Raw genomic sequence first — 72,089 nt, 5'->3', positions numbered from 1 at the left:
AGTGGACACACCCATATACTGTAAGAGGCAGAATGGGGAGTTTAACTGGTATATAACCTACCTGTAGGAATGCTAGACTGGTAAGGGAAGAGTGCCTCAAGTGAGCATGCGTACAACTCCGGTAACCTTTGCGCAAGGTCTAGCAGGCCACTGTGCATGTGGAAAGCCCATCCTAAGGGAAGAATCAAGGGAGAAGAGGTGCAAGACCCCAGAAGTATGCCAATGTATAAAACCCCAAGTCAGAGTCAGACAGTGAACTTGATTGCTCAAGTATGAAGGGTGAGTTTGTTGCTTAAAAACAATAGCTTAATAACTAGCACGTTTATGTCCTAGGATGAGAACTAAACTTTAAATATTTCATAGTAATTTTTCCATTCTACTATGAAATTGAAATCCTTCCCACATAATTTTATTGCACTTCATTTAGCTGTTATTGCCAAATGTGCATCTCTCTATGGGAAAAAGAAAGAAATTCTTGAAAGGTGAGTGAATGTATTATAATAATCACCAACTATTTAAAGACTATCACTGGATGGAAGAAAATATTTTACTTTCATTACAATTGTGTTTAGTGAAGGCAAAATTTTAACAGACAAATTAATGTAAATGAGATGGAATTAGAGGCTAAAGGATATTTGTCTGTGTGCTAATGAATAACCACTACATACCAAATGAGAAAGAGTAAAAGAAGATGAAGTGGTGAACGATGACACTAATGAGTGGCAGCTGTGTCACATTTTTCATGGTTTTCCTACTTTTGTACATGAAACAGAAAATCCCTGGCTGCAATCAAGGTGTTGGCTAGATTGTAATCATCCTAAGGCTCTACTGGCGGAGGATCTGCTTTCAAGCTCAGACGTAAAGTGTTGGAAGGCCTCAGGTCCTTGCAGGCTATTGGCCAGAAAAGCAAGTTTCTGGCTCCATGGGCAGCCCGTAAGGTTGCTCACAGCATAGCTCAAAGAGTGAGAGAGATCACCTAAGAGGGAAGCCACAGTCTTTTTGTAACCTGATCTCAGAAATGACAACCCATCACCTCTGCTTCATTTTATTCTCTACAAAGGGATTACACAAGGGCATACATAATCAGGAGGCAAGAATCATTCAGGGCCATGCTAGAGGCTGCTTACCACAGATCTTAAATACTTTAAACAACAGGGAGATCTGTGCTCTGTGCGGACATAATCTACAAGAGTTGGCATCAAATTTTTGAAGACTGTAGAAGGCACTGTTTGAGATATTTTCATAATAAACCCACTGGTACACACACTTAAGTAAGGTAATATATCAGGAACATGCACAGGTCAGGCATGTGGTGGCTAACACCTGCAATCCCAGTGCTTTGGGAGGCTTAGGTGGGAGGATCACTTGAAGCCAGGAATTAGAGACCAGCCTGGGCAGCATAGCAAGACCCTATCTCCCCATAAATTTAAAAAATTAGCCAAGGGTGGTGGTGTACACCTGTACTCCTAGTTACTCAGGATGCTGAGACACAGGCATTACTTCAGCCCAGGCTTTGAGGTTACAGTGAACTATGATCATGTCACTGTACTTCAGGCTGGATGACAGAGCAAGACTTCACCTGTTAAAAAAAAAAAAAAGGAAGCACAAATGTGTTTCTCCAAAGCTATTGTTTATAGCGTATAGTGATTAATTCAGTAGGTCAATAATGTCTCTGAGACCACAATGACCATTTTACAATCTTCAGGGACCTTCTCTCAGAGTGCAAGTCAGCTACCATAACTTCTGGCATCATGCCTTAATTCAAAACAGGAAGACTGAGAAAAGGTGGTGCCAGCAAGCAGTCTCTTACGGGAAAGGGAATGCCCCCTAGCTGACTCTCTTTACATCACAATGGTCATTCCTAGACCAGAAAAATAGACTGAGATAACAGTGACACATTTAGACTGAACAGGATTTGGCCTCGGGGGCTGGAAAAAGGAGTGCATTCCCTGAGATCAAGGGATTTCCACCTTTAAAAAATCAGGTCTTAGCAGATAAGATGGGAAGAAAAGGTTTTCAGGTATATAATGAACAATCTGCCACAATTACAACCAAAGTGTCTTGCCTGCATTGGAGATTGAAAATTCAGTGAAACTTATTATAGTATTTTACTTCATATCTACCTTCTATTTTATCATATTAAATTATTCGCTGCAAGAAATAAATGAGGCCAGATGAAATTATATGACTTAGGAGGCTAAAGGCAATAAACTTCAGCTTTAATTTTTGAGTTGTTAACTTGTCTTACTTTTAGACATGCATATATAAGAAAATACATTATGCAATGGGAAAACAATGGTTTTATATAAGAGATGTTAATGATAAAACTTATTTGTAACATAATCTTTACCTTCTAGAAAGTCTACTATCTGGCCTATTGCTTCGGTCCCTTTATTAAAAAGTCTATGCCTAATATGACAATGTCTCATTTAATTGCAGATGATGAGACGATGATAAAGTTTGGAGTGTTTTTTTTTTTTTTTTTTTTTAAGAAAACATATGCTTTAAGGCCTGCAAGTTGATTCTTATGCTTATTTAACACATCTGTAATAATAAAAAATTTAAGCTTTTAAAAATTAAAAATGGCACTATATAGACAATCAAAGTACACTGTTGAATCTAAAAACAGACAAAAACTACATGCAGAAACTTAAAATATGGTAAAGGATATATTTAACATTTATGGAAGAATATGAATTTTAATAAATGGTACTAGGATAGTTTGATAGCATACTTTATGCAAAAATAAATATTTCAAATATTTACATAAGAAATATGAACAAGAAAGTAATAGAAGAAAACACAGAAACATTTTTTAATTCACAAAATGAGCAAATTTTTCAATGATATATAAAGAAAAGATCAATAAATTGAACAATGTATAAATCAAGCATCCAATATGGCAAAACACATGCATAAAGGAAAAATTGGTAATTACATAATAATAGGATAATTTAATATAGAAAACACTCAAAAATTTGTAAAAAGACCGGGAAAAAGTAGAAAATACACATAGAATATGACAATAATACACAGAGAAGTAAATTAAAGTAGATCATAAATATCTGTAAAGATGGTTTATCTCACTCAAAGAAGATAAATGAAAAATAAAAATAGACTACTGGGTGGGCATGGTGGTTTCATGCCTGTAATTCCATAGTTTTGAGAGGCCAAGGTGCTTGAGATTAGGAATTTGAGACCAGCCTAGGCAATATGGGAAGACCTGTCTCTACAAAAAATTAAAAAATTACCTGTGTGTGATGGCACATGCCTATAGTCATAGCTACTGGGGAGGCCAGGCAGGAAAATCCCTTGAGCTCAGGAGTCTGAGGTTACAGGAGCTAGGATTGCAACACTGCACTCTTTTCTAGGTGAGAAAGCAAGTCTCTGTTTCTAAAAATAAAAGATAAATAAAAATATAGAAAGAAAACTATTTTTTCCTTTTAGCTTGGCAAAACTAAAATGATTAAAAATAGAATTATAAAATGCATATGAATGCATGTATGCCTGTAAACTCATTAATGACTCTCAGAAAATACTTAAGAAATTGATTACAGTGATTGTAGTTAGATTAGCAGAATGGCTGCTATGAAATATTTTCTTGCAAGCCCTTTTGTGTTATTTGTAATTGGAACTAGGATAATCCTTAAGATTATCCGTAATATCCAATATTACATAAGATATTAATTACCATGTCTGATTCTCAGTTACACCAACTTCTGACTGTGAGAAACAGCATTTCTTTGCTTGAGAGCTTTCTCTGAATATTGAAGCCTGTTTTGTTCACTTATGCAGCAGGCTACAAGCACTTGGAAATTAACACCCCATAGGAAGAGCCCTCAACCAGTGTCTTACAGGAGCTGGTACGTAAATAACTCAGCTTGATCATCTCGCAAGTGAGCTATCTCTGAGACGTGTGTTCTATACTGGCTCACAGAGTTTCTCCAATAGGCTTATAAGATGAAAATTATACATTTGGGATGGGCCCAAGCAAGTCCAAGATGCACAAATCAGTTTTAACAACAAACTGTTCAAGAAACCCAAACCACAGACCTCTGTTGCAGCATACATACACAGGTCTCCTTCAGGTCAAGTCCTATGACCTTTTGGGAAGTTCCCTGTGAACAGTTTGACCAAGGAATAAAAATACTCAGGTCTCGCTCAGGACAGGTTGCCTCCTTTCATTGTAAAGTAAAACATGGATTGCGGTTAAATTCCTGCTATACTCAGCCCTGTTATTAGCCCTGAAATAAAATAAGAAAAATCTGCTCAGTAGTAAAATTGTTGACATGGAGTAGAAGTACATGGAAATATGAATGACAATGAAATTCTGAGCAGTATTCAATGACTTGGCTAGTTGGTTAAAGGCCTGGAAGGAAGAAGGTTGGAAAATTAGAGAAAAACTTTTGGGAATTAAGCATATGGGTGTATCTATGAGAATGGGCACAATGTACACAAATCTTCCTTTCATCCCTCAATACCCACCAGAGACATCTACCTCCACCACAGAGGAAACACACAATAAGCAGATGGAGAGAGACCTGTGGGGCTCAGTTAGCCTCCTCCTCAGCATCCCCTGTCCTGATGATGCCTCAAAGGTCTGTGATAGGTCTATGAATGGAGCAGTCATAAGGATGGGAGTGAACACTATGCACGGGCTTCTTCTCAGCATACTGCAGCGTATGAGGACTGACCCCAGGCGTGTGTGGTAAGATATGAAATCAGGAATCATAGTGGAATTCTACCTGTCAGTAAACTCACCCTTAGAAAGTCTTCATTCTGGCCGGGCACAGTGGGTCACGCCTGTAGTCCCAGAACTTTGGAAGGCTGAGGCAGGCGGATCATAAGGTAAGGAGTTTGAGACCAGCCTGGCCAACATAGTGAAACCCCGTCTCTACTAAAAATATAAAAAATTAGCTGAGCATGGTGGTGGGTGCCTGCAATCCCAGCTACTTGGGAGGCTGAGGCAGGAGAATCACTTGAAGCCGGGAGGTAGAGGTTGCACTGAGCCAAGATCACGCCACTGCACTCCAGCCCAGGTGACAGGGTGAGACTCTGTCTCCAAAAAAAAAAAAAAAAAAAAAGCCTTTGTTCTGCACCCCTTAACATCTCACTCCAAGTTACCAAAACTGACTCAAAATGAAATAGTCAGAATAACATTCTATCTATTAAACTAAATAAATGTATAATTAAAACTCCAAACTCAATGGAAGCTCCAGACTCAGGTTTGCATGGTCAAATTTGTCAGCCATTCAAGGAAGAAATAATATCAATCTTACAAAACCCTATTTAGAAAACAGACAAAAGAAGGATGCTTCCTAACCTATTGTATAATGCTGAGACAATCCTGACAATAAAATTTGATCAATATATGTAATTAAAAACAGCCTCATCAACACAGATGCAAAAATTCTTAACAATAAATTAGAATATAAAAGAAAACACATTGTGATCATGTGGTGATTGTTCCAGGATTGCAAAATTTATTCAAAAAGTGAAAATAAATAATGTAATTCAGGTCAGGCACAGTGGCTCATACCTGTAATCCTAGCACTTTGGGAGGCCAAGGTGGGAGCCCAGGAGTTTGAAACCAGCCTGGACAACATAGGGGGATTCTGTATCTACAAAAAAATAAAAAATGAGGCATAATTGCACTATGGCATTCCGGCCTGGACAATAGAGAGAGAAACTGTCTCAATAAATAAAAGTAAAAATAATGTAATTCACTAAATTAATAGAGTGTAGGAAAAAAACTCATGACCAGCTCAATAGATATAGAAAAAATCTTTGACAAAATTCAACAACCTTATGTTTAAAGAAACATTCTCAGCCCACTTGGAAACTAGGATAATTTTCTTAATTTGGTAATAGACATCTACAAAAACTCTACAGCTAATATTATACTTAGTGGTGAAATATTGAATGAACATTCTGTAAGATTGGGAACTATGAAAGGTTGTCTACTCTACCTTCTTATTGTCAATATTATATCGAGAGTTTTAGAAACTGAAATATGGTAATGTTACTGGGAAAAGAGGAGTACATCTGTTTTCATCCACTGACAGCACGGTTGTTTAAACAGAAAGCCCTGAGGACTCTACAAAACACAATTATAGATTTAGTAAGTAAAGTTAGCACAGGCAGATGATATAAAGTAAATACATAGTCATTAATTATATTTCTTTATACTAGGATATTGAAAAATTTAAATGATACTATTTATAAAAACATGACATTTCTAGGAATATATTTTAAAAATGATGTTCAAGATCTTGAATCTAAAAATCACAAAATATTGCTGAGAGAAGTTAAAGAAAATTTAAATAAATTGATATATATGCCATATTCACAGATTGGAAGACTCAATATTAAGATGTCCACTCTCTCCAAATTGATCTATAGATTCAATATAAAGCCAGCATTTTGGTAGAAATTGGCAAGCAGATTAGGAAATTTATATAAAAATGCAAAGGACTTAGAGTAACTTAAACAATTGCCTAAAAACAACAAGGAAAATCAATATAGATGTAAAGGATGATGCACACCATCTTGCATGGCATCTGCCTCAGGTGACTTTTTATCGATTCCAGGTAAAGGAGAGTTGCTATATTTGCCATGCTATGAATTTAGACTCATCTATATCTCTATCATTTGTTCAGTCAGATCCTGGGAATGACATTCATCTTTTGTCCTCTGCCTGTGAAAGTTGAGGATCTCTTTAAATGTCAACATGTTCTTCCTTTTTCTCTTTCGGATTAAGGCACTTTGGTTCATGATTTTTGACTCTTTCCTCTTTTTCATATTAGGTCATTAAATTTTGTTAATGCTTTCTTTAAACTGTTTCTGGAATCTGTTCTTACTTTAATCCTACTAACAGTAACTTAGTTCAAGTCTTAAAAATCTGTTGCCTGGAATTTGAGATAGTTTTCTACTTGCCCTCTTTCATGTCTCCCATCTTTTTAACTAGTTACCTTCGCAGTCCACCAAATGTATCGCATGTTCCATCAGACCCTGTCTCATTTGCCTGAAGCACTATTTACTAATGTACCCTACCTATAAACCTACAACTTGGCCCTCTCTCCCTCCCTCCCTCCCTTCCTTCCGCTCTTTTTCTCCCTTTCTTCCCTTCCTCTTTCCTTCCATTCTTGCTTTTTTTTTTTTTTTTTTTTTGAGACAAAGTCTTGCTCTGTTGCCCAGGCTGGGGTGCAGTGGCAGGATCACAGCTCACTGCAGGTTCAAACTCCTGGGCTCAAGCAATTCTCCTCCCACAGCCTCCCAAGTACTACAAGTGCATGCCACCATCCCCAGCTGATTTTTTAAAATGTTTTATAGAGATGAGGTCTCACTATGCTGTCCAGGCTGGTCTTAAACTCCTGACCTTGAGTGATCTTCCCAACTTGGCCTCTGCAAGTGCTGGGATTATAGGCATGAGCCACTGTGCCTGGCCAACATCCCCTTTCTTAAGCAAGTTTAGAGTGATTTAATTCCACCTTTACCTAACATTTATTAGCTATCAGATCTTTGGCAAAATGAGTCTCTGTTTCCTAATTCGTAAATTACAGAAACAATACCTACTTAACTGGAATATATATGTATATATACACACATACACATACATATACACACACAAATGAATATGCATATATTATACATATATTGGGGGGCAGAATATTACAATATAATTCTATTCTTCCTTCTTGGGAAATAAGAGGAGAAACAAAATCAAAAAATAGAAAATGTTTTTACTCTCTCCTTTGTTAGAGTGTTTATTGTCTCAGTACAGCCCTGGCAACACATTAACTGGAAAAGAACAAATAAAGCTACCTATACTGTGATTTTAAAGGGCTGAAAAAGGGTGTTCCTGCCCCTTCCCCGATCTATTAACCTCAGTGAATGTACTCCTCTCTCTTCTTCCCCTCTGAACCCATTATAGCTTGATTTCTTTGGAGCACAGAAGTTTTATGGTTTTCAAGAGGCCACTACCAAATTAGAAGTATCCCTCAGAGGAATATTTTCCAACCAATATTAAATAAATGGTACTATCTTGGCTGAGGTTTAGCAAATAGCAACTGGAAAGCAAGGTGCTGGCTGAAGAAGCATAAAAGATGCCCTCAAACATACAGAGGCACCACATACTAAAATAGACTATATGTCTCTCTGAACTCTTTTCTTTATTTTCTCTACCTGAGTTAGAGAGTTAGTATGAGGATTACATGAGACAATTTGTAAATATTTTGCCCAGTGGTCAACACTTATTCATAAATGACCAATAAATCATATGTTGTCATTACTACCTCTTCACAGATGTTCTTAAAGCCACCCCAGTGTCCTCGATAGCTTGTGAATAGGTCTGTCATCATTTTGTTTTTTGTTCGTTTGTTTGTTTGTTTGTTTGAGACAAGGTATTGCTCGGTTGCCCAGGCTGGAGTGCAGTGCTATAATCTTGGCTCACTGCAACCTTGACCTCCCAGGCTCAAGCCGTTCTTCCTCCTCAGTCTCTCAAGTGGCTGGGACCAAATGCATATGCACTATCATGTCTGGCTAGATTATTTTTGCATTTTTTGCAGATGCCAGATCTTGCTATGTTGTCCAGCCTGGTCTAGAACTCCTGAGGTCAAGTGATCCTCCCACCTCAGCCCCCTAAACTGCTGAGATTTCAGATGTGAGTCACTGCACCTAGCTTCTCTCGTTTTTGTTTTTGTTTTTTTTTTTGAGACAGAGTTTCGCTCTTTTTGCCCAGGCTGGAGTGCAATGGCGCGATCTCAGCTCACCGCAACCTCCGCCTCCTGGGTTCAAGCAATTCTCCTGCCTCAGCCTCCTCAGTAGCTGGGATTACAGGCATGTGCCACCACTCCAGCTAATTTTGTATTTTTAGTAGAGACGGGGTTTCTCCATGTTGGTCAGCCTGGTCTTGAACTCCCGACCTCAGGTGATCCACCTGCCTTGGCCTCCCACAGTGCTTGATTACAGGCGTGAGCCACCGTGCCTGGCTCTCATCATTCTTAACAGAAGAAGTAGGAGTAAAGCACAAGGATTCTGAGGACAGACTGCCAGGATTGGAAACTTGGTTCCATCACTTACTAGCTGTGTGAAATTTTGCAAGTCACTAAACATCTCCGTGCCTTAGTTACCCTATCACTACAATAGGAACAATTACAAAATCCATTTCAAAAGACGGTTTTGATGATTACATTAGTTTTAATACTCGTACATCTCTTAGTATCAGCATGGAGCATTATATCTACCACCTCAGTGTTAGCTGTTATTACCACACCTTCAGACTAAAAAGATGGAGCTAAATGGGCTTACTCTAAATGGTTCTTTTTCTGAATACCAGTAACTCCGGTGGTCTACTTTCTTTTTTTTTTTTATTTAAAGATGTTTATACACATAGGAGTCAAATTGGTGAGATAAATCACCTGTGTATAAGTGGGGGCAAGACGAGTGTTTCCCAAATTGCATTTTGTGGAACACCAGTGTCTTCAAGATAACAACAGAGGTTTTATGATCTAATAAATTTGGTGAAATATTTCTTTCTTTTTTTTGAGACAGAGCCTCGTTCTGTCGCCCAGGCTGGAGTGGAGTGGCTGGATCTCAGCTCACTGCAACCTCCGCCTCCCAGGTTCAAGTGATTCTCTTGCCTCAGCCTCCTGAGTAACTGGGATTATAGGCACATGCTACCACGCCTGGCTAATTTTTGTATATTTAGTAGAGATGGGCTTTCACCATGTTGGCCAGGCTGGTCTTGAACTCCTGACCTCAAGTGATCTGCCCACCTCAGCCTCCCAAAGTGCTGGGATTACAAGCATGAGTCACTGTGCCGCGCACGTGAAATATTTCAAACAAAATATTCATCTTGAAGGTTTTAATATTCAAGGCTGTGAAGGATTCTAAAGCAAATACAGTTATTTAATTGTGCTTTATTACTGCCCCAACTTTTTGGACCATGGGTATTTGGCTCTAAAACGCTCCATCCTTCAATGTAATGCCTTTTAACATCTTTCCCTCTGTGTGGCACAGTATGGGGAACACACTCCAGCAGTTTGTCCTTGGCACCCTTTGAGATGGGGGAATAAGAGCAGATGCACTAAAATCACAAAAGGAGGAAGAAAAGTTATTTCATTACAGCAAATATAATAAGAAAGTAAAATTGTGCAGAATATGTTCTGTTTAGGAAGTATGATCTCTTTTGTGTATGGCTCTTATTAAAATGATTACATTAAACATAATCGCCCTTTCAGTGCTTCAGTTAGAAATTACTTTAGATTAGGTGGTATGTTATGTGTTATGTGTCACCACAAATGAAGACATGCGGGTTTCCTGACCGCCAGTCTCAATTACCTGTGGTCTTTAAAACCTATCTTGATTTACAAGAAGATAATCTATGCTAATATCCTGTTCTAAAAATATGTGCTATATAGAAATTACTTTAGATAAAGGAGCTGATACCAATAAATCAGTGTAACAGAAAAATTTACCAAGTTTTTGTAATATCAGTGCTACTTGATGAATATATTGTTTTAGTTCATTTTGTGTTCATATTTATCATAGATTCCTTCTGAGCCTATAATATATCTCTTATTTATTTTGTATTTTCCCACTATTGTAATTAAGTGTTGCATATGTATTTACAGAGAGTTCAATAAGTGTTTTAAATCAATATTTCATGAAAGTTATTTGGATTCAATATCTCCAGATTACTCATGCTAAAACTAGGATTATACTGACTAATTTTCAACTTGTTATTTAACATATTTAGTTTAAAATATACATATATCTGCATTTCAGTTAAAGTTTTTGAGACTTTTCTTAGCTAGTTGGCTAAATTGCTAGATGTCATATTGCTACTTAACAATTGTCCTGTTTTTTATTTGATTATATAAAATTTAACAGTTTCAGTATACTATTGTTTCTGTGTATCAACAAGAAATATTTATTTTATTCCGGTAAATGTCTTGAGTTAATACTGCCTAGTAAAATAGATTATACTGTTTGGTAGAAGATCATGCCCTATATTTCTACATTTAGAATAGTGTATACTAACTCTGCCACCTCAAACTCATTTAAATATGCTCATTCAAGTGATCAAGATAGATGACCTTGGAAAGAAAACACAATATGCTACATTGGATCAATAAACTAGGCTTTGACTATAAATAACTGGAAGCATTCATGAAATAATGGAATATTCATATAAGAGAATGGAAGGTATCATTGATTTTTGATGGGAAATGTGCTTAGCTCTAACTATAATTTCTACTTTATTTGAAAGAGATAAAGCAGGGATGGGGGATAGGGGAAGGGAGAGGGGGAAGAAGGGGGGGGAGAGAGAGAGAGAGAGAGAGAGACAGAGAGACAGAGAGAGAAGCAAGAGAAAGATCTAAAGCAAAAACACCTCTCAAAAAAAAAAAAAAAAAAAAAAAAAAAAAACAAAAACAAAAAACGGGATTTAAAAGTAACCCAAAATCCCAATGTATATTTTTAACTTTTCCCTTAAGTATCTAGGGGACAAGAGGAGGAACTGAGAAATGAGATTCTGGATTTTATAACCATCCATCCACCTGCTTATGTACCCTAGAGAAATGGCTTCAGAGAAACACGGTTATCCCCAGTGGTGCTCTAATTGCCATCTCTCAGTGTTACCACTCATTAATGCTCAAAATAATGTACTAAAATTCCCCTGGAAATGGCACCTGAATAACAAATTTTAGAAATGTTAAACTTTTCTCTTTACCATATGCTGTAAGACCAGTTAGAATTAATTAAATCATATCTACTCTATGACTTAAATTTTAAGTATCCATTCTTCAGCCACAGTAACTATTCCCCCTGCTCATCAAATTCAAAAGGAATGTAAATCAAAGAAACACCTAGAAGACAGCCTTAACTGGAGGCATCTTTTGGAACTCAAGATATCCGTAGCATTTACTGTTGGTCACTGTCCACCACTCCTTGGCATTCAGTGGTCACAGACAGCTTCCTGCTGCAAGCCCCTGTGACTCTCTGAAAACTTTCTCTGGAATACAAAGTAGGTGGTCATATTATCTACATTTTGTAAGTGAAATGTTGTAAACAAGGTTGGACAGGTAATTCTTTTTTAAAGAATACCAAATATAGTATTTTTTGAAGTAGAAGGGAATATCTGAAATATAAAAAATATAAAGAAATATAATCATCCATATTTCCCCACCCAAATTTAACTACTGTTCACTTTTGCATGTATATCCTTATCTACTATCTATCGTCTGTCTATCATCTGTCCATCTATTGATTTCTATCTTTCTTTAACTAGGAATATAATTGCTTTCCTATGCCCATTCTCTCCCTCTGTCTTATCTGACCAGCTAGAATGTCACACATCTCCATAAGCCCTAGCATGGAGGAGACCAGGTGATTAAATCTGGCTAAAGAGATGGAAATGAAAGTTTGTACACAGTCATAAAATGGATGGAGATATATCTTTATGGTTTCTGTCTCTTATTCCTGGTTTAGAATGTAGAAATTACAACGAGACCTCCAACGACCATTTTGAATTATGAGTTACATAAGGATTCTGAGAATGGCAGAGAAGAAATTAAATGGCTGGGTACCTGATGATACCATGTCACCATACCAACCCTGGTAACCTACCTCTTTTATATGATAGAGAAATTAGCTTCTACCTTCTTTAAGCCATGTAATGTCTGATTTTATATCTCAGGCAGTCAGATATAATTCTACATTATACCTATTAAAATTATACAAGAATTACATGAATATGTTGCTTCTAGAAATTGTTAGGCAGCAGAAGTAAAACTTACTTGACTACTTCCTTCAAATTCAACTTTGACTGTTGTTTAGAAGTTTTCATTATATGTTTATGATTTGTTTTTCCACTCCTTTTCTTAAAACTGTGTATGTGCGTGTGTGTGTTTGTGTGTACCCACACAGAGTAATCTACACTTAAAAGTATTTCTAAAATTTATATAAAGGGTAGCCATTTTCTACAATTCACTGTTTTCACTCCATAACATGTTAAACATGTTTCCACACTGATCTATATAGTTAATTGTTATCAGTTTATAGATTTCATTAATATTTATGTGTGTGTGTATATATATACACATGTGTATATATACGTGTATGTGTGTGTATATACACATATATATAAATGTGTATATATGTGTATATATACGTGTATATATGTGTGTGTATATATACACATATATATAAAACACTTTTTATTGATTCCTTTCTTTCTTTTTTTTTTCTTTTTTCTTCTTTTTTTTTTTGAGATGGAGTCTTACTCTGTCACCCAGGCTGGAGTGCAGTGGCATGATATTGACTCACTGCAACCTCTGCCTCCCAAGTTCAAGTGATTCTCCTGCCTCAGCCTCCCAAGTAGCTGGGATTACAGGCACCCACCCCCATACCTGGCTAATTTTGTATTTTTAGTAGAGATGGAGTTTCGCCATGTTGGACAGGCTGGTCTCCAACAGCTGACCTTAGACCATCCACCCGCCTTGGCATCCCAAAGTGCTGAGATTACAGGCGTGAGCCAGCATGCCTGGCCGGATTTCTTTCTTTATTGGTGGATAGTAGATCCTTTACAATATTTTACTATTGCTCATCAGTCTGAAACAAAGATCTTGGAGTCTTCTCTATTTTTTGTAGAGTAGATTTCTAGAAGTAGAATCACGGGTCATAGGAATTGCATATTTTCAATTCCCACAGGTGTTTCAGGTGGTTTTTAAAGAAAGATAAAGTTAAGACCATTTTTACACAGCAAGACAGTGTCTTGATAGTCTTGACAGATTTGCTATTTTAAGAAATTCGCAATTGGTTCTGGCTTTTTAACCACATGCATGCACATTTATTACTGTAAACAATATTATACAATTTTAAAATAATAAGTATAGTCCTCTGTGGCTTCTAACACCATATTGCTTGGTAAGAAACATAATGGAGAGAAATAAAAAGAATTAAGAGGACCAACAGCCAAGAGAAATTTAGCACCAACAAAATAACATCATTTGTATGCTGAAAACAACAACATTGCCCCTGCTTTCTTTTACTTATCAACTGAAGGGAAGAGAAAGATAAATGGCAATGTGAAAAAGATAAGATTTTCTCTGAATAATAATTCTTCTCTGTCCCATGGTACATTCTATTTGACTTCTGCTCAAAGGTCTCAGACTTTTCTATCTACAGATAAACTCTAGTTTATAAATTCAGAAAATAAGGTTCAGTGAGACTTATTCAAAGACCATGAAGGCCAGGAGAGCCCATAACTATAAATCTTCTATTATATCTATTCACCTTAAGAAACCTCTTCCATCTTAGAAATTATGGCCATGTGCCCTTAAACAGTCAATCATGTCTAAAATGCTTCCTTTCTTCAAAGTTACATTTTAAATGTTAATTTATGGGAAGCAGGACTGTGCTGAATTATTATTTACAATATGTCAGTCTCATACTTTGAAGTCTGGGAAATGATGTTTGTAAACAGTGAAAACTCAGCTTTATTTTCCTACAATCATTTAGCTTTCAAAATACATCAAAATATACCTCAAAGACAAAAAAATAAAATTACAATCTTTGACATGTTTTTCAAACATGAGTGCTTTCCTATGTTTCTAAGACATTTTTGCATAACTCCTTGGATTTTGATGACATAATTTAAAATTATAATATATTTTCCCCAAAGAGAAGAAGGTTCATATATAATATGAAATCAGCTTAAAAATACTTTCTCAAAATTTCTCTTGTTAAGTAGGGAATAAGCAATTATTCAGTAGTATAACCAACTATTTCATTTATATTCAAAAATAGATATGTGTCCCAAACTTAAGGCATTGTTTTATGACTTTTTAATTTTCAAAATAAATGAATAACTGACCTAAAGATGCAAGTAATTTCCATGAGACTAAAAGTCTAATGTAGAAAGAGCTAAAACTTTCTTTTGTAGTAACATTCTTTATTTTACTTTAACCTTCCTAGTTCAAAAATAAGTGGAATTATTGACAAATTTCAGAAAATACATCTACACTCTTAACAAGGTCTCCTTAATAGTTAAATAAAAATAGACTGTTAATGTTTTACAATATATGTTCAATACTGGTCTTACAGAAATGGAAGGTGTCTTACTGGCAGCTGTATAGAAAATGCTTACTACAATAGCTCAGACTTTATACTAAAGATAAGTGTATGACTGAGTTTCGAAGTAGGTTCTAATAGTGTAATTTCTACATGTAATATTCACACTTGAAATTAACTGGCATCTCAAAACAAATAGCTATTTAGAAAAATACACTAATTAAGACTTTGTTTACTACTATGGGTAAATAAAAGTCACTTGGTGCAGATAAAGCTAGTGTTTTATTTTTTCTTGCATTTGGATACAATATCAGATGTCAAATATAAAATATTAGTTTAAATTTCTGACAAGTGATAAAATGCTTAAGTGATTATGTACATTAATCCATTTATCTAACAGGTTTGCTACTATGTGTTTCATCCTCATCCATAACACATTTTGACAAGCAATCCTATCTTGACTTACTGAGAAAAAAAATTGAGAAGCTAAATTGCAGTTTTATACTAAGAGCACCAAAAATAAATGTGAAGGATGCCATGTACCTTCCAAGTGCTGTGAAGCCAGTAGGCCTGATGTGCTAAATGTGGTGATTTGCCATCTTCAAATTATACATAATAAATAACATTTGAGGACAGTACTTCCCCATCATTCTTTATAGGCCCTCCTCAACTTCCTCTCTTAGGAATGTTTTCCATGAGTTTAAATAGTATCTTATAAGATATCCAAAAGTTACTTTTTAAGGAACAATACGTGGTACCTTTTAATAGTTCTTGCTTTCATAACCATAGATGTATAAACATTCAATGAAATGTATGTTCAAGTTTGTTATCTTCTCATTTTCAAAGAAAAAGAAAAGAAGTTTTAGGAAGAAAATGCAGCATTCTGAAGTCATCTCTATTTGCTATTCAGCATCCTATAGTTTTCCTTAAAGGATTACTCTGAAAATCGTGTGCAGATGGCATCAAAGTAACTTCAGGCAGAACTTTCCATTCAGTACATTGACAAGACTGATCAAAAAATAGATGTGAATATCTACCAATTGTCTACACTGTATTATCAGACACTCTGGAAAATACAGAGAAATAGAGGTAACTGCCCTAGCATGAAAATATTTCTTTTTATTGAAAATTACCTCTCCAAGCATGTTAAAAAGAAGACTGACAATTATTTTCTCTACTTGGATTATTTAAGTCTCCACAATTGAAACATTTGAAAAGTCAGTTACATTTCTTATAACACTAGAAGGAACTTAAATCAATTATCCTACTGGAATTCTGTTTAAAGCATATTAAAATAAGTAGTTATTAATTCAATGATTAAATACAACTTTTCGGTATTTTACAGTTTACATGATGGTGTTAGTCTGTGGCTACAAACTACCTTTGTTTCCTAATCACCACTTTTGCAAGGAAACATTGGTTAAAAATACCGACATCTACTTAAGATTATATTGGATATGATTACTTTCTCTGCATTATCAATAAAGTTAAGGGATAGTTATACTTTCTTTCATCTCAAGGGTTGCTTGATAACTTAAAGTATCTTCCTTTTATTCATCTTTAAGTAATCTGCCTCTTCATCTTTACTTAAAGATGAATTAAGTAAATTCATTATTCTGCACAGGACAAATTACTATGATGACAGGGGCTTACAGCTTAGAATGGCTAGCACAATCAAAATTTGTATCAGTAAGATACATAATATTGGATGAACTATTTATCTCTATCTTCTAGGTAATGTCAAATTCCTAAGTGGAAGCCCAGCTATAGTTCTATGTTTTCTCTTATCCTACCTTTTCTCCCACAGAAAGGTAAATTTCAAGTGGTAGAAAATAAGAGATGGAAAGTATAGCAAAGCTAAGGTAGAAATTAATTCTGAATTTCTATAACTTTATTCATGTTTTTGACTCAATGATTACCTAGAACTTGCTTATTTATGCACCTAAAACTTAGAGGAAACAAACTTGACATAGTGTGCCCAACTGATTAATGCTATAAACAGTAGAAAAAGTATATATCTATAAGCTGGAGATAAACTAGATTTTTATTTTTTAAAAAATATTGTATCAAGTGCCTTCTTTGGTGCCAAGCAACAGTTTAGTAATTAACTGAAAATGAAATATATGGGGAAAACTTGAAATGGCTCACAGAATTGAGGATGAATCGCTGAGGAACCAGGGATTAAAAAACACAGGAAAAAAATTATTGAAGCCAGAGCTGAGGATTCAAGTAGCAGGAAATAAAGGTCAATCTCTTCAGGGCAATAGTTTGGAAACATAGAAAATCCAATTATTTTCAGGTATGAAGGGGTCTTGTTTTGTTTTAAATCACTGTTCAATGCTAATGCTAAAGTTCCTGGTAGCGTGTCTCACTGGTCAATCTTAGATTATGTGTCTTAACACTAGCCAAGAGGTGGTTTATCTTCATAAATGGTTTTATCACTACTATATTCAATGAGAAAGAGATAATTTTTCAAAATAAATTCATGGTCTCCTGCTAGAAGAAGGTTCAAATAGTTGTTCAGGAGGGAAAACAGGTTTCTACTATGATAATTATTAAGAGATTTATGAGTACAATTTATACTTACACACTCATTGTCAATAGAAAATATTTATTGACTTATGCTAGTTTATTATAGCAATGACTCTTGGCATGAAATTAATTTAGCTCAACAAATAAAGGTGGCTGTATGTGTATATGTGTATTCATACTGCAGCTCACTAAACCTAGTCATATATAAATTATCTTTTATTTGCTCCATCCTGTATAGTAGATATAATTTTGCATATTTTTTAAAAGGAAAAAGCAAATTCAAAGGGAGTAAGAAACCATGCATAGCCATTGTTAAATAGATAAGAAGAGGGAGAGACAGGAACTACACTCATTTTTTGTTTGTTTTCATTTTAAGTGCTTGAATGTTCCATGGGTTTATCAATCACATTTTGTATTATAAGGACTCAACTTCAATAAATTTTGTTATATAATAATTATTTCTATATGTTTTCTATAAAAGCAAGTTTCTAAAATAGAAACAATTTTGCTTTCACAAACAACCATAATTTTTATATGTTGCTAGCCTACATAGGAATACTTACTTAAATTTGACCTATAACACATATAACCCTGTTGTAACATTCCAAACTTAGTATTATTTTCTAATAAAGGAAAAGGCTCTTTTCTATTCATTTGTATTATATTGTAAACCTACATGTAACTTTATTTATAATTTACCTTTTCTCTATTTATGCTGTATCCCTGTATTTTTCAATCAAATTTATTATTATGGATTCAATTTAAATTCATTTAAATTTTTTATGGTTGACAATTTTTCCAGTGTCTAATTTTGGATTCTGAAGGGTTAGCAACCCCTTTAGAAAACAAAAAGGTTTTGTTTATTTGTTTTAGGTTGAGGAGTATGGGAGTTCTTTCACAGATTTAACCTGACTAGTAGACAAGTAGTTTAACTGATATAAGAACATACTAAAATTAGGAGCTACGTTCAGATGTCTCATATGATGTGTCTGAGAAGAGCAGAGGCAGGAACTAACATGCTTCTGTAAACTGGCATATAAAGTGCAAATAACTGTTCCACTCCATTTCTGTTTATATACATATAAATATATTTCACATATAATTATACATATATTTTACATATATTGAACATAATATATGTGTGCATCCATGCATTCATATACACATAATTATGGGTGCATAATCTTTCATTTTAGGAATATAGTGTATTTGTGTGTATATATATTTGAGCCTTTTAGAAGCACTAATTAATGCAGTATAGAAACTTCCTTCTGTTCAATGGTAATATGGAAGTTAGATCATATTTCCCAAATGTCTCACTAATAAATCAGTACAGACAAAGTTCAAAGTTCAGATAGACTGTATCTATAGCTCACTTTCTTCAGTCAGTAATTGGGCATATTGTTACAGAATAAAATCAGATTACAATTCCTTTTATACAATGCAAGTTTCATCGAGAAAATATTATTTATTACATATCTTTGTAGACTTTTATGTCTGGCATGGTAGACTTGAACATTTTAATTAATGAAATAAGTAGTGATTATATGACAACTTGGTGAAATCGGTCCGTTCTGATTTTGTGTTCAAAGAGTTAAGCTTTTGCTATCTCGAAATTTTTATTCCTGTTAGTTTAAATCTAATAAGTAGAAACAGATTTTTCTTTATAAAATATTGCAACCAAATCTTTCCTTCTCAGTCATTATGACTTCCATGAATGATTGCAACACATTCAATTCCTAAATACACTGGATGTTTTTTAATATATGTCATCAAATTCTGCTTAGAAAGTAGTGTTCAGTCATTTTTTGCCTGTTCAACTGAGACTTCCACCCTCTCATTAGAATTGTTATTCATTTCATAAATCTGATTACTATAAATTCACCATAAACCAAAGCAGAAAGATTAATATCATAAATGTAGGTTAGCTTTCTCTGACTAAAGTTCAAAAGGAAAAAAAACCTTTTTCTTGGTATTTTTGTCTTCATAACATTGAGAACGTTTCCTTTTCATCTTTAATTTTGTATGAGAATTGCACTTTCAGCCACATTGCAGCTTAATTACTATTTTTCATTTTTGTTATTAACACTTCTGTGTTTCTTTTTAGCTATTAAGTGGTTAGTAATTCAACTTCAGAGTCCATGCCAATCTGATTCTAGAGGTATTTCCATCTTACCATTTTAATTTTCTTTCCATGTTCTCAATGCTGAGAATTAAAGTAAACATTGGAAAAAGTGACTAGGGTAATAAAGTGTGGGAGGGAGCAGGAAAAAAGCAGAGGTTATAGGCTGTGAATTTTGACATGGTATGCAGAGTTATAGGCTTGAGATTTAGAGATGTTTTCACCACCAAGTTATCTTACAACTAATGGTTTTCAAATTAATTTTTTAAGCATGTAACCAAATTGATTTCATGCCCCTAATTTTATCATAGGATGCTTAATTGCACCATCCTAAAATTAAGTTATATGAAGTTTGCAAAATATCTAAATGTTAAAAATTATTCTCCAGAGGTGATATCAGGAAGGTGGCAGAATAGACCCCCCAGCATTACTTTTCCCATAAAAATGCACTTAGAAACTATTCAGAGATTAAGAATATCACCCTGAGTTCACCAGAGCTCAGTGGAGCAGTAGGAAAACCCACTGGGCCCACAGAATCAAGGGAAGCCATAAGCAGTAAAAGAAATGATCATTTCAGCCTAGCTGCATCCTCCCTCAAGCTGGCCTAATGCTACTCACAGAAAATTTCTCTAGACCCAGTTTGTGAGGAGGTATGAGAAGGGAGTTGCAGGTGGATGTTCGATTTCCACATTGGTCTGAAAGTCTTTGTGGGAAGCTAAAACTGTTCCCATCCCACAGATACCACTGTAAGTGTTAGGAGGGCTGAACCACCTGGAATGAATTGGGGATAATACATGCGGTGATGATCATAGTGACTGGCATGCCAATCTTGGAAGCTGCTCTGTGTTCTAATCAATGTCAATGCCATATTGAAGAGACTGGCAAGTGCCATAAGTGCTGTCGAGGGCGTATTCCACAGGAAGACCTGAATCTGGGGCTGGATTTTCCACATAGCCCAGGTGCTCTTGTGAAGCCTTTCTCTGATCCAGATCAAGTAAAAAGTCATATTAAGTTCTGGTACCTGCTAAATCTTCCCCAGACTAGGAAAAAACAGGAGGGTAGCAATATAGTTCTGAGGCAATGTTTAATTTCTGGTGCTCACTAGAAGCCTTCTCCAGACCTGGAAACAATTATAGGCCAAGAATTTAGTTCCAGAGTAGCATTTAAGTGTTTGTGTTCACTATAAGGATTTCCCTATACAGGAAGGATAAACAAGCCAGTGTTCAAGTGTTAATACTAAGTGGTAAATGCTAAATGCCACCACAGGCCAGGCACAGTGGCTTATGCCTGTAATCTCAGCACTGGGAGGCTGAGGTGGGTGGGTTACTTGAAGTCAGGAGTTCAAGACCAGACTGGCCAACATACTGAAACCCTGTCTCTACTAAAAACACAAAAATTAGCCAGACATCATGGCATAAGCCTGTAATCCCAAAGACCTGGGAGGTGGAGTCAAAAGAATCACTTGAACCTGGGAGGTGGAGGTTGCAGTGAGCCGAAATAGTGCCACTGCACTCCAGCCTGGGTGTCGGAGTGAGAATCTGTCTGCAATAAATAAATACCACTAAAGAACACCCCCAAAAATTGGAAGAAGTGACTGTCTTCTCAGATTTGTAGACATCAACACAAAGATGCAAGAATTATGAAAACTGAGAAAAATATGACACCACCAAAAGAAACCAACAAAGCTCCTGTAATGAACCCAGACGATCTATGAGATGTCAGATAGAGAATTCAGAATAATCCTCTTGAAGAAATTCAGAAAATTGGCTGGGTGTGGTGGCTCATGCCTGTAATCCCAGCACTTTGGGAGGCCGAGGCTGGCAGATCACAAGGTCAGGAGATGAAGACAATCCTGGCCCCATCTCGACTAAAAATACACAAATTAGCTGGGCATGGTGGCATGCACCTGTAGTCCCAGCTACTCAGGAGGCTGAGGCAAGAGAATTGCTTGAACCTGGGAGGTGAAGATTGCAGTGAGCTGAAATCCTGCTGAGAGGTGAAGCCAGCTGGGCTTCTGGGTTGGGTGGGAACTTGGAGAACTTTTGTGTCTAGCTAAAGGATTGTAAACGCACCAATCAGCATTCTGTAAAAACTCAACAATCAGCACTCTGTGTCGAGCTAAAGGATTATAAATTCACCAATCAGCACTCTGTATAAATGCACCAATCAGCACTCTGTAAAATGGACCAATCAGTGCTCTGTAAAATTGACCAATCAGCACTCTGTAAAATGGACCAATCAGCAGGACTTGGGCAGGGCCAAATAAGGGAATAAAAGCTGGTCACCGGAGCCAGCAGCAGCAACTGGCTGGGGTCCCCTTCGGCACTGTGGAAGCTCTGCTTTTTTACTTTTCACAATAAATTGTGCTGCTGCTCACTCTTTGGGTCTGTACTACCTTTATGAGCTGTAACACCCGCTGTGAGGGTCTGCAGATTCATTACTGAAGTCAGGAAGACCACGAACCCACTGACAGGAACAAACAACTCCGGATGCGCCACCTTTAAGAGCTGTAACCCTCACTGTGAAGGTCTGCGGCTTCATTCCTGAAGTTAGCGACACCACGAACCCACCCACCGGAAGGAAGAAACTCCAGACACATCTGAACATCTGAAGGAACAAACTGTGGACACATCATCTTTAAGAGCTGTAACACTTATCACAAGGGTCCACGGCTTCATTCTTGAAGTCAGCGAGACCAAGAACCCACCGAAGGAATAAATTCCGGACACATTTTGGCGCCCAATGTGGGGTACATTTTGATGACCCAGATGGGATAATCACCAAGCAGTGAGTACCATCAGACCCCTTTCACTTGCTATTCTGTCCTATTTTTCCTTAGAATTCAGGGGTTAAATAACTGGCACCTGTCGGCCAGTTAAAAGTGACGAGTGCGGCCACTGGACTAAAGGCATAGGTGTCAGGTTTTCTGGGAAAGGGCCCTCTTAAAAACCCCTGACTCTTCAGAGTTGGGAGCATTAGGTTTGCCTGGAACCAGCTTCTGCTTTTCCTGTACTTCTAGTCTGAGACAAGGGTCGACAGAGAGGAAAGACATCCAGCTCCGTGGTCCCAACAACAAGTTGGTTGACCCTGCGACCATGAGCGGAACTCTCAAAATCGTGTTGCTCAAGCAAGACTCGCCCATCTATCTCATCTATCCTGACCCTTGCCTCCTGGGTCCTAATGCTTATCAAAAAAACTTTCTCTTGCCCCTCTTCTCTGAGGTTATTCCTGCTTCTGAAAACCACTCTGTCTCTGGTGTTTTTCTAGTTTCTCCTGTAAGAATGATTTATAGTATAAACTCCAGGACTCTATTCCCTTCTGTAGGCACCCAGGCTCACCAATCAGAAAGATATAATTTTTGCTCAAAGCGCTGTCAGGTGGGGAGACTGACTATCCTTTTAGGATCCCTCCTCAGACAAGCAGGCCTAACAAAGGCTATTCCTGAAGCTAGGATATGGGGAGCCTCAGCAATGATATCCTTCCTATTCAAGTGAGGACAAAAGGCAGCACTCTTCCAACTCTGGAGATCTCTTCCCTCCCTCCCGGTATGGCCCTCCACTTCATTTTTGGGGCATAACATCTTTATAGGGCAGTGGTAAGGTCCCAATACCTACAGGAGAATGCTTAGGACTCTAAGAGGTTTTTGAGAATGTGTCAGTAAGGGCCACTAAATCTGACCTTCCTCGGTCCTCCCTGTGGTCTAGGAGGAAAACTAGTGTTTCTGAGGTGCTGGTGAGCACAACTATTCCGATCAGCAGGGTCCAGGGAACATTGTGGGTTATTGGACAGGGGGAGAAAGAAACAAACCAAAACCGTGGGTAGTTTTGACTTTCAGATGGGAAATACTCAGGCATCAACAGGTTCACCCTTGAAATGCATCCTAAGCCATTGGGACCAATGTGACCCACAAACCCTGAAAAAGGGGCAGCTCATTTTTTGTGCACTATAGCCTGGCCCCAATATTCTCTCTCTGGTGGGGAAAAATGGCCACCTGAGGGAAGTATAAATTACAATACTAACCTGAAGCTTGACCTTTTCTGTAACAGGGAAGGCAAATGGAGTGAAGTACCTTATGTCCAAGCTTTCTTTTCATTGAAGGTGAATCCACAACTCTACAAAGCTTGCAATTTACATCCCACAGGATGACCTTTCAGCTTACCCCCATATCCTAGCCTCCCTATAGCTCCCCTTCCTATTAATAAGCCTCCACTAATCTCCCCAACACAGAAGGAAACAAGCAAAGAAATCTCCAAAGGACCACAACCCCCCCCGCCCCGAGGCTATCAGTTATGTCCCCTTCAAGCTGTTGGGGGAGGGGAATCTGGCCCAATCCAGGTACATGTGCCCTTCTCTCTCTGATTTAAAGCAGATCAAGGCAGACCTGGGGAAGCTTTCAGATGATCCTGATAGGTATATAATTGTCCTACTGGGTCTAGGGCAAACTTTCGATCTCACTTGGAGAGATGTCATGCTATTGTTAGATCAAACCCTGGCCTTTAATGAAAAGAATGCGGCTTTAGCTGCAGCCCAAGAGTTTGGAGATACCTGGTATCTTAGTCAAGTAAATGATAAAATGACAGCCGAAAAAAGGGACAAATTCCCTACCAGTCAACAAGCTGTCCCCAGGATGGATCCCCACTGGGATCTTGATTCAGATCATGGGGACTGGAGTGGCAAAAATCTGTTGACCTGTGTTCTAGAAGGACTAAGAAGAATTAGGGAAAAGCCCATAAAGTGTTCAATGATGTGCACCATAGCTCAGGGAAAGGAAGAAAATCCTTTTGCCTTCCTCGAGCTATGGGAGGCCTTAAGAAAATATACTCCCCTGTCACCCGACTCACTCAAGGGTCAATTGATTCTAAAAGATAAGCTTATTACCCAATCAGCCACAGATATCAGGAGAAAGCCCCAGAAGGGAGCCCTGGGCACTGAACAAAATCTGGAGGCATTAAACCTGGTAACCTCAGTGTTCTATAATAGGGACCAAGAGGAACAGGCCGAAAAGGAAAAGTGAAATCAGAGAAAGGCCACAGCCTTAGTCATGGTCCTCAGACAAACAAACCTTGGTGGTTCAGAGGGGACAGAAAATGGAGCAGGCCAATCATCCAGTAGGGCCTGTTACCAGTGTGGTTTGCAAGGACACTTTAAAAAGGATTGTCCAATGAGAAATAAGCTGCCCCCTCACCCATGTCCACTATGCTGAGGCAATCACTGGAAGGCACACGGTCCCAGAGGACAAAGGTTCTCTGGACTAGAAGCCCCCAACAAGATGGCCCAACAATAGGACTGAGGGTGCACAGGGCAAGCACCAGCTCATGTCATCACTCTCACTGAGCCCTGGGTATGTATAACCATTCAGGGCCAGGAAATTGACTTCCTCCTGGACACTGGAGTGGCTTTCTCAGTGTTAATCTCCTGTCCTGGATGGCTGTCCTCAAGGTCCGTTACCATCTGAGGAATCTTGGGATAGCCTGTAACCAGGTATTTCTCCCACATCCTCAGTTGTAATTGGGAGACTGCTACAGATAGTATGCTTATCTAATCCTACATGCTTATGCTGCAATGTGGAAAGAAAGGGCGTTCCTAATCTCTGGGGGAATCCCCATTAACTACCACAAGAAAATCATGGAGTTATTGCATGCAGTGTAAAAACCCGAGGTAGCAGTCTTACACTGCCGAAGCCATCAAAAAGGGGAAAGAGAGAGGAGAACAGCAGCATAAGCAGCTAGCAGAGGCAGGGAAAGACCAGCAGAAAGGAAAGAGAAAGAGAAAGTCACAGAGAAAGAGAGGAGGAGACAGAGACAAACAGGGAGTCAGAAAGAGACAAAAAAGAAGTCAAAGAGAAAGAAAGAGAGATGGAAGTAGTAAAGAAAAAACAGTGTACCCTATTCCTTTAAAAGCCAGGGTAAATTTAAAACCTATAATTGATCATTGAAGGTCTTCTCCATGACCCTATAACACTCCAATACCACCTTGTTGTCAGTGTAAACAAGGGCATAGCCCAAAAGCACTGAGGCCACTGACAACCCCTAGCCTTCCTATCAAAAATCCTTAACCCAGCAGGTTTCCTAACAGGGAATTTAAATCTTAATTAATTACCATATAAAAGTCTGACCAGACCTAGGAGGAACTCCCTTCAGGACAGGACCATAGATGGTTTCTCCCAGGCGATTAAGGGAAAAAGACAAAATGGGTATTTAGTAAATGATAAGAAAACTCTAGTAGAAGCAGTTAGGAAAATTGCCTAATAATTGGTCTGCTCAAACGTGCAAGTTGCTTGCACTCAGCCAAACCTTAAAGTACTTACAGAATCAGGAAGGAGCCATCTACACCAAAAGTAAGTTAATATGGACTGAACGAGGTTTCATTAAAAGCAAAGAAAAATTAAAATCCCAAACTTACAGGTTTTCTACAAAAGTAAATTTTCCTAAAAGCTAAGAGTGTAACATGTGTCATCCAAACTTCTAATCTTATGGAAATCAGACCCTATCAGTACCCGTCAAAGCTCAAGTCTGTCAGCGCAGAGCCATACAACTAATACCCCTACTTACATGATTAGTAATGGCCACTGCTATAGAAACCAGAATAGCTGGTTTATCCACTTCATTATCCTGCTACCACACACTTTTCAAAGGATTTCTCAGACAGTTTGCAAGAAATAACGAAATCTATCCTTACTCTACAATCCCAAATAGACTCTTTGGCAGCAGTGACTCTCCAAAACCACCAAGACCTAGACCTCCTCACTGCTAAGAAAGGAGGACTTTGCACCTTCTTAGGGGAAGAGTGTTGCTTTTACACTAACCAGTCAGGGATAGTATGAGATGCCGCCTGGCATTTACAGGAAAAGGCTTCTGAAATCAGACAATGCCTTTCAAACTCATACCAACCTCTGAAGTTGGGCAACATGGCTTCTACCCTTTCTAGGTCCCATGACAGCCATCTTGCTATTACTCATCTTTGGGACCTGTATTTTTCACCTCCATTTCAAATTTGTTTCCTCTAGTATCAAGGTCATCAAGCTACAGATGGTCTTACAAATGGAACCCCAAATGAGCTCAACTAACAACTTCTACCAAGGACCACTGGACTGACCCACTGGCCTAAAGAGCTCTCCGCTGGGGGACACTACAACTGCAGGGCCCCTTCTTTGCTCCAGCAGAAAATAGCTACAGCACTCATTGCCCAATTCCCAACAGCAGTTGGGGTGTCCTGTTTAGATGGGGAATTGAGAGGTGAAGCCAACTGGGCTTCTGGGTCGGGTGGGGACCTGGAGAACTTTTGTGTTGAGCTAAAGAATTGTAAATGCACCAATCAGCACTCTGTGAAAACTCACCAATCAGCACTCTGTATCTAGCTAAAGGATGGTAAATGCACCAATCAGCACTCTGTAAAATGGACCAATCAGCAGGACGTGGGTGGGGCCAAATAAAAGAATAAAAGCTGACCACCCGAGCCAGCAGTGGCAACCCACTCAGGTCCCCTTCCATGCTGTGGAAGCTTTGTTCTTTTGCTCTTCACAATATATCTTGCTGCTGCTCACTCTATGTTTCCGCAATACCTTTATGAACTGTAACACTCATCATGAGGGCCTGCACTTCATTCCTGAAGTCAGGAAGACCACGAACCCACCAGGAAGAACAAACAACTCCAGACATGCCACCTTTAAGAGCTGTAACACTCACTGTGAAGGTCTGCGGCTTCACTCCTGAAGTCAGTGAGACCACAAACCCACCAGAAGGAAGAAACTCCACACACATCTGAACATCTGAAGGAACAAACTGTGGACCCACCATCTTTTAAGGGCTGTAACACTCACCGCAAGGGTCTGCGGCTTCATTCTTGAAGTCAGTGAGACCAAGAACCCACTGGAAGGGATAACTTCCAGACACACTGCCACTGCACCCCAGCCTGGTGACAGAGCAAGACTTAATCTCAGAAAAATAAAAATAAAAAAGGAAATTCAGGAAATCACAAGATATTGCGGATAGAAAACTAGAAGAAATTTCAAAAACAATCCAGGAACAAAATGAGAAATTTGATAAAGAAATAGTTATGATATCTTTAAAAATTGAAATAAAAAATTATAGAAATAATACAATTGAACTGAAACATTTATTTAAAAGTTTCAACAGCAGATGTGATGAAACAGAGGTGGAATTAGTGAGCTTGAAGATAACATGTGAAATTATGCACTCAGAGGAAAAAAAAGAGAAAAGAATAAAAAGAGTGAATAAGAGTTATAGGATGCCAGACTGGGCATGGTGGTTCACATCTGTAATCCAAGTACTTTGAGAGGCTGAGGTGGGTGAATCGCATGAGCCCAGGAGATCAAGACCAGCCTGGGTAACATGGAGAAACATCACCTCCACAAAAAAAAAAAAAAAAAAAAAAATTAGCTGGCCATTGTGATGCAAAACTCTACTGCAGGCAACTCCAGAGGCTGAGGTGGGAGAATTGCTTGAGCATAGGAGACAGACGTTGCAGTGAGCCCAGACTGCAGCACTGCTCTCCAAACTAGGTGAGAGAGCAAGATGCCAATTTCCCCCCAAACCAGGGGGGAATGCCATCAAGGAGGAAGCTAACCTTTGTATAATAAGAAGTCTTGAAGAAGGCAAGAGAAAAAAAGGCCTAGAAACCATATTTAAGGAAATAATGGCTGAAAATTTCTCAAATTTGGACAAAGACAATACCAACCAGGTAAGAATGCTGAAAAGTCACCAATCAGATTAAACCCAAAAAGGAAATAACCTAGGCACATAATTATCAAATTAGCAAAAATCAAAGACGAAGACTACACAAAGCAGAAAGAGAAAAGAAACATACCACATTCATTGAATTCCCAATACAGGTTTTCTTGGATTTCCCAGAAGAAACGTTTCAGACCAGGAGAGCGTGGATGCTATATTCAAAGTGAGGAAGGTAGGTAGGTAGGTAGGTAGGTAGGTAGGTAGGAAGGAAGGAAGGAAGGAAGGAAGGAAGGAAGGAAGGAAGGAGAGGAAGGAAGGAAGGAAGGAGAGGGAGGGAGGGAGGGAGGGACAGAGGGAGGGAGGGAGGCGAGAGAGAGAAAGAAAGCAAAAAAGCAAAAAAGCAAGAAAGCAAGCAAGAAATCCCTGTCAACTATGAATACTGTACTCAGCAAATCTATTCTTAAACCATGAAGGAGAACTAAAGATTTTCTCAGACAAACAAAGCTGAGGAAACTTGACAACACCAAATGTCTTACAAAATATTCTCATGGGAGTCCTTCAATTTGAAAGAAAAGGATGCTGATATGCAAAAAGAAAACATCTGAAAGTGTTAAGCTCACTGGATAAAAAAAGAGGCAAATTCAAAATATTCTAATATTATAACTGGGGTAAGCAAATCACTTATATCTTAAGTATGAAAACAAAGACAAAACTATTAAAATCAATAACTACAACAATTGGTTAACAGATAGGCAATATAAAAAGATGGAAATTAAGACATTAATATTCAAAAGATGGAGGGGGTAGGAAATTAATATGTAGAGTTTGTTTTTGTTACTTTGTTAATGATCAAAGTTTTTTTTTTGTCATATGTTAAGTTCTAGGGTACATGTGCACAACGTGCAGGTTTGTTACATAGGTATACATGTGCCATGTTGGTTTCCTGCACCCATTAACACGTCATTTACATTAGGTATTTCTCCTAATGTGATCCCTCCCGCTGCCCCCCACCCCATGACAGGCCCCAGGGTGTAATGTTCCCTGCACTGTGTCCAAGTGATCTCATTGTTCAATTCCCACCTATGAGTGAGAACATGCAGTGTGTGGTTTTCTGTCCTTGTGATAGTTGGCCCAGAATGATGGTTTCCAGTTGCATCCATGTCCATACAAAGGACATGAACGCATCTTTTTAATGGCTGCATAGTATTCCATGGTGTATATGTGCCACATTTTCTTAATCCAGTCTATCATTGATGAATATTTGGGATGGGTCCAAGTCTTCGCTATTGTGAATAGTGCCGCAATAAACAGAGGTGTGCATGTGTCTTTATACTGACATGATTTATAATCCTTTGGGTATATACGCAGTAATGGGATGGCTAGGTGAAATTGTATTTCCAGTTTTAGATCCCTGAGGAATCACCACACTGTCTTCCACAATGGTTGAACTATTTTACACTCCCACCAATAGTGTAAAAGCCTACCTATGTCTCCACATCCTCTCCAGCATCTGTTGTTTCCCAACTTTTTAATGATCACCATTCAAACTGGAGTGAGATGGCATCTCATTGTGGTTTTGATTTGGATTTCTCTGATGGCAAGTGATGAAGAGCATTTTTTCATGTTGGCTGCATAAATGTCTTCTTTCAAGAACTGTCTGTTCATATCCTTTGCACACTTTTTGATAGGGTTATTTTTTTTTCTTGTAAATTTGTTTAAGTTCTTTGTAGATTCTGGATATTAGCCCTTTGTCAGATGGGTAGATTGCAAAAATTTTCCCCCATTCTGAAGGTTGCCTGTTCACTCTGGTGGTAGTTTCTTTTGCTGTGAAAAAGCTCTTTCGTTTAATTAGATACCATTTGTCTATTTTCGCTTTTGTTGCCATTGCTTTTGGTGTTTTAGTCATGAAGTCCTTGCCCATGCCTATGTCATGAACGGTATTGCCTCACTTTTCTTCTAGGGTTTTTACGGTTTTAGTTCTAACATTAAAGTCTTTAATCCATCTGGAATTAAATTTTGTATAAGTGTAAGGAAGGGATCCAGTTTCAGCTTTATATATATGGCTCCAGGTTTCCCAGCACCATTTATTAAATAGGGAATCCTTTCCCCATTTTCTTGTTTTTGTCAGGTTTGTCAAAGATCAGATGGTTGTAGATGTGTAGTATTATTTCTGAGGCCTCTGTTCTGTTCCATTGGTCTATATATCTGATTTGGTACCAGTGCCATGCTGTTTTGGTTACTGTAGCCTTGAAGTACTGTTTGAAGTCAGGTAGCGTGATGCCTCCAGCTTTTTTTCTTTTTTTTGCTTAGGATTCTTTTGGATATGTGGGCTCTTTTTTAGTTCCATATGAATTTTAAAGTAGTGTTTTTCAATTCTGTGAAGAAAGTCATTAGTAGCTTGATGGGGATGGCATTGAATCTATAAATTACCTTGGGCAGTATGGCCATTTTCACAATACTGATTCTTCCTATCCATAAGTATGAAATGTTCTTCCATTTGTTTGTGTTCCCTTTTATTTCATTGAGCAGTGGTTTGTAGTTCTCCTTCAAGAGGTCCTTTACCTCACTTGTAAGTTAGATTCCTGGGTATCTTATTCTTCTTGCAGCAATTGTGAATGGGAGTTCACTCATGATTTGACTCTCTGTTTTTCTGTTATTGGTGTATAGGGATGCTTGTGATTTTTGCACATTGATTTTGTATCCTGAGACTTTGCTGAGGTTGCTTATCAGCTTAAAGAGATTTTGGGCTCAGATGATGGGGTTTTCTAAATATACAATCATGTCATCTGCAAACAGGGACAATTTGACTTCCTCTTTTCCTAATCGAATCCCCTTTATTTCTTTCTCTTGCCTGATTGCTCTGGCCAGAATTTCCAACATTATGTTGAATAGGAGTGGTGACAGAGGACATCACTGTCTTGTGCCAGTTTTCAAAGGTAATGCTTCCAGATTTTCCCCATTCAATATGATATTGGCTGTGGGTTTGTCATAAATAGCTCTTATTATTTTGAGATATGTTCCATCAATACCTACTTTATTGAGAGTTTTTCACATGAAGGGCTGTTGAATTTTGTCAAAGACCTTTTCTGCATCTATTGAGATAATCATGTGGTTTTTGTCCTCAGTTCTGTTTAGGCGATGGATTATGTTTATTGATTTCCATATATTGAACCAGCCTTTCATCCCAGGGATGAACCCGACTGGATCGTGGTGGATAAACTTTTTGATGTGCTGCTGGATTTGATTTGCCAGTACTTGATTAAGGATTTTTGCTATTGGTGTTCATCAGAGATATTGGTCTAAAATTTTCTTTTTTGTTGTTGTTGTGTTTCTGCCAGGCTTTGGTATCAGGATGATGCTGGCCTCATAAAATGAATTAGGAAGGATTCCTCTTCTCTATTGATTGGAATAGTTTCAGAAGGAATGGTACAAGGACCTCTTTGTACCTCTGGTAGAATTCGGGTGTGAATCCGTCTAGTCCTAGACTTTTTTTGGTTGGTAGGCTATTAATTATTGCCTCAATTTCAGAGCCTTTTATTGGTCTATTCAGAGATTCGACTTCTTCCTGGTTTAGTCTTGGGATGGTGTACGTCTCCAGGAATTTATCCAGTTATTCTACATTTTCTAGTTTATTTGCGTAGAGGTGTTTATAGTATTCTCTGATAGTAGTTTGCATTTCTGTGGGGTCGGTAGTGATATTCCCTTAATCCTGGATAATATCCTGGATAATAATGTTTCCAAGTTGGTTCCATTCTCCCTGTCACTTTCAGGTACACCTATCAAATGGAGATTTGGTCTTTCCCATAGTCCCATATTTCTTGGAGGCTTTGTTCATTTCTTTTAACTCTTTTTTCCTCTAAACTTCTCTTCTGACTTTACTTCATTAATTTGATATTTAATCACTGATATCTTTTCTTCCACTTGATCAAATTGGCTACTGAAGCTTGTGCATGTGTTATATAGTTCTCGTGCCATGGTTTTCAGTTCCCTCAGGTCCTTTAAGGTCTTCTCTACACTGTTTAGTCCAGTTAGCCATTTGTCTAATCTTTTTTCAAGGTTTTTAGTTTCATTGCAGTGGGTTCAAACATCCTCCTTTTAGCTCAAAGAAGTTTGTTATTACTGACCTTCTGAAGCCTACTTCTGTCAGCTCATCAAAGTCATTCTCCATCCAGCTTTGTTTCATTGCTGACGAGGCGCTGCATTCCTTTGGAGGAGAAGAGGTGCTCTGATTTTTAGAATTTTCAGCTTTTCTGCTCTGGTTTCTCCCCATCTTTGTGGTTTTATCTGCCTTTGGTCTTTGATGTTGGTGATCTACAGATGGAGTTTTGGTGTGGATGTCTTTTTGTTGATGTTGATGCTATTCCTTTCTGTTTATTACTTTTCCTTCTAACAGGTCCCTCAGCTGCCAGTCTGTTGGAGTTTGCTGGAGGTCCACTCCAGACCCTGTTTGCCTGGGTATCATTAGTGGAGGCTGCAGAACAGCAAATACTGCAGAACACCAAATATTGCTGCCTGATCCTTCCTTTGGATTATTCGTCCCAGAGGGCCACCTGCCTGTATGAGGTGTCAGTCGGCCCCTACTGGGAGGTATCTCCCAGTTAGGCTACAGAGGGATCCAGGACCCACTTAAGGAGGCAGTCTGTCCATTCTCTGAGCTCAAACACTGTGCTGGGAGAACCACTGCTCTCTTCAGAGTTGTCAGACAGGGATGTTTAAGTCTGCAGAAGTTTCTGCTGCCTTTTGTTCAGCTATGCCCTGCCACCAGAGGTGGAGTCTGCAGAGGCAGCTGGACTTGCTGAGCTGTGGTGGGCTCCACCCAGTTCGAGCTTCCCCGGCCACTTTGTTTACCTACTCAAGCCTCAGAAATGGCAGACGCCCCACCCCCTGCCAGGCTGCTGCCCAGCAGGTCAATCTCAGACTGCTGTGCTAGCAATGAGCAAGGCTCCATGGGCATGGGACCCACCAAGCCAGGCAGGGGATATAATCTCCTGGTGTGCCATTTGCTTAGACCATTGGAAAAGCAAAGTATTTGGGTGAGAGTGTCCCATTTGTCCTGATACAGTCAGTCATGGCTTCCCTTGGCTAGGAAAGTGAAGTCCCCCAACCTCTGTGCTTCCCAGGTGAGGCGATGCCCTACCCTGCTTTGGCTTGCCCTCTGTGGGCTGCACCCACTGTCTAATCAGTACGAATGGGATGAACCGGGTACCTCAGTTAGAAATGCAGAAATCACCTATCTTCTCCATTGATCACACTGGGAGCTGCAGACCAGAGCTGTTTCTATTTGGCCATCTTGGAATGAAGTTGTCATTCTTTAAAAAAGTCTTTTATAACTATGAGATAATTTGTGTAAGCCTCACTGTAACCATAAAGCAAAAATTTATAGTAGATAAGCTAAAAATAGGCAGCATGGAATCAAAACTTACTACTAGAGAAATGCAAATTGAAATCACAGTGAGATACCATCTTACACCAATCAGAATGGTGATTAAAAAGTCAAGAAACAACAGAAGCTGGCAAGGTTGTGGAGAAAAAGGAACACTTCTATTTCACTTAAGGACACAGAAAGACAATAAAGGAGGAAAAAAGGAAGAAAGAATCTACAAAATAACCACAAAATAAGTAACAAAATGGCAGCGGTAAGCCTTTATCTATCAATAACTACCTTGATTATACATGCATTAAATTCCCAATTAAAAGACAAAGTGACTGAACATAGGTTTTTTAAAAAAAAAACAAAAACAAAAACAACTATATGCTCTATATAAGACACTTCATCTGAAAGACATGCACAGACTGAACATGAGAAGATAAAAAAAGATATTCCATATAAATGGAAGACCAAAAAGAGTAGGAGTAGCTAGATTTTATATCAAATATACTTTATGTCAAGAATTTCAAAAACAAAGAAGGCCATTATATTATGATAAAAGGAATAATACAGAAAGAGGATATATTTAAGTATATATGCATATAACACTTGAGCATCTAAATATGTAAAGCAAATATTAATAGAGTGAAAGGAAAAGATTATCTGCAATATAATAATGGCCCACTTTCAGCAAAAGACAGATGATCCAGAGAGAAAAAATCAACAAAGAAAATCAGTGTTAAACTGTATAACAGACCAAATGGGCCCAACAGACATTTATAGAACATTCTATCCAATAGCTGCTGATTATACATTTTTCTCAACAGCACATGGAAAATTCTCCAGAATATACCATTTAGGTCACAAAACAATTGTTAACACATTTTCAGAAATCAAAACCATATCAATAGCTCTTTTCTGACCACAATGAAATGTGGTAAGAACTAGAAATCTGTAACAGAAGGACCACTGGAAATGGCTGAGGTTTATGGAAACTAAATGGCATGCTGCTGAACAACAAACAGGTCAATGAAGACACTTTTTAAAAATTTAAAAATTCCTTGAGAAAAATAAAAATGGAAAGACAACATCCTCAAATCTATGAAATACAGTAAAAGCAATTCTAAGATGGAAGTTTATAGTCATAAACACCTACATTAAAAAAGGAAGACATTACATATACAACTTAACAATGCACCTCAAGGAACTAAAAAAGAAAGAAGAAACCAAACTCAAAATTAGCAGAAGGAAAGAAAGGATAAAGATCAGAACAAAACTAAATAAAACTTAGACTAACAAATGAAAAAGATCAACAAAATAAAAAATTGGTTTTGGAAAACATAAAAAATTGACAAACATTTAGCTAGGCTAGTTATAATAGAAGAGGGAAGACCTAAATAAAATCAGAGATGAAAAAGTAGACATTACAATTGGTACCACAGAAATTCAAAGGATCATTAGAGAATATTATGGACAATTATATACCAACAAATTGGAAAACCTAAAGGAAATAGTTAAATTCCAAGATGCATACAATCAAGATTGACCCATAAAGAAATAGAAAACCTGAACAGACAAATAATGGGTACTGAGATTGAAAGTAAACCTGACAGCTTCACTGCCAAATTCTATCAAATATTTAAAGAAGAAATAATAGCAATTCTACTCAAAATATTCAAATATTTGGAGAGGAAGGAATACTTGCAAACTCATCCTATGACACCAACATTACCCTGATATCAAATTCAGACAAGGGCACAAAACAGTAACAAAAAACTACAGGCCACTGTCCCTGATGAATATAAATGCAAAAATCCTCAACAAATTTCTAGCAAACTAAATTCAGCAACACAGTAAAAAAATCATTCATTATTATCAGGTGGGATTCATCCCAGGGATTTAATGAAGTTTCAACATATGCAAATCAATAACTGTGATACATCATTTAACATAATCAAGAACAAAAATCATGATCATGTCAATGCAGAAAATGCACTTGATAAATTTCAACATCTCTTTATGATAAAACCTCTCAACAAACTGGGTATAGAAATAACCTACCTCAAAACAAATTTACAAAAAAAAAACACACATTAAAAAGTGGGCAAAGGACATGAACAGACACTTCTCAAAAGAAGACATTCATACAGCCAACAAATATATGAAGAAAAGCTCAACATCACTGATCATTAGAGAAATGCAAATCAAAACCACGATAAGACACCATCTCATGCCAGTCAGAATGGCAATCATTAAAAAGTCAAGAAACAACAAGGTTGTGGAGAAAAAGGAAGACTTCTACGCTGTTTGTGGGAATGTAAGTTAGTTCAACCATTGTGAAAGACAGTATGGTGATTCCTCAAAGATCTAGATGCAGAAACACCATTTTACCCAGCAATCTCATTACTAGGTACATATATATACCCAAAGGAATATAAATCATTCTATTATAAAGATACATTCATGTGTATTTTCATTGCAGCACTATTCACAATAGCAAAGACATGGGATCAATCCAAATGCCCATCAATGATAGACTGGATAAAGAAAATCTGGTACATATATACCATGGAATACTATGCTGCCATAAAAAGGAATGAGATCATGTTCTTTGCAGGGACATGGATGGAGCTGGAAGCTGTTACCCTCAGCTAACTAATGCAGGAACAGAAAACTAAATGCCACATGCTCTCACTTATAAGTGGGAGCTGAATGATGAAAACACATGCACACATTATGAGGCCTGTTGATGTGCAGCAGGAGGGAGAAGATTAGGAAGAATAGCTAATGGGTCCTGGGCTTAGTACCTAGGTGGTAGATTGATCTGTGCGGCAAACTACAGTGGCAGACGTTCACCTATGTACCAAACCTGAACATTCTGCACATGTACCCTGGAACTTAAAAGTTGAGGAAAACACACACACACACACACACACACACACACTCTATTCAAAGTTATATTGTAGATCCTCAAAGGTAGGATATAGAGAAATACACAAAGATGCATAAATCAGTTGGTGTTAAAGGAAAAGCCTTGTGTACGGAAACCAATTTACTTCCATGACCCACCTCTTCTATTAGTCATGTGGCTTTGGATATAATTCTGAACTTTCTTGTGTCTCATTCTCTCTGTAACAATTTGGAGAACAGAACCAGAATGCTCCCAATAATGTAATATATTTTATTATTCTCATTGCTATTAAGGAATTTATAGCATAGTAGTAGTATCTTAATAAAGGAAGAAATCTTAGAAAAATTCTAATCCAATTCCATTTAGAAAAGGAGAAAAACACTGGTGAATTTTATAAAAATGTATTAGATCTGTTACATATGTTATACAATACTATATTATAGTTTTTTAAATGTGCATCGCTTGTGTATAAATTGTCAATGTCTAAGGAATGTGTTTTTCTTTTAAAGAAAATAATTTTACTCTGAGGATACTTTAGAATTTTTTACTTTTCTAATCACTATATTTACAAAATAAACTTGTGTTTGATTATACTAATATAATGCAGTATACATATTGTTTCTTAATAATAAGGCTAAATATACAAAGGTGCAAATATACCTACCTTTTGTGAATCTCTTTTAAGCCCATCTTCCTCATGTAATGATAATCACTGCCCTTAACATTGAGGTACTATTAATTTTTATGCATTATCTCACTTCTTGTAATGACCCTATGGGTAGGGTATTTTGTTATTGTTAATATTATTGTTATAATTCTTATTTTATAAAGATGAAGCTGAAGCTTAGGGAGGTTTGTTATCTTGTCCCAGGTTGCAAAGCTCCCACAAGAGGAGCCAGGTTTGAGACTCTGCTCCAAAGTCCTTCCTTCTTTTTAGCCACTGAACAATCCTGCTTGTCTCCTATTCTCTAGCAACACGAATCTGTTTTGCATTTAAGTATATAAAAGCACACAATTTTCTTTCTGACAAACTGGAAGAAATGTAAAAGTATGTCTAAATATGAATATATATTCTAGGAGAGGACTAGAAACCTGATAACCCAGTACCAATGTTACCAAATTCTGAATGTTGCCATTTCAGCCGGAATGTAGACATCCTACTTATTATAATAAGAGAAAACCAGTGAAATATTCAAATGAGATATTTACATACAGTTTGTCTCCATTATTGATACAAATCATAAACTGCTTTTACCTAAAACAGAAAATATAAGGAACAAGCAACCCATATTAAAATAACCCATATTATTATTTTAGTTGTACAGATTGTCTGTACCAGAACCTTGCTTCATTTAACTGTAATTTGTTATAAATTAAGGTAGTTAGGATTCAGTGTATGTCAGTTACTATACCATTTCCTTTATTTTTCCCCCATAAGAGATTGGAAGCATTACACAAAATAAAGTTATCTTCAGATTGTGCTAGGACATACATAGAATTGCAGGTGGCAAGCCAATATATTATTCATCATGTTCTTAAATAATTACTTATTCATTGATCTTTACACAATGCTCTTCAATATTTGTTTGAATTTAAGAGGTATGGTTTGAAAATGTTTTCTGGAGAGCTATGATCAACAATTTCTAGTTACAAAATAGATATACATACGCTGTTCTCTGGGAATAGGTTTTGTAATGCATTCAATTTTATGAATAATTTAAAACTTTCACTTTTTGTTTCTCTTTGCAGAGATTTTTTTCCCTTTGCATAGACACAAAAGATGACCTTGATTTGCTTTCCATAAATCTTCAGCACATTTTTGACGACCGTCTTTGAAACATATGCCTCATCTTGCTTCTCTACATAGTATTTTTACAAATTGAACAATGTGCCTCCTTGAAAATCCTGAACAAAGCACCTTGTATAATTTACTAGTGTTCATTCTTAGAGCTTTGCTACAACCAGCCAAAATCAAAGACCAGTGGGTTTGATTCTTACTCAGATAATGAACAAATGCCATCTAATAATTCATGTACTCTTTCTGTAGTGTCTATTACAGTTTATTGCAATAAATATATAAATATATATAAGATATAAATATAAATATATAAGATAATTTTAGAATTATATTCTTTTCTTGGGCTAGTTTTTTACATTTTGATTCTGTAAGCCTAGTAAAATGTACCTGTTTTGTGAAAAGAAATTTTATCTAATTGTGTTGCTTTACTGTAGATATCATTTGATTCTAAATCATTGTGCTCCAAGATTACCTGTTTCCTCTTTGCTATAATTAATATGTTTTTATCGATATCCAAAGTATATTTGAGTCATATCTTTCATAGTCCACAATTCACAACTTGCCCTGTATGACCATTTTCAAATGTTTTCGTAAGCCTGAACTTTGTGACATTTTGACATTTGCCCAAATATTTATTCTATCCCAATTATGACTTAGAGAATTGTACAGAGGTGTAGGGGATAATGAGTTTTGGAGTTTATCTATACATTGTAGCAATTATGTGTTTTACTTTTTCAGAAGTTATGTTTACTGTGATCTTTTGGTAGCATTGTTTTACAATGGTGTTCCAACATGTTAACTATATTTTTCTATGATAGAAACTGCAAATATTACTTTCTTGTTGAATTCACAAGAGAATGGAAGACAATTCTGGTATTTGAGAAGCCATCGAACCCACACCTCTCTCTAATGAGGTAAAACATGGTAACTTAAGTAGTAGGATTAATCTAAAAAGTTTTTTAAAGATGTAAGAATAATAGGTTCAAGATAAAATAAGCTGCAGATGAAGAATCCCAATATACTTTAAGGTAAGCTAAAGAATCTAAAACCGAGGTGAAAACTAATGGGGTTGTTACAAGTCTTAAATACAGCTTAGTACAGTATGTTATATGTAGAGAATATTCAACATATTTGTTGAGTGGATTTCACTATAACTAGAAAAATTTGCTCAGAAACCAATTATCTAATGAAGCTGTATGTTATTAATAATTTCTGAATATTTAGTTCATAACTCTAATCTACTGATACTATTTGACTGCACCATAGTCAACACTAAATAACTTCAATACTATGACTTCCCGAGCTCATAGTATGAATTTCTGCAAAGTATTTTCCTTCATGTTTCAGATTGAAAAGAGTCTAGTTTGAAAAGAGTCAGCAGAATTTGTATGCCATTCAAATAGGATTCTGCAATTTTTCCTTAAAACCTTGCTTCTCAAACTTTTTTCTTACTATAAAGTGGTTATTCTTTTAAATTAAAAAGAAATTAAAAGCCTTTCTAGCATACTCATTGTACCCATTGTAGGTCACAAATAGCAATACATTATTTACAATTCCACTATCTTTCTACATATATCCTCTGAATTCTTAAAGCATTAAAGCATGTGAGCATAATGGCAAGAACTGAAAAATACTTAGTATTTTATAATTAAATAAATAACTGGACTTGGAACAGCCATCAAAAGAGCCAAAAAATTAGGTTTCCATGTTCAAATGAATATTTAATTTCATAATTGTTTGACATTTATGTAAAAGTTGCAGAGTTGGTACAGAGTACTATACCATATTGTTAACCCACTTTCCCACTTCGCATATTGTCAACATTTTTCATTACCATGGTGCATTTGTCAAAACTAGGAAACCAATATTGGCCATTACTATTAACTATACTACAGACTTAATTTGGATTTCACTAGTTTTTCCACTACTATGTTTGTCCCCCTAGAATCCTATTTAAGGTCAAGAATCCCATCTAGGATAGTATAGATTATTCAGTCATTATGTCTTATTAGCCTCATCTGATCTAAGACAATTTCTTTGTCTGTACTTTTTTTTTTTTTTATGAGGTTGACAGATTTAAGGAGTAGTGGTCAATTATTGGTAGAATGTCCCTCAATTTGGGTTTCTGTAATATTTTCCTCAGGGTTAGATTAGTATTACAGGTTTTTTTGGGGGAAGAATACTACAGAGATCAAGTATGCTTCTCATCACAGCCTATTAGTGGCACAGGTTATCAACATGATTTATCACAAGTGATGTTATCCTTAATCATTTGATTAACATAGAGTTTGTCAGCTACTTTTTCCTCCTTTCTATACTCTATTCTTTGGAAAAGAGCTACCAAAGGCAATCCATAGTCAAGCAGGCAGGGGGTGGTTTAAATTCCATCTCCTATCAGGGGCAGTATCTAAATAAATTATTTGGAATTTTTCTATAAGGATAATTTGACTCTTTTCTCCCATTTACTTAGATTTCTGGCTTTTAATGGAGCAAAATATTAATCTGGCAAAGTAAGAAGATGAAAGAACATTTTCAGATGACTTTTCTTCGGGGAGGTAAAGAACTTAGAAAATGTGCATTTTATTTCCTTTAAGATTCTCAATATGTGTGAAAAAGATCTGGAAACCGGATTCCACTGTTTTGTAATAATGGCTTGTAGGAGAAGAAAGAAGAAGACAGGACATTAAGATCACATCACAGTTTTTAAATATTCATACATATACCAGCTATGGCCTTTAAGTATTTTTATTGAAGGGTAAAAACCTTGCATATCACAATACTTCAAAAATATTGTATTTCAAGTCAATTTCTCTACAAAAAATGTCAACATTCACTCATCCATCAGCTTCCAGTAAGATCTTCTAGTGTGCACCCTAATGCACACTGATGATTACTTCATCTTCCCTCTACAAACCTTAGCCAACACAGACTCCTTTACTATCCTTATCTATTCCAAACTCCACATCCTTTGAAGGATTTACAGTGTTCTGAGTCCTATTCCAAAGTCCAAAGTGTCATCTGACATTATCTGAAAATCAAAGGCCACAGACCTAAGATGGAGGATAACAAATACTTCATCTACATAATGTGCATTTTCATACTGTAAATCAGTTGTAGAAGCAAACAGGCCAAAGATTTTTGCCCTTTCTATCCTCTGATATTTTTAAGGAAAAATGATTAGAGGTAACAAGTGGTAGAAAACAAAGCATCAGTTCTGTCGCCAAAGTACTTGCTTTTACAGACTGAGAGCTGAGTTCAGGGAAAGGTTGTGACAAGGAAAGACTCAGCAGATTTGAGGTTAGAAAACAGCTCCCATCTGTTATAGCCTACGATTCTTAAATAAATATATTAAAAGACAAGACTTTTATTATATCAAACAATTTGAACAATACGATAAGGCAGTATTTTATCAGCAAACATAAAAATTTGCCCAATTGGTGAAGCAGGAGAAAATAACTTGTAACTTCCTTTGGTGATGTTTGTAAATGTTTTCCATTTTCTTTTATTTCAAAAGAACTAAGGGTTAAATAAAATAATAGTCAGCAGCCTGAAAGGGTGAATATCCTTTCTACAAAGTGTGAAACTGATAGATTGAAGGCATCTTCCTGGAGAGGAACAAATTCAGTGTAATAATGATTATTGTATTCATATCTTTGCTTCAAATTGAGTTCAACTGCTTTAGCTTTGTTTCTGCAGTACATTTTATTGTGTAATAAAATAAATTTTCATTTGCATATTTTCCTTAAATTTCTGTAGAGCAGTGAATATTCTTTTCTCTTTTATTCACTCAAAAGCAAAGGACATCAGAAAACTCAACTTCTCACCCTCAAGGACCTTCAGTAAGAATTAAAGGTTACGCGTTAATTCCAGGAGAGGCAAATTGATTCTAAGGTCCTTATTAACCAGGTGAAACAGGAAATGCATTATTCTTCATGACAAATGTATAATGGTTTAAGCTGTCATCCTATGCTATGCTTTGGGCATTCTTCCAGAGAATTACACAAAATGAAAATTTTACTCTTATTTATTCAACAGTCAAAAAATCATTACTCAACCAAATAAGGACTTTAAACTTGTAATGTAGGTTTAACCTTTAAGCTTCCTTCTGCCTTTTTCCTCTCAGTCATGTTTTTAAGTTATGTTTGCTTTATAAAGCATATTACTTAGTTTAAAAGAGTCTACAGATCTTTATAGGGGTTGTGTAGATTTCAAAGTCAGGAATCCTGAGCAAGATCTGGTACTTGCAGAAAACAAAATGGCTCATCCGGAGGCAGCCGAATGAGCCAAGAATACTCATCCCTCATGATACAGGGATACTGTATCATCCCTCATTCACAGTTTAAAGCCAGAGGACTGTGTCTCTTCAGTAGAGAAAATTCGTTACACAAAAGAACAAAAACATGAGGACAAAATGCCATTTCTTGCAAAATTACTTCCTTTGCAAGGAAGCTCATTTAAAATTCCATACCTTTGTTAACTTTTCCACCCCTGACTAGAGTGGGCCTACGGAAAGAAAAAGGGATGGCAGAGGAGTTCAGAAAATGAGTTCCAATCAGAAAATGCCAGAGAAGTGATTTGGCATAAAGTATTCAATTCTTTCCTTGGCTGATCTAATCAAGTTGAATAGAAGAGTCAAGAAAGACGACATATATGTTACTGAGTACGGAGGGGTGTTAACAGATACACAATCACCAAAGACCTAGTCCATCAGCCCCAAAAGGCCGGCAGATCGCATCTATTATTTCCTTAGTCCTTTTCTGGGAGAAACCTCACCCTACCCTGAAGGGTGAGGGTGATGGGTGCAGTACTCTTTGGACAATTACTCATTTAACAAAGCATTTCCCAGTCCCTTTGCATTTCAGTAGGTGGAAATGAGGATATCATCATAAATGTCCACGCTTCACTCTGTTCAGTGGCTGAGTTTCATTTTGGAACCACTGAATGAACTGAAACAAAAAAAACAGATCATCGTCTGACTGCATTTTAAACACACGGTGCTATTCTAAGTGGAAATTATTTAGTTTAAACTGCTCTACCAATGTTATCTTCAAGGAATGCATAAATCTATTTTCCTCCTATGCTTGAAATTGATTAATGTTGAAATATAGTAATTCATCTTCCAGATGGAGAAGATTTAGAAACTGAAAGCTTTTTAAGCTAAGATTCAAAACTTAATGGGGGCTGTTTTCTGCTCTAAGGGTGTATCCGATTTTCCTGGATATAGTTTTATCATCATCAAAACTGTGTATACTTGAGTGGATAATATAAAAGAAAGTTAGCCACTTAAGCTGGCAAGATATAAATAATATAAATTATGCATATAAACAAAAAACTATGGTAATTCAAACAACACACTAACAGATTCAACTAATGGATATAGTCAGTTATTTTAAAATCAGCCTCAAAAATACACATTTACATCACTCATAGACTTTTCCCAAGCTTTTCATATTTTCTCCCATTTTAGTTATTGGCACGTTTTTCCACTGTGCCATTCATGCAAGAAGGCTGAGAATAATTATATGCTCTTTCATCTCACCACTTACATTCAATCTTTCACCATATCCTATTAATTCTACTGCCTAGAAATCTTTTCAGTCATCTTCTCACCTTCCGCTTCTGATGCTTTATCCTCTGCCTTTACACCTTCTCTCCTAGAATTCTTCAATAGCTTTCTACTTTCTCTAGCTCCCTATATTTAATCCATCCACAACACAACCACAGCCAAATTTCTAAATAAAGATGTGATTGACTTAAAGAACTTCAATCATGCTATTACATCGACAGTCAAACCCAACACCTTTGCATTGGGAGTAATTCCTATTTCTTTCCATCTTCCCTATCTAGCCATCATCTTTCCATATGCATCAAGAACTCTAGGAACATTAAAATTCCTACAGTTTCTTAAATGTGCTACACATGGTTTGTCCCTGACATCTTTAATTATACCTTCTGTGAAGGTTAACTAAAGAATGTTGTCTTTCATTTCCCACCTCTCCAGTAAATGCATTCCTACCCATGCACATCTTCATATTCATGAAGACCTTTTATTCTTTGTTCAACCCTGAACTCAAATGTTTCCCCTGTCAAGGCATTCTATGCTATGTCCAGAAGACTTTCTGTGTTCCCTTAACAAAGGGTTTCTACCTCTTCTTCATCACATACTACTTTCTCCAGTCTATTATTGATGAACATTTAGGTTGATTCCATGCCTTTGCTGTTGTGAATAGTGCTGCAGTGAACATTTACATGCATGTGTCTTTACAGTAGGATGATTTCTATTTTTCTGGGTATACACCCAGTAATGGAATTGCTGGGTTGAATGGTAGTTCTGCTTTTAGCTCTTTGAGGAATCGCCGTACTGCTTTCCACAATGGTTATATTGCCACCAACAGTGTATAAGGGTTTCCTTTTCTCCACAATCTCACCATCATCTGTTATTTATTGACTTTTGAATAATAGCCATTCTGACTGGCGTGAGATGGTATCTCATTGTAGTTTTGATTTGCATCTGTCTAATGATTGCTGATGTTGAGCACTTTTTCATATGCTTGTTGGCTAAGTGTATGTTCTCTTTTGAAAAGTGTCCATTTATGTCCTTTGCCCACTTTTTAATGCGGTTGTTTGCTTTTTGTTTGTAAATCTATTTAAGTTTCCTATAAATTCTGGATATTAGACCTTTGTCAGTTGCATTGTTTGCAAATATTCTCCTAGACTGTAGATTGCTTGTTTACTGTGTTGATTTTTTTCTGTGTAGAAGCTGTTTAGTTTAATTAGGTCCCATTGGTCAATTTTTGCTTTTGTTGCAACTGTTTTTAGGGTTTCCATCATGAAATCTTCGCCAGGCCCTGTGTCAAGAATGGTATTTCCTAGGTTATCTTCCAAGGTTTTTATAGTTTTAGGTTTTACACTTAAGACTTTAATGCATCTTAAGTTGATTTTTGTATATGGTATAAAGAAAGGGTCCAATTTTAATATACTGCATATGGCTAGCCAGCTATCTTAGCACAATTTATTGAATAGGGAATCCTTTCCTCATTGCTTCTGTCGACTTTGTCAAAGACAGGATACTTGTAGGTATGTGACATTTAGCTTTTTCAGTTGCCTTTTTCCAATTAATTGTTGCTCACTGACCTGTGGGGACAGTTATTTCAAATCCTACTCTTCAGCCTGTGAAAAACCCGCATCATCATGTAGCACTTCATTTCACTTCCCTTTTCTTAAAGATGAAACCAAAGCTATCCCTCTTTTTTCAGTTAAACACCCAAAGAAACCACCAGCCTCATGATAATTTAAGCCTGAAGTAATGTACTAATTTAGAAATAACAACTTCTCTAAACTGTGCAATTCCATCTGATTTGCAATCCAAATTTTTCATAATGGTTAAGTTAGTCTTCTTAATGGTATGTATATGACACCCTAGAATAATGGCTATAATGTTTATATTTTGATACACACACACACACACACAAAATCTCTCTCTTTTTAAAAGATGGCAACTACTAGCAACTTGTTAAATAGAAAACTGTCAACCAAGAAGATGTGAAAGACGACTAGACTACAAAGCAGTAAGATGAGGCTCTTATTGGGGTCATAGGAATTGTAATTTGGGAGACACAGATTTGGCTGGAAGTTCCAAAGAGAGGAAAAGAAGTATTTTTAAGGACTTTGCAGGTGATTACACAAGTGGTTTGAAAGAACGATCATTAGTGGAGGAAGCTGGTTTAGTGCATAAATTCATAGTTCATTGATTGTTGCTGTTCAGGTGTTATAGCACTGGCAAAATTCAGCTATTTTTCAGAATGTTGTGTTTGTGGAGGTTTGGCCAAGTTCAAAGGTTCTGTAAAGTGAAAAAAAAAAAAAATAGAGGACTTAACAAAGATCACAATGACTACACCATGCACTCAACAGATATTTACTGTACCACCAATAGGTTTAACCTGTTAAATTTAACTTTGTTCTCCTCCTGCATTTACCCACCACCTTTCCACCACCACCATCCACACAACTGAATTATTCCATCTAGGTCTAAAGAAAACAAATAAAGAAGCACAAAGTTTGAAATCAGAAAGAGTGACTTTAAAACTTGGATGAGTCATTTAACATGGGTGAATTTCAGTTTGCTCAAACATAACTGAGAATATAATCTACATTTCTCTACATGTTTGCTTTGCACCTTGAAATAGATGTGTGTATTAGATATAGAATGTTTATTTCCATCTTACATTCAGCCTTGGGAATTTCAAATCCTTTTATGACATCTTGGATTCACTGGAAAGCAAATGCTTGAGGGCAAATGCCATTCAAAGCATCATTATTGTTTGAATATCATGCAGTATGAAAATTCAATATCAAGAATGGTATTTGAGTCACTGAAATGAATGGATTACTTCTAAGTTGTGCCAAGCAGTGTTTCTGAGTAATAGTATAAACAGTCCCAGGAAGAGCATGTTGCTTGGTGAAGTAGCTACAGAAGAAGTGACATGAGCTTAGTGAATGTGCCAGTATGAAGTCAGGATACCTTAGCCTCAAAGGCTAACAAACCTGATTTTATCTATGGGTGGCCTGAATTCATCTTTGGTAACAGATTCACATTAACGTTGGCATTCTGCGTTCAAAACCAGGATACTAAAATTCTCTGTTTAGGAGGAGGATTATTCTTGCTGAAATGAAAGACACTAGGGTCCTCTTTCTAACTTGTACTGATTGCCCCTGTAGGCAACACTAAAGAAGGTCTAGTTGGAACCTTCGTGTCAGTTTTTAAATTTAACATGAAAGCTTTAATCTATAACTGTGAAAAACACTGGGCAGGTAACATTCTAAAGTCAGTATGTTACCTTTTGATAAGTAAGCTTTATGGAAAGCTAAATTATAATTGGAAGATTGCCTGGTAAGTATGAGATCAGAATAGGTAAAGTGTATTACCCCAAAGCAATTAAACCTTTGAACAATACAAGACAAATGTATGTATATATTTCCTCCACCCTAGAGTCATTAATGCCACCTGAACCAGACAGAGGTTGTGTTCTTGACCAACATGTTTGTGCTCAAGGCAATGGTGGCTAGAGTTAGTGCTTGGTTCATCTCATGAATCCATGACTGATCAATCCCCTTGCCATCTATTACATCCCTTCAGTAGTATACATTAACACTTTTATTCAGAGTACAGGCAAATCTTACAGGCCTGGAACCTGTTGTCTCTATACTGTGACAATGCTTCTCATCTTTATATGTTGATTTCAAGGGTAATCTCTTAAAGGGCAATTATCTTTCATTCACTTCTCCTTCACTTTAAATTTTAAGGATGTTCTGGAACACCCATCTTCTAAAAAGAAGAGTTCCAGAAAACGTAATATGAGTGAGCATCATAAGCAAAGAAAATATCTCTAAATTTGGATAGGAAACCTCAACAGAAAAGAGAAGTGGGGGAAACGGGAGACAGAGGAGACCAGCAGAGAGTTCTAACCATGTAAGCTGTCAGAGTTGTTTTCAATTTTCCGTAGTACTGATTTACAGAAAATGTGCTCCCTAGCTCATAATAACAAACTTCCAATTAATTTGGATCTCAGTCCTTCTGCTATAAAGTTACAAAGACATGGACATTAAATATTCAAATGTTTTGACCTCAGTCAAACGTGTCATACTTCATAGTCAGCTTGTAGACTAAAATCCTGTTATGGCAATTCAGTAGGGTAAATTTGAGAAGGACTAGGGATAGTACTGTCCCTTCCTTCTGACTCTTTTCATAGGAAATGAAATGTGTGTAGGAGATCACACACGCCACAGGAAATACCTCAATTACAGAATTTAATAAAAAGGATGTGCCTATAGGTTTTCCCATAAGGTCCAAGTAAATTATGTTGATGACTTGTTTGAATTCTTTTTCCATTTGTAACTCTTATGGCTCTTTAAACACCACATCTACTTCTGCAGTGGTGGTATACTTGCAAGATGTCAGAGGAATAGAAACATCAAGGTCTTGCCATTTATTTAGTTAAAAGATGTGGGTTCTCAAATTGCCTAGAAAAATGATTCCACCACTCCACTATTCATAGTAAAAATAATTCCATCCAAAATACACTTCTGTAATGCAATATGATGCCTTCAGTGGACATATGATAAGGCTATCACCATTTCTCAACTTGGCCATGTTTCTGAGTCACCAGTATAATGACATCGTGTTGGGTATTTGGTAGCTTTATTTCAACATCTCCATACTTCCTCTGAACTATCCCATAATTACTCTGAAAGTGAAGAAGGCCTATGCTCTTCAGTGGAAGGCAATATGTGTTTATCTATTAAGAGATACCAATCACCAGAGTGCTATTTTGATTATTTTACACAGCATTGTATCTGTGTAAGAAGCACCTCTTACCATTTAAATTCTGCCAAAAATATTTTTTGGAATTCATTATCTTCTTCTTAAATTTGCTTGAAGCCCTAATCTTCTCTTTCTATGGTTACTGCCCAAGCCTTTTGATATGGTTTGGCTGTTTCCCAGCCCAAATCTCAACTTGAATTGTATCTCCCAGAATTTCCATGTGTAGCGGGAGGGACCCAGAGGGAGGTAACTGAATAATGGGGGCCGGCATTTCCTGTGCTATTCTCATGATAGTGAATAAGTCTCATGAGATCTGATGAGTTTATCAGGGTTTTCCGCTTTTGCTTGTTCCTCATTTTTCTCTTGCTACTGGCATGTAAGAAGTGCCTTCCACCTCCTGCCATGATTCTGAGGCCTCCCCAGCCATGTGGAACTGTAAATCCAATTAAAATTCTTTTTGTTCCAGTTTCGGGTATGTCTCTATCAGCCACAGGAAAATGAACTAATACAGGGAATTGGTACAAGGAGAGTGGGGCGTTGCTGAAAAGATACCCGAAAATGTGGAAGTGACTTTGGAACTGGATAACAGCAAAGGTTGTAACAGTTTGGAAGGCTCAGAAGAAGATAGGAAAATGTGGGAAAGTTTGGAACCTCCTAGCAACTGGATGAATGGCTTTGACAAAAATGCTGGTAATGATATGAACAATAAGGTCCAGGCTGAGGTGGTCTCGGCGATGAGGAACGTGTAGGGAACTGCAGTGAAGGTGACTCTTGATGTGTTTTAGCAAGCAGACTAGTGGCATTTTGCCCCTGCCCCAGAGATTTGTGGAATATCAAACTTGAGAGACATAATTTAGGATATCTGGAGGAAGAAATTTCTAAGCAACAGAGCATACAAAAGCTGACTTGGGTGCTGTTAAAAGCATTCCATTTTAAAACGGAAACAGTTCAGAAAATTTGCAGCCTGACAATGCAGTAGAAAAGAAAAACCCATTTTTTGAGGTGAAATTCAAGCCCGCTGCAGAGATTTACATAAGTAGCCAGGAGCCTAATGTTAACTCCCAAGACCATGAGGAAAATATCTCCAGACCATGTCAGAGACCTTCACAGCACACCCTCCCATCACAGGCCCAGAGGCCCAGGAGGAAAAAGTGGTTTTGTAGGCTGGGCCCAGGGTCCCCATGGTATGTGTAGCCTAGGGACTTGGTGTCCTGTGTCTCAGCTGCTCCAACTGTAGCTGAAAGGGGCCAATGTAGAGCTCAGGCTGTGGCTTCAGAGGGTGGAAGTCCCAAGCCTTAGCAGTTTCCATATGGTGTTGAGTCTGTAGGTACACAGAAGTCAAGACTTGAGGTTTGGGAACCTCTGCCTAGATTGCAGATGTATGGAAATACATAGATGCCCAGACAAAAGTTTGTTGCAGGGGTGGGGTCCTCATGGAGAACCTCTGCTAGGGCAGCGCAGAAGGGTTGGATCCCCCACACAGATTTCCTACTCAGGTACGTCTAGTGGAGTTGTGAGAAGAGGGCCATCTTCCTCCAGGCGTCAGAATGGTAGATCTACTGACAATTTGCACCATGTACCTGGAAAAGCCACACAGACACTCAATGCCAGCCCATGAAAGCAGCCAGCAGAGAGACTGTACCCTGCAAAGTCACAGGGGCAGAGCTGTCCAAGACCATGGGAACCCACATTTTGCATCAGCGTGACATGGATATGAGACCTGGAGTCAAAGGAGATCATTTTGGAGCTTTAAAATTTAACTACCCCGCTGGTTTTCAGACTTGCATGGGTCCTATAATCCCTTTGTTTTGGCCAATTTCTCCCATTTGGAACAGCTGTACTTACCCAGTATCTGTACTGCCATTATATCTAGGAAGTAACTAGCTTACTTTTGATTTAACAGACTCACAGGTGGAAGGGACTTGCTTTGTCTTAGATGAGACTTTGGACTGTGGACTTTTGGGTTAATGCTGAAATGAGTGAAGACTTTGGCAACTGTTGGGAAGGTATGATTGGTTTTGAAACGTGAGGTCATGGGATTTGGAGAGGCCAGGGGTGAAATGATATGGTTTGGCTGTGTCCCTGCTGAAATCTCAATGAACTGTATTTCCCAGAATTCCCATATTAACACATAGCATCTTTCCCATGCTATTCTCGTGGTAGTGAATAAGTCTCTTCAGATCTTATGGGTTTGTCAGGAGTTTCCACTTTTGATTCTTCCTCATTTTTCTCTTGCCACTGCCATGTAAGAAGTGCCTTTTGCCTCCTGACGTGAGTCTGAGGTCTCCCCAGCCATGTGGAAAACTGTAAGTCCAATTAAACCTCTTTTTGTTCCCATTTTCGGGTATGTCTTTATCAGCAGCATGAAAATGAGCTAACACATGTTTCTTGTGCTACTTCATAGGTTGGTAAGTAGAATTAAACACACACACACACACACACACATGTGCACGCACACACACACACACACAGAAGCAGCTGCTTGTCTCTACTATCTTCAAAGAGTCCCCAAAATATAAAAATAAGAAATAAGGAATATGTGCCTACATTGTCATTACAGCAAAGGGATGGATATCCAGGACAATGGTCTCACTGCCTTAATACATCCAATGGATTAAGGTCACATATGCGATACTCTGCTGGTTGCTGCACAGGCTTGGAGTTTAGCTCAATGCTCTTATCTAGTAATTCCAACCCTTTGTCCCTCACTCTGAAAAGCAAACACAAGTCAGTGAACATGACATTATTATGGGGATAACCTTGAATGTACTGTAATTTATAAGACAGCTGAACATTCAAACACTTGAACATCTGACACCTTAAAACTGATCTCCATGTGCCCTGTACCACAGTTAAACATTACAAGTTAAACCTATAAGAAGAATTATTGTTCACAAAGCATGTGATGGAGACTTTGTGACATAAATGGCCTGACTTGTAACTTAAAATACCTTCAGGATCTGTAGAGTTTTATCTTTGTTTTGCTTGTTTAGATAGTAGGGTGGGAATTAGAGAAAAGTTGTGTAGGAAAAAAGGAGGAGGGAGAGAGAAACAACTATCAATCTGTTTATACCATAGAGTGACGTATTTGTGCATTTGGGAAAGAGCACGAGGCAGAGGAGAAAAAATTTACTCAGCAATCAAGCATTTCCTTTTCAATTGTTTGATATATTTGCATTGGTTGTCTTTTTTTTTCTTTTTTTGCCCATGTTGGGATAATGCTTTGTGAATACTATCCTCTTTGGTTTTCTACAAAAGCAAGATGTATTTCTTATGAGATTATTCCCTAGAGTCTAATTCTGAAGTAAACAGTTCATTGCTCACAGCGTTTTTAGAGAGCAAGTTCTCTTTCAATGGATATATAACTCAAAAAATGGAGCTGTATAAAATCTATTCATACACTCTCATCCCCTAAACCATGGGATTTCTAACTTTTTCTTGTTTGTCAGAGGAAACCTGAAACTCTCTTTCCCCCTTTTTCTTAGAAAGTAACATACCCTAGGTATATAAATAGTTGGCCTCCCAAATGCAACTGGCTGCCGATTATAATATTTTATAGTCTTTTCTGAACAGTGCATAACAAAGGAACACAGCACATAAATCACATAGCAAAGGCCTGTGTACCATAGGTAAGTTCTGATAGTTTTTAATCTCCTAGAATATTGACTATCAATTCATGGTATCTCCTAATTTGGCCTTTGAATTCAGTTTTTAAATCCTCTGCTTTTGAAGATAAGAATGAAGAGTGAAATGGATGCCAGAGAGGTTGGTTATAGTGCACAAATATACAGTTGGATAGAAGGAGTAAGTTCTGATATTTGATAGCAGAGCAGGGTGACCATACTTAACAACGATGTGTTGTATTTTTCAAAATAGCTAGAAAAGACGACCTCACATACACCCAACACATAGAAATGATAAATAATTGTGTGATAAATATCCTAAATACACTGACTGGATCATTACATATTTTATGTGTGTTACAAAATTTCACATGTACTCCATAAATATGTACAAATATAATGTATCAAAAATTTTAAAATAAAACATATTATAAAAACTTTTACTATAGTACTGATATAAACATAGACATATAGACCAATGGAACATAATACAAATCTCAGAAATAAATTTACACATAAACAGTCAACTGATCTTTGACAAGTGTGCCAAGAAAACACAAATTGTAGGAACCTAGTTTTTAGATTCCTTCCTGGGCAGGGGTCGTCGCGAGAGACCACTCGACACGGAAGTCACAGCGGAGAGATTTATTGCTAGCGCGCTAGGGTCCTATGTCCGAAGTTGGCCACAGGACCCCGAATGCCTAGTACAGACAGTTTATAAAGGCAAAAACCACAAAAATTCACAAAGCTTGAGGCGCAAGATGATTGGAGCAGGTTATGGCCTGAGCAAGATGTCTTACTCTGATTGGTTGGTTTGAACCTGGTTTGAACCCGCGCAGGGTATTTCCCGGACTTGTTCTTCTGTTTGAGTTCCAGGAATTTGGGTGGGTGTTTTAGATAGCCACACGGACATCGGGCGGGTGCCTTAGATGGCCACCTGGTCACTGGGTGGGTGCTTTTAGATGGCCACCTGGTGTGGCTTTTCTAAGCTTCTAAGTTTCTAAGTCTCTAAGTCTCTAAGTTTCTAAGTCTATAAGTTTCTAAGTCTAAAAGTCTGAAGGTTTCTAAGTTTCTAAGTCTATAGGTCTCTAAGTTTCTAAAGGTTTCTAAGTTTCTAAATCTATTTTCAAAATGAAAGGATAGTTCTTTCAATAAATGGTGGTGGTAGAACTGGATATTCTCATGTAAAAGGATGAAGTGTGATCCTTATCTTACACTGTACCCAAAAATCAACTCAAAATGAATTGAAGACTCAAAAGTGAAACTGTAAAACTCCTAGAAGAAAACATAGGAGAAAAGCTTCCTGACATTGGTTTGGCAATGATTCTTAAATATGACACCAAAGCATAGGCAATAAAAGCAAAAATATATAAATGGGATTATAGCAAACTAAAGAATTTATGCACAGCAAAAGAATCAGGAGACTGAAATGGCAATCTATAGAATGAGAGAAAATATTGCAAACTATTTATCTGATAAAGAGTTAAAGCTAAAATATATGAGGAACTCCTACAATTCAATAGCAATAAACTAATAATCCTAAAAAAAGGGTTAAGGTCTCTAATAGACATTTCTCCGAAGAAGACATACAAATGGTCATCAGGTACATGACAAAATGCTCTATGTCACTAGTCACTAGAGAAACGCAAATCAAAACCATGAGATATCACCTTATATCTGTCAAAAAAAAAAAAAAAAAAAAAAGACAACCTGTGTTGCGATGCAGTGATTTTGGAACCACTGCACACTGTGGGAAGGTCAACTACTACGGAAAATAGTCTGGAGATTTGGAGATTGCTCAAAAAATCAAAAACAGAACTATCATATGATCCAATAACTGTACTTCTAGGTATTTACCCAAAAAAGAATTGAAATCCAAATCTCAAAGAGATATTAGTACTGTACTCCCATGTTCATTGCAGCAGTATTCACAATAGCCATTATGTAAAAACAACCTAAATATCCATTGTTGAATGAATAAAGAACGTTTGGTGGTGTATACATATGAAGGAATACCATTCAGCCTATAAAAGAGGGAAATTCTGCAATATGGGACAACATGGATGAACTTTCAGAACATTTTGCTAAGTGAAATAAGGCGGTCACAGAAGGCAAATGCCACGATTCCACTTTTATGCAGTAACTGAAATTATCACATTCATAGAATCCAAGGCTAGAGGAGTGGTTACCATGGGCTGTGGGAGGGAAAATGAGGAATTATTAATCCAAAGGCATAAAGTTTTAGTTAAGCAAGGTGAATAAGCTCTAGTTATCTGCTGTGCAACACTGTACAAATTGTCAACAATACTGTATTATATACTTAAAAATTTAAGAGGATAGACCTTACTTCAAGTGTTCTTAAAACAATAAAATAAAATGTGATCTAATAAAATAATTTCCTGAGGAAATTATTCTGGATATCTCAATCGGAAAGGGCCAGCCCTTCCAGCTCATTCAGTGGTTGAACTGTTGTGTATGGACATCAGCATCTGGACAGACAAAGCTCTGTCTACTTTCTGGGAAACTGGGCGACTGTAAAACCTGAGGGTATCTGTTGCCTAGTGACCCACTAAGGGGTCACTCCATCAGACTAACCACTTTGCTATCCTAAACTCATAGAGAGGTGATGGTCTTCATTTCCCTCTTCTGGGTGGACAGTGTCCTCCTCTAATATTCCGTCTATCTTATGTGCTGAAAAATTGTAATCAGCCTTCAGTGTTGTAAGGGTGGGAACTCCCATTCTCTCACACGGCAGGGTTTTTAAGGTGAATGATTAGAAAAATCAATGACCCCTCTCCTGCTTTGCTCAAGGAACATGCTACAATATCACTATGAAGTGACAGAATTTTGGCTCCAGTTCTGTCCTGCCAGCTCAGCTATTGGGTGATCGGGGTGAGGGGGGGTTGGGTCCTAATTTTATGGTTGCAGTTTTATATTGTGGCAAGTAGAAGACAAATTAAGCACATTACCAATCATGGGTGGTGAAGTAACAGCCTTGTCCTTGACCTAGGTTAATTGCCTTAAGCACCAGCCATAGCCAGTTTCATGGAATTTTTGCAAGGAGTCCAACTCCTTTTCTGGGAGGCCAGCCTGTAGATGATCAATGTTAGACAAGTTAACCCTTTCCTATTAGCAGGTAATAACATTGCATAGGGTACTAAGGGTTTTATAAGGCATTATGTCTGTCCTGGAAAAGCTTCCAGATTCACAGGGGGAAAACTGGCAGCACTGATATAGTTTTAGCATTGGTGACTGATACTTACTGCAAAGATGCATTACTTGGAATCATTCAGTTTCAAATTTGATAGTTACTTCATGTTATTTCAGCATGGTTGTAGCTCATGGAGAACCTAGTCTGCTTTTGTTATTCTCTGGGTATTCTCTAACATTTCATCCTAAATATGAAAGATTTTTTAAATTAGCAGAAATAATTTTTTATCTTAGTGGATATTTAATAAAACCACTACTATAGTAACTATTGAAGGGTTGTGAAGTGGTTCCCGTAACTTTGTGCTCGGGAAGACACAAAAAGTTCAAAGAGTATATATTCAAACACTGTTCCTAACTCTTAACATTTTGGACCTAGACTAATCACTTAATCTGACAACATTCTGATTGCCTTATTTACAAAATGAGAAAAGTAGAAGAGCCTACTCATCAGAATGCCAGAATGTGTATGAAGTGATGAGTATTTGTATTCAACCAGCTTAAGATACGTAAATTACAACAGGCAACAAGGTAGAATACTATCATACGTGTATCTATGCCTGAGGAATTTTCTTTCCTCTTCTAGGCATCAAGCAGAATCATTTAATGTCTAATCATACTTCCTTTCTGACAGGAGTCACTTCAAGTTAGCATTTAAATTGTATTTTTGTCTGTGGAAACCTCTCCACAAGGCTTCTGAAGGGCAGGTGACTTGTCTAACGCCTGTATACCTGAAATCCCTAATGCATTACTAGGATGGACCATAGTACAAACTCACTAGGTATTGAGTTGAGTAACATCACAAATAGACAGCTAGGAGGATGGCACAATATCAACATACTTTCTCACAATTCTTGCACAGTTATATCATCAGGTACAAAAACCTCCCAGTCTTCAGCCTTTTGTTGCTTGAGCCAAAATATCTTTCCTTTATTTTCGATGGGTGGCTGATATCAGTGGGATCATAATTACAGCCCTCTGTGCCAAACATCAGGAGGTTAATACAAACTATTGTTGAAGATAAAAACATCCTGTAGTTCTTTGTCTCCAAAATTCCCCAGCAGACATGAGGACCTCCCACGAGCTGAAGAGTTTAAAAGAAGGTCTCCATTTGCAAAATAATTTATAACCATACTTTTTGTTACCCTCAGTGGTTTGATGAATGGATTTAAAGAATCTACTCCTAGGTATATTTTCACTTTCTTCTCAGCTCTAAAACCTAGATGTCCCTGTTGATACCAGTAAGAGGAGAAAATAGTTTAATTCCCTATGGCCATTAGCTTTTTCAATAACTATTTCAAATAGTAAATAAAATTCCTTCAGATAATGAACATAGTATCTCAGTTAGAGAGGTAGAAATACCTAGTAAATTGCTTATACAACAAAATAGTCAATGTGTTAATGAACTTCTTTTTCCATTAAAACAATACTACCAAGTTTGCTGATTATACTTAACTGATTGATTCTTTTGTTCTTAGGGAGCAAAGTCATACAACTTCACCTGAAGAATTCTAGAATGTTTTGGGATTGTCCCAATTTAACTTTGCTAGAAAGGCAGAATGATGGATACTAGATTGGTTAATGTCTGTGAGAGGCAGAAAGATGAAGGCATAGGACATTGACTAAGAGCAGAGAAGCCCTAATAAAAATAAATAAATAAATAAAAAAAGGCAAGGCTGATATTGCTCTATTCACAACTCTCACGTCTGTCTTTCCCACCTTTCTTAATCTAGTCACTTAATTTAAATGATAGATTATTTACTCAATAGGCCATACATTTACTGAAAAACAATTTGAGTGACCTTTTCATTTACAAATGCAAGGAACGTAAAATATGGTAGTGGTAGCTACTCCGTTTGTGTTGACAGAGTTATCTAGTCTTTTGAGATTCTGAGACCATTTCTATTTAATCATAAACATCCTGTAAAAAGAACTGTCATCTGCTACATACATCCCACTTAAGCTAAATCAGATTGTATGTCATTTTCCAACTTTGCTTTTGATATAAAAGAAAATAGGTTTAAGGGTTAGCATTAATGTCTGTGTTCTGCTGTCCTCTGCTGGTGTCATAGGGAAATATTTAACAGTGAACTCACTAGTTGGGTCTTTAATTCCAGCTATAAGGATAAAATAAGTTTATGCAGAGTCGGATATTAAAAGTAAACATGAAAAACCTAAATTTTTAAAAAAGGAAATATAAAACAAAACATTTTATTCTTCCTTTAATGCAAGTTCACACCTGTACTAATTTCTATGTCTGTATTTAGTAATTTTGTATAAGGAAATACAGACATATAATAACTAAATAAATAACAATTATTTTACTGAAATATTGCTCAAGTTTGCAATAGTTTGCAACTGTGCATTGCAGTTCTGCTGCCTTTTGTATACTGATTAATATTAAGGTGGCAATGAACATGTCTCTTACATATTAGAGCAAATATTTAAAAATTACCTCCCACTTTCTCTCCTCCAGCACATTTCCCCATCTCTCCTAATACTATTGAATTCTAGAAACATGTTACAAAATAGGGCAGATATTATATACTTCTAACAGTTCCAAAGTGTACTCATGCATTTATTTTTAGGCACAACTTGCAGTAAAATTGTTGGAAACAAGTTGTTTATAATCTTTGTGACATCATATAAGGTTTTGACACATAGCCAACAGTTTCTTATTTGATATCCCATGTATATACAGGGTAAAATACTTCCAGCTTTATGGTTTTGTTATAGTACAGAATATTTTTCGTAGAGAATCATAATTATAAAACATCATTAAGGCCGGGCGCAGTGGCTCACCCCTGTAATCCTAGCACTTTGGGAGGCAGAGGCGGGCGGATCATGAGGTCAGGAGATTGACACCATCCTGGCTAACACAGTGAAACCCCGTCTGTACTAAAAATACAAAAAATTAGCTGGGCGTGGTGGCGGGTGCCTGTAATCCCAGCTGCTCGGGAGGCTGAGGCAGCAGAATGGTGTGAACCTGGGAGGCGGAGTTTGCATGAGCCGAGATCGCACCACTGCACTCCAGCCTAGGTGACAGAGTGACACTCCATCTCAAAACAAAAAAAAGTTATTAGATGAACTTCCCTACACTCAGTGCTACTTAAATGATTAGAATGAAGCTTGTATTACCACTCATTTTTTTTTTTTTTTTTTTTTTTTTTTGAGACAGAGTCTCGCTGTGTCACCCAGGCTGGAGTGCAGTGACGCGATCTCGGCTCACTGCAAGCTCCGCCTCCCGGGTTTTACGCCATTCTCCTGCCTCAGCCTCCGAGTAGCTGGGACTACAGGCGCCCGCCACCACGCCCGGCTAGTTTTTTGTATTTTTAGTAGAGACGGGGTTTCACGGTGTTAGCCAGGATGGTCTCGATCTCCTGACCTCGTGATCCGCCCGCCTCGGCCTCCCAAAGTGCTGGGATTACAGGCTTGAGCCACCGCGCCCGGCCTTACCACTCATTTTTACACGAAGAATGGAATATTTAGTTATAGAAAGTTATAGTATCCCTAACAGAAGTGATTTTTAGTGACCTTAATATTCTAAACGGTATGATACAAAAAAGAAGCAAAGTCATAAGACCTCTAACACAGTTATCAAGCTAAGAAAATTTATTTCTCTCATGTTTAGCTTTTAAAAGCAATTTCTTTGAAAAGCCCAGTGGGTTGGAACTGATATTACATGCACGAAGCAGCTGTTTGTGTGCTGTCTGTGTAAACTTAAAAGTATGATTGTAACAGGAACAATGTTCAAGATTGCTTTCCCAAGGTTCAAGATTGCTTTCCCTAGGAGAGGCTAATAATAAAACATCATTATTAAATCGCCCCATCGATATAATTACCCTTTATTGAGCAGTTCCTATATATCGAATAGAGGACTCAATGCTTGACATTTGTGATTTTGCTTATTCCTCATGACTACACTAATAGGTCGTGATTATCACTTCCATTTTACAGACAAGAAATACATGCTCAGAAAATGTAGGCTCTTTGCCTTAAATCATATCAAAAATGTAAAAACAGAACAGAGTTGCCAAACCAAAGTGAGTTCAAGGTTCATATTTTTTTCAGTTAAATGGCAATTCTATATAATTTTATTTTCACCAATACAAAATATCCAATATTGAAAATAAGTTGAATTATTAATACTTAAAGACTTTTTTCTTTTGTCTCTGTGTATGTGTGTGTGTGTGTGTGTAAAATCATAAAGTGAACATATACGAAGTTAGGTTTGCTAATTTTATTATTCTTTTGCATTTTACCAAATAACTCTAATAAATATGAAAGGCCTTTTGTTGCTTTGGAAACAGAAGTCTCTCTAAGCTATAATCCAGAGCCATCTACAGTTCAACTGAGCCACTCAATTTAAAGTATCTTTGATCCTTAAGGCTCACATTTTGGAGGTCTTTCATTTATGTAAAAATAAACTAGTATTGAAGAGACTTCAAAACCCTGAAATATAGATCTTCTAGGTAAAAAGAACACTATTTAGGATTTGTTGAAAATCTACTCTATTGTGAAAGAAAAATTCAAAACCAAATTAAACACATCATCTACACACATTCAAATTAAGTTCTTGTGTACTTTTCTGGATGAGCTAGCATACAAAAACACCGTGTGTCGATCATGGATCATAATATCCAGGGAGGGAGAGGGGGGTGATATTACTCCCCATATCCCCTGTGGTATTGGGAGTAATATATCCTCTCGTCCCCTGAATATTAGGAACAATATCACGGGGGGGAGGGCTGTATACCACCTGTGATATTGGGAGTAATATCATCGCCTCGCTCCCTGGATATTAAAAACAGTACCACAAGGAGGGTGTTAACCACCTCTGATATTGGGAGTAATATCATTCTCTCCCAATCCAGATATGAGAAACAATATCACAGAGGGAGAGTACACCCCCTTCAATATTGGTAGCAATATCATCCTTTTCACTCATGGATATAAGAAATAATGTTACAGGTGGGGATGTAATGGAATTAATTACATCCCAATTAATTACATCAAGAGGATGATATTGGAATTAATATCATCCTCTCCCCCACTGAATATTAAAAACAATATCAGAGAGGTGTTGTCCACCCCTGTGATAGGGAATAGTAGTATTATTGTCTTCCCACCTAAATATTAAGAACATTATCATAAGGGGGGTGTGCACCCCTTGAGATATTAGGAGTAATGTCACCCTCTCTACCTTTAGATATTAGGAACAATATCACACGAGGTACACCCTGCAATGTTGGGCAAAATGTTATCCTCTCTCCCACTGGATATTAGGAACAGTATCACAGGGGGAGTGTACAACCTCTTCAATATCAGAAGCAATATACTCTCCCTTACTGGATATTAAGAACAATATCACTGGGTGGGTGTACTCCCCTGCGATAATGGGAGTAGTATCATCCTCTCCCTCCCTAGATATTAGGAACAGTATCACTGGGGAGTGTACACCTCCTGCGATATTGAGAGTAATATCATCCTCTCGCGCCTCGGATATGAAAAACAGTATCACAGGGGTGGTGTACACCCCCTGCGAAATTAGGAGAAATAGCCTCTCCACCTTTGACTATTAGGGACTAAATCACAGGGAAGGTGTAAGCTTCCTGTGATATTGGGAGTAATATCATCCTCTCCCATCCTGGTTAATAGGAAAAAGATCACATAAGAGATGTACACCGACTGCGACATTTGGAGTAATGTCATCCTCCACCCCCTGTGTACTAGAAACAACATCAAATTGGGGTGTATGCCTTCTGCAATATTGGGAGTATTATCACCCTCTCCACCTCTGAATATAAAGAAGTAATAATTATGATTAATAATTATTAATACTAATAGTGATTATCGATATTGGTGATTAATATTAAGTATCAATATTAATGAAATAATGCTTGTCATTAATAATTAATGATAATATTAAAACTAAAATAGTATTAGCAATTAAAATTGATTAATATAAACACTAATGCTAACAATATTAATAAATATCAGGATTAATTTTTAATATTAATAGTATGACGATATCAGTGAGAATGTACACCCCATGAGGTTCTTGGAGTAATATTAATGTTAATAATATTAATGAACACAAAAATATTAATGATTAATATAATTTATTAATATTAATGTTATCCTAATACCGCAGGGGGTGTACACCCACCTGTGATATTTTTCCAAACATCCAGGGAGGGAGAGAATGGTATTACTTTCAATATCACAGCAGTTGCACACTCTGTGATATTGCTCCCAATATCCAGAAAGTGGAGTATGACATTGCTCCCAATATAGCACTGGGTGTACATCTACCCAGTAATATTGCTCCTAATATTCACGGAAGAGAATATTACTCCCAGTATCGCTGGGAGCGTACACACCTTCTGTGAGACTGTTCTAATATCCGGAGGAGCAGGGGGAGGTAATATGACTCCCAATATCGCAGACTGTGTACTCCCACCCTGTGATATCCTTCCTAATATCCAGGGAAAGGATGATATTACTCCCCATACAGCAGGAGGCGTAACCCACGCTCGGCTATTGCTCCTAATATCCAGGGGTGGGAGAGCCTGATATGACTCCCCACATCGAAGAAAGTGTACACCCCTATGTAATAATGTTCCTAATATCCAGAAGGGGAGAGATGATATGACTCCCCATATCGCAGGTGTACACCCACTCTATGATATTTTTCTAATATGCGGGGGGGGGGGAAGGATAATATTATTCCCAATATTGCAGAGGGTGTACACCTTCCCTGTGATATAGTCCTTAACATTCAAAGGCAGAGAGGACGATATTCCTCCCAATATCGCAAAAAGTGTACACCCTCCAGTTACGTTGTTCCCATGATCCAGGAGGGAAGAGGATGATATTACTTTCAATATCGCAGGGGGTGTACAGGCCCCCAATGATATTGCTTCTACTTTCAGTGTGGGAGAGGATGATATTACTCCCAATATCACAGGCGGTGTACACCCTGCCCGTGATATTATTCCTAATATCCAGAGGAAGAGAGAATGATAGTCATCCCAATAGTATCGGGAGTATAAAACACCCACCCCCCGTGATACTGTTGTTCCGAATAGCTAAAGGAAGAGAAGATAATTTGACTCCGCATACCGCAAGGGGCGTACACCCACCTGTGATATTGTTCCTAATATCCAGAGAGGGAGAGCAAAATATTACTCCCAATATCGCCATGGGTGTACACTCACCCTGTGATATTGCTCCTAAGATCCAGGGGGTAGAGCATAATATTACTCCCAACAGAATAGTGGGTGTACATCCACCCGGTGATATTGCTCCTAATGTTCAAAGCGTATTCCTAATATGCTCCTAATATCAGAAAAATAATATTACCCCCAATATCACAGGGAGTGTACACACCTTCTGTGAGATTGTTCCTAATATCCAGAGGAAGACAGGATGAAATTACTCCCAATATCAAAAGCTGTCTACACCCACCCTGTGATATTGTTTCTAATATCCAGGAAGGGAGACGATGATATTACTCCCCATATAGCCGAAGGTGTACACCCACCCTGGAATATTGTTTCTATTATCAAGTGTGGGGGGCGGAGAGCCTATTATTATTCCCAATATCACGAGGGTGTACATCCCCCCCTGCGATATTGTTCTTAATATTCAAAGGGGGAGAGGATGACATTACTCCAAATATCGCAGAAAGTGTACACACCTGTGTGATATTCTAATATCCAGAAGATGATATGAGTCCCCATGTCGCAGGAGGAGTACACCCACTCCGTGATATTTTTCCTAAAATGCAGGGGAGAGAGGAAAATATTATTCCCAATATCAAAGGGGGTTTGAACCCCCGCAGTGATACTGTCCATAATATCCAAAGGTGGAGAGGATATTACTCCCAAAACTGCAGAAAGTATACACCCCATAGTGATACTGTTCCTGTGACCCAGGAGAGAAGAGGATGATATTACTTTAATTATCACAGGGGTGTACAGGCCTGCAGTGATATAGTTACTAACTTCAATGTGGGAGAGGATGAGACTACACCCAGTATCGCAGGGAGAATAAACACTCCTGTGATATCGTTCTTCATATCCAGGAGAAAAGAGGATGACATTACTCCCGATACTGCAGAGGGTGGACACCTATCAGTGATATAGTTTGTAATTTCCAAAGGGGGAGATGATATGAATCACAATATTGTAAACACAATGTGTGTCCACCATGGATCGTAATAACGGGGGAGAGGGGGTGATATTACTCCCAACCTTGCGGGGACTGCGTGTACCCCCCTGTGGTGTGGATCGTAATATCCAGGCGGGGAGAGGGGCGTGATATTACTCCCCATATCCTGTAGGTGTCCAGAAGGAATTTTGATACCCCAGGGGGTCAGATCCGTTCTTCCTCAAATAAATGCAGGAAGCTTCTGAGAGGAGAAACACTAAAGACACAGATGGCTGCATTGTGATCCTTCTGTGTATTATGCTTTTTGTAACTAACATAAGTACCTACAGAAAGCTGCAGCGTAGGAGGGAGGGAAAAAATCTAGAGTGTTACTACATTTTAACTTCTCTAGCCAGGTCATCCTTTTGAGGATATTTCTTTTATCACTCATTTTTAGAACTTTCTTCCTAATCAATAATATTTAATCATAACCTGGAATTAATACCACCTGCCTGTCCTATCTTCAGACGTGGGCTAGCACAAGGTGTTCATCTGTTTCATTCTCCAGCTTCATGTACAGAAATAACCTCTATATTTGAGGGAACAAAATAAATCTGTAGGATTTAATAACTGATAGAGAAAGAAATGTAATTTCCAGAGGGCTTTGAAAAGCAATGGAGAGAAAAGAAAATAACATTAAAATAAAGATAACTTCAAAATAACATCATTTTAAGTAGCCCAGTTAGGGGAAACTGGGATGAAGTCTCGTTCATCATCCCCCTACTTATCAGCCTATGAAAAATTATTGTACTACAATGCCCACTGTGTCTTGTAGACATAAAGCCAGAAAATCAATTTGTGAATCATGGAAAGTAATGATAAGTAGTAGCAATGAAGCACTTGGTGAGCCTTTAAATTTCTTTATTATTATTATTATTATTATACTTTAAGTTCTAGGGTACATGTGTACAACGTGCAGGTTTGTTACATATGTATACATGTGCCATGTTGGTGTGCTGCACCCATTAACTCGTCATTTACATTAGGTATCTCTCCTAATGCTATCCCTGCCTCTTTCCCCCACCCCACGACAGGCCCCGGTGTGTGGTGTTCCCCACCCTGTACCCAAGTGTTCTCATTGTTCAATTCCCAGCTATGAGTGAGAACATGTGGTATTTGGTTTTCTGTCTTTGCGACAGTTTGCTCAGAGTAATGGTTTCAAGCTTCATCCATGTCCCTACAAAGGACATGAACTTATCCTTTTTTATGGCTGCCTAGTATTCCATGGAGTATATGTGCCACATTTTCTTAATCCAGTCGATCATTGATGGACATTTGGGTTGGTTCCAAGTCTTTGCTATTGTGAATAGTGCCTCAATAAACATACTTGTGCATGTGTCTTTATAGCAGCATGATTTCTAATCCTTTGGGTATATACCCAGTAATGGGATGGCTCTGTCGAATGGTATTTCTAGTTCTAGATCCTTGATGAATCAGCACCCATCTTCCCAATGGTTGAACTAGTTTACTGTCCCACGAACAGTGTAAAAGTGTTCCTATTTCTCCACATCCTCCCCAGCATCTGTTGTTTCCTGACTTTTTAATGATCACTATTCTAACTGGTGTGAGATGGTATCTCATCATGGTTTTGATTGCATTTCTCTGATGACCAGTGATGATGAGCATTTTTAATTGTGTCTATTGGCTGCATAAATGTCTTTTGAGAATTGTCTGTTCATATCCTTTGCCCACTTTTTGATGAGGTTGTTTGACGTTTTCTTGTAAATTTGTTTAAGTTCTTTGTAGATTCTAGATATTAGCCCTTTGTCAGAAGGGTAGATTGTAAAAATTTCCTCCCACTCTGTAGGTTGCCTGTTCACTCGGATGGTAGTTTCTTTTGCTGTGCAGAAGCTCTTTAGATTAATTAGTCTATTTTGGCTTTTGTTGCCATTGTGTTTGGTGTTTTAGTCATGAAGTCCTTGCCCATGCCTATAGCCTGAATGGTATTGCCTAGGTTTTCTTCTAGGGTTTTTATGGCTTTAGGTCTAACATTTAAGTCTCTAATACATCTTGAATTAATTTTTCTATAAGGTGTAAGGAAGGGATCCAGTTTCAGCTTTCTACATATGGCTGGCCAGTTTTCCCAGCATCATTTATTAAATAGGGAATCCTTTCCTCATTTCCTGTTTTTGTCAGGTTTGTCAAAGCTTGGATGGTTGTAGATGTGTGGCATTATTTATGAGGCCTCTGTTCTGTCCCATTGGTCTATATCTCTGTTTTGGTACCAGTACCATGCTGTTTTGGTTACTGTAGCCTTGTAGTATAGTTTGAAGTCAGGTAGCGTGATCCCTCCAGCTTTGTTCTTTTGGCTTAGGATTGTCTTGGCAATGCGGGCTCTTTTTTTGGTTCCATATGAACTTTAAAATAGTTTTTTCCAATTCTGTGAAGAAAGCCATTGGTAGCTTGATGGGGATGGCACTGAATCTATAAATTACCTTGGGCCGTATGGCCATTTTCACGATATTGAATCTTCCTATCCATGAGCATGGAATGTTCTTCCATTTCTTTCTGTTCTGTTTTATTTCATTAAGCAGTGGTTTGTAGTTCTCCTTGAAGAGGTCCTTCACATCCCTTGTAAGTTGGATTCCTAAGTATTTTATTCTTTTTGAAGCAACTGTGAATGGGAGTTCACTCATGGGTTGGCTCTGTTTGTCTGTTATTGGTGTATAGGAATGCTTGTGATTCTTCACATTGATTTTGTATCCTGAGACTTTGCTGAAGCTGCTTATCAGCTTAAGGAGATTTTGGGCTCAGATGATGGGCTTTTCTAAATATACAATCATGTCATCTGCAAACAGGGACAATTTGACTTCCTCTTTTCCTAATTGAATACCCTTTATTTCTTTCTCCTGCCTGATTGCCATAACCAGAACTTCCAACACTATGTTGAATAGGAGCGGTGAGAGAGAGCATCCTGTCTTGTGCCAGTTTTCAAAGGGAATGCTTCCAGTTGTTGCCCATTCAGTATGATATTGGCTGTGGGTTTGGCATAAATAGCTGTTATTATTTTGAGACATGTCCCATCAATACCTAGTTTATTGAGAGTTTTTCACATGCAGGGCTGCTGAATTTTGTCAAAAACCTTTTCTGCATCTATTGAGATAATCATGTGGTTTTTGTCTTTGGTTCTGTTTATATGATGGATTACATTTATTGATTTACGTATGTTGAAGCAGCCTTGCATCCCAGGGATGAAGTCCACTTGATCATGGTGGAAAAGCTTTTTGATGTGCTGCTGGATTTGGTTTGCCAGTATTTTATTTAGGATTTTTGCATCTATGTTCTTTAGGGGTATCAGTACAAAATTCTCTTTTGTGTGTGTGTGTCTCTGCCAGGCTTTGGTATCAGGATGATGCTGGCCTCACAAAATGAGTTAGGGAGGATTCCCTCTTTTTCTATTGATAGAAATAGTTTCAGAAGGAATGGTACCAGCTCCTCTTTGTACCTCTGGTAGAATTTGGCTGTGAATCCGTCTGCTCCTGGATGTTTTTTGGTTGGTAGGCTATTAATTATTGCCTCAATTTCAGAGCCTGTTATTGGTCTATTCAGGGATTCAACTTCTTCCCGGTTGAGTCTTGGGAGGGTGTGTGTGTCCAGGAAATTATCATTTTCTTCTAGATTTTCTGGTTTATTTGCGTAGAGGTGTTTATAGTATTCTCTGATGGTAGTTTGTATTTCTGTGGGGTCGGTGGTGATATCCCCTTTATCAATTTTATTGCATCTATTTGATTCTTCTCTCTTTTCTTCTTTATTAGTCTTGCTAGCGGTCTATCAATTTTGTTTGTTGATCTTTTCAAAAGACCCACTCCTGGATTCACTGATTTTTTGAAGGGTTTTTTGTGTCTCTATCTCCTTCAGTTCTGCTCTAATCTTAGTTATTACTTGCCTTCTGCTAGTTTTTGAATGTGTTTGCTCTTGCTTCTCTAGTTCTTTTCATTGTGATGTTAGGGTGTCAATTTTAGATCTTCCCTGCTTTCTCTTTTGGGCATTTAGTGCTATAAATTTCCCTCTACACACTGCTTTAAATGTGTCCCAGAGATTCTGGTTTGTTGTGTCTGCTCTCATTGGTTTCAAATAACATCTTTATTTCTGCCTTCATTTCGTTATGTACTCAGTAGTCATTCAGGAGCAGGTTGTTGAGTTTCCATGTAGTTGAGCGGTTTTGAGTTTCTTAATATTGAGTTCTAGTTTGATTGCACTGTGGTCTGAGAGACAGTTTGTTATAATTTCTGTTCTTTTACATTTGCTGAGGAGTGCTTTACTTCCAACTATGTGGTCAATTTTGGAATAAGTGTGATGTGGTGCTGAGAAGAATGTATATTCTGTTGATTTGGGGTGGAGAGTTCTGTAGATGTCTATTAGATATGCTTGGTGCAGAGCTGAGTTCAATTCCTGGATATCCTTGTTAACTTTCTGTCTTGTGGATCTGTCTTATGTTGACAGTGGTGTGTTAAATTCTCCCATTATTATTCTGTGGGAGTCTAGGTCTCTTTGTAGGTCTCTAAGGACTTGCTTTATGAATCTGGGTGCTCCTGTATTGGGTGCATATATATTTAGGATAGTTAGCTCTTCTTGTTGAATTGATCCCTTTATCATTATGTAATGGCCTTCTTTGTCTCTTTTGATCTTTGATGGTTTAAAGTCTGTTTCATCAGAGACTAGGATTGCAACCCCTGCTTTTTTTTTTTGTTTCCAATTTGCTTGGTAGATCTTCTTCTATCCCTTTATTTTGAGCCTATGTGTGTCTCTGCACATGAGATGGGTCTCCTGAATACAGCGCAGTGATGGGTCCTGACTCTTTATCCAATTTGCCAGTCTGTGTCTTTCAATTGGAGTATTGTGCCCATTTACATTTAAGGTTAATATTGCTATGTGTAAATTTGATCCTGTCATTATGATGTTAACTGGTTATTTTGCTCATTAGTTGATGCAGTTTCTTCCTAGCATCGATGGTCTTTACAATTTCACATGTTTTTGTAATGGCTGGTACTGGTTGTTCCTTTCCATGTTTAGTGCTTCCTTCAGGGTCTCTTGTAAGGCAGGCCTGGTGGTGACAAAATCTCTCAGCATTTACTTGTCTGTAAAGGATTTTATTTCTCCTTCACTTATGAAGCTCAGTTTGGCTGGATATGAAGTTGAGTTGAAAATTCTTTTCTTTAAGAATGTTGAATATTGGCCCCAAATCTCTTCTGACTTGTAGAGTTTCTGCTGAGAGATCCACTGTTAGTCTGATGTGCTTACCTTTATGGGTAACTCGACCTTTCTCTATGGCTGCCCTTAACATTTTTTCCTTCAACTTTGGTGAATCTGACAATTATGTGTCTTGGAGTTGCTCCTCTTGAGGAGTATATTTGTGGCATTCTCTGTATTTCCCTGTATTTGAATGTTGGCCTGCCTTGCTAGTTGGGGAAGTTCTCCTGGATAATATCCTGAAGAGTGTTTTCCAACTTGGTTCCATTCTCCCCTTCACTTTCAGGTACACCAATCAGATGTAGATTTGATCTTTACATATAGCCCCATATTTCTTGGAGGCTTTGTTCGTTTCTTTTTACTCTTTTTTCTCTAAACTTCTTGCTTCATTTTCTTCATTTGATCTTCAATCATTGATACCCTTTCTTCCACTTGATCGAATCAGCTACTGAAGCTTTTGTATGCATCATGTAGTTCTCGTGCCATGGTTTTCAGCTCCATCGGGTAATTTAAGGTCTTCTCTACACTGTTTATTCTAGTTAGCCATTCGTCTAATCTTTTTGCAAGGTTTTTAGCTTCTTTGCGATGGGCTCAAACATCTTCCTTTAGCTTGGAGAAGTTTGTTATTACCAATCTTCTGAAGCCTTCTTCTCTCAATTTGTCAAAGTCATTCTCTGTCCAGCTTTGTTCTGTTGCTGGTGAGGATCTGCATTCCTTTGGAGGAGAAAAGGCACTCTGATTTTTAGAATTTTCAGATTTTCTTTGGTTTCTTCCCATCTTTGTGGTTTTATCTATCTTTGGTTTTTGATGATGGTGACATACAGAGAGGGTTTTGGTATGGATGTCCTTTCTGTTTGTTAGTTTTCCTTCTAACAGTCAGGACCCTCAGCTGCAGGTCTGTTGGAGTTTGCTGGAGGTCCACTCCAGACCCTGTTTGCCTGGGTATCACCAGTGGAGGCTGCAGAACTGCAAATATTGCAGAATGGCAAATGTTGCTGCCTGATCATTTCTCTGGAAGCTTTGTCTCAGAGGGGCACCCAGCCACATAGAGGTGTCAGTCAGCCTCTACTGGGAGGTGCCTCCCAGTTAGGCTACTCAGGGGTCAGGGACCCACTTGAGGAGGCAGTCTGTCCATTCTCATATCTCAGACTTCATGCTGGGAGAACCACGACTCTCTTCAAAGCTGTCAGATAGGGACATTTAACTCTGCAAAAGTTTCTGCTGCCTTTTGTTCAGCTATGCCCTGCCCCCAGAGGTGGAGTCTACAAGGCAGACAGGCCTCCTTCAGCTGTGGTGGGCTCTACCAGTTCGAGCTTCCTGGCAGCTTTGTTTACCTACTCAAGCCTCAGCAATGGCAGCAGCCCTCCCCCAGCCTCACTGCCACCTTGCAGTTCAAACTCAGAATGCTGTGCTAGCAATGAGCAAGGCTCCATGGGTGTGGGACCCTCGAAGTCAGGTGTGGGATATAATCTCCTGGTGTCCCGTTTGCTAAGACCATTGGAAAAGTGCAGTATTACCGTAGGAGTGGCCCGATTTTCCAGGTGCCATCTGTCATGGCTTCCCTTGGCTAGGAAAGGGAATTCCCCGACCCCTTGTGCTTTCCAAGTGAGGTGATGCCTTGCCCTGCTTCGGTTCACAGTCTGTGGGCTGCACCCATTGTCCTGCACCCATGATCCGACAAGCCCCAGTGAGATGATCCCACTATACCTCAGTTAGAAATGCAGAAATCACCCACCTTCTGCATCACTCATGCTGGTAGCTGTTCCTATTTGGCCATCTTGGAACCACTCCCCTCTTGAATCTAACCCACTCTTAATGGCATGGGGGAAATGGGAAGCTTTGAATCAAAATAACACTTTCATTTAGAGTAGTTTAGAAAGAGTCTTCCAATGTACAAAATGGAAGATTTGTTTTAGTCCTTAGGTAGGGCAGAGTTTTCTCTTAAAAGAATGAGCTTACCTTACACAAAATTTTATAGCTAAAATTAGTCATTTTGCCTTGCTCCAAAGCACACCTTTTATATTACTTGCTTGTTAAGGGCTAAAGCATAAAATGTGGTAAACAATCTAATTGATACATTTTTTTTTTTCCCAAGAGTAGCTGGGATTACAGGCGCCCACCTAATTTTTTTGTATTTTTAGTAGAGATGGGGTTTCACCATGTTGGACAGGCTTGTCTCAAACTCCTGACCTCAGGTGATCCACCCACCTTGGCCTCCCAAAATGCTGGGATTACAGGCTTGAGCCACTGCGCCCAGCCACAGGTTTTCTAAACATTTGACATGCAGCATCTGTAAACCAGCCACAAAATTTATCGAAGGGTTCTGAAATAAAGATGATCAAAATGGAGCAACAGAGAGAAAGAAAAGACTTTGTGTGGTAGTTAATTGTATGTGTCAACTTGACTAGGCTAAGGGATGTCCAGATAGCTCATAAAGCACTATTTCTGGATGTATCTATGAGAGTGTTTCTGAAAGACTAGTATTTGAATCTGTAGATTGAGTGAAAAACAATTGTCCTAACCAATGTGATGGGCATAATCCAATCTGTTAAGGGCCTAAATAGAACAAAAAGGTGGAGGAAGGGAGGCTCTGCTCTCTGCTTGAGCTGGGACATACATCTTCTGCTCTCTGATATTGGTGCTGTCAGTTGTCCAGCCTTTAGACTGAGACTTATGCTGTTGGCTCCTCTGGTTATCAGATTTTCAGATTTGGACTGGAACTGTATCTATCACAGGCTATCTTGGGTCTGCAGCTTGCAAGTTGCAGATCATGGGACTTCTTAACCTACAAAATAGCATGAGCCAACCCTTCACAATAAGTCTCTATATATCTCTACATATCTATGTCTATTTATCTGTGTGTGTGTTTATGCATGTGTATGTGTACAGCCATCCCTTCATCTCCGTGGGTTCTATATTCACAGATTCAACCAGCTGGTTAGAAAATATTTGAGAAAAAATGGGTAGTTGCCTATGTACTGAACATTTACAGATTTTTCTTTAGTCATTATTTCCTAAACAATACAACAATTACTTTC

This window comes from Chlorocebus sabaeus, chromosome 10 (assembly GCF_047675955.1).
Source record: "Chlorocebus sabaeus isolate Y175 chromosome 10, mChlSab1.0.hap1, whole genome shotgun sequence".
NCBI classification, from domain to species: domain Eukaryota; kingdom Metazoa; phylum Chordata; class Mammalia; order Primates; family Cercopithecidae; genus Chlorocebus; species Chlorocebus sabaeus.
This window is presented reverse-complemented; position numbering follows the sequence as displayed.